The following is a 72,089-nucleotide window of genomic DNA, read 5'->3' on the forward strand; positions in this document are numbered from 1 at the left end:
ACTGAACTGCCTGGAGAGCAGTGGTGGGCAGCGTTAGAATGTGACAGTCCCTGCACAAAAATGAACTTTAAAGGGTTTATCTTCCAGGTTAACAGAAGGCCAAGACCATGACTAGATAAAGCCTCCTGAGTAATGGACAGAAGGTGAGGGGTCGGGGCCACGGTGGGGTCCCAGGGATGGAGCCAGTAAAGACCTGCAGGGATCCCGGCTGTGAAAGACAGGTAGGGTCAGCTCTCCAAATGTCTGCTACCCCATCTCATTACACCCTAAAACATCCTGACCACGACTCCTCCTTGAAAAGTCTGGATGCCGAGAGAAACAGGGTGGGTTGAGGAACCTGTGAGACCAGATCATGGCCCCTAGGTGATCCCAGACAACACACATTTTCACCACCCCACAAAGACTGCATTTTCCAAAGCAAAAAAATCAAGATAACACCTTAATTTGTGGACAAATTAAAGGACATAACGTACTCAATCTAATCACGTAGGTTTTTATCATCTCAGAGTGGTGAACACCTTTCTCATTACAACCCAAAACCCATAAAATTAAACATTTTGAACAAAATAGTTTTATGCATGAAAAATAATACCATAAAATGAAAGACAACGAGTGATAATATGAAAAAATTATAACTCAAAGGAAAAAACAAGTAAAGGAGACATACAGCCAATTCACAAAGGATGTGGTGGTACAAACGTCTGTCACTGACATTATGAGATCCTTGACTTCACACATAATAAACAAAATGCAAATTAGGATGATATATTATTTGCTTTACTGAGATTAGCAAAGATAAAAGTCAGATAAATTATCAAGCTCTTAAGAGTGTAGAGCAACAGGTAGTCTTATACATAGTGGAATTACACATCGGGCAAAACTTTAAAAGCTGGTAATATTTAAACCAGCAATCCCATGTCTTGGGATCTCTGCTATAGAATGGCTGCGCTTGTGGGAAATGCCCAATGCCAAGGATATTCGTTGAAGCAATTGTTTATAATTATAAAATATTGGGAGCAACATAAATTTCCATTATTCAGAGACCAAGTAAATAAGTTATGGTGCATCCAGACACCCCTAGTAAAGATAATGAGGTAGCTCAATACAGAATGATAGGGGAAAACAGTAAAATGCAGAGAGGTATGTATAGCATGCCACAATCTGTTCCCTGTTTTAAGAATATATGCATATGTATCACATGTATTGAAATCTCCAGAAGATAGATAAGAAACCGGCTTCAAAAAAAAAAGACACTGATTGTGGAGAGAGGAACTAGTTGGCTGAGCAGGATGGAATAGGAGAGAAACTAATTTTATTCTTCTGACTCTTGAATTGTGTGCTCTGACATGTATTATCAATTAGGATGTTTTGGGTTTTTTTACTGTAAAATTTTAATTTTATTTTGAAAAGAAAATAATTTAAGGGAATAGCATGCAGCAATACTATCAGAGCCCTTTGGGTAGGGATTCATTTCTAGACATTTTCTGAAAAGTAATTTAGCTTGCATGATGTGTTGAATGATCTGGGGTCATTTTGGAGGACAACAGCCCTGTCAACGTGGTCTGAAGACAGGAATATTGGCATTGGGGGGGATATTTTAAAGGGTTTTTTTAACCAGGAAATTCAAGTATGTGGCACATAAGCTACACTTCCCCATCCTGTTCCCAGGGCAGGCAGTGCTAATCGAGTGCTGCATTTTCTTGCCGAGCCCAGATGCAATCTCAGAATCCATCCCAACACACTCAGAAATGCTACCCCATCCATGCACACTGCCACACCAGCTGAAATCAAACTCCATCCCTGGTAGGGCAGCCATAGGGCGAAGCCAGAAACCTGGAAGCAGGGTCTCTGCTCACATGGTTCCTCAGCAACCCCACCTGGGCCTGGGAGCAAAGTTATGTCACCAGCCTCTCAGCGCCCCAGTTCCCCCACAGGTGGGAGCAAGGCAGCCAGCTTCCCAAGGCCCATTTTCTGAAAATGTCATCTGGGCCCCACCTGCCATCCCTGAATCAAACCGCCAGAGCCCTTCTGAGAAAACGCTGGTTAACCTTCAGTAAGGAACTCAGGCTCCCTCATTTCCCCCAACTTAGAAAATTCCGTGTAAATGTCAGATTAAGCCCTTCAGGCCTCTGCTTTTAAAATGAGAGATAAAATTTAGCTCCCTATTCCCAGATGTTAAAATCTCTGCTTCTCCCCAGGGCAAAGAAATCAATGTGAGTAAGCTCCGTATTTTTTTCCCTTGGAACACAACCACTTCCAGCAATTTATTTGACTGACTATGCCTTCTATTACCATGTAAATTGTTTCAGACTGCAGGAAAAAAAAAAAAAGTATTAATCTCCTCTCAGTAAGTCATAAAATAAAGAAATCAATTTCAAGGTCAATTTAGCCCAAATAACACCTGCTGCCCTTTTTTGTAACCTGCAAACTCCTATGAAATGCTAGGCTGTTGTCCAAGGCATCAATATGCAGCTATGGAAAACTGGGTTTCACATCAGTCAGAGCAGTGCCAGGGGAGACCCTGGCCTCGTGGCCCAATGGTTCTGAGGGTGAATTTGGGAAGGATAGGGTCAACAGGACTCAGATAAACTATCCTCTGCAGGTCAGGGCAGGGGTGTGGAAGGAGGGCTGCAAAGGGGGTCAGGTAAAGTTGGGTTCCAGGAGGGAATCTGGCTGACTTGCTGTGTGACTCTGGGAAAGTCATTTAACCTCTCTGAGCTTCTGAATCTATATCTGTAAAATTACTTTTTAAAAATCTGAAAATAAAATGAGGGCTAGGTCATCTTATCGGACCCATCAACCCAGTCCATTGCAGAGTTTATCAAAGGTTAGATGCCCAGGGTTTTGTAGTTACCCTTCATCAAGAGACACAGTAGCATAGCAATTAAGGAAACAGGCTCCGGAGTGTGACTGCTGGCATCCAAACTGTCCCGATTTCATTTGTGAGCTCCTTGACTTTGGACAAGATACTTAATTCCTAGGCCCTGAGTTTCTTCATCTGGAAGTTGGGAGTAACGACGTTACCCATTTCTAGAAAGAGAGAACTACCACACTCGTGTCGTGGAGGAGAAAACTGGACTCAGGGTGTTGAGACTTGCCCAAGGTCACCCAACGTAGGAGAGAAGCTCAGGTCTGCACCCTGGAACCCCTGCCCCAGGCCATCATGCCTCTTACATCCTGGCCCTGGAACACTGCCGCTCGGTTTACCTGGCCCCATGGTGGATGAAGCACCACACAAACCCCAGAACCTCAGGCAGGTGGTTGGAGCCCCCACAATTCTTCCTCTTGAAAACCCTGCAGGTGAACAAGGCTTCTCCATGGCACATGCCCATTCCCTCCACCACCCTGAAACCACCACTTCACCACTCGTGAAGAGGTCACAGAATGGGGTCAGCTGCTTCCCACGGCTGGTCCAGGACCCAGGAGATGGGTAAGCCCATCGCTGGGACGTGTCCCAACAGGTTTCTTCCTGCCCAGGTCCTGACCTTACCTTTTGTGACTGGCATTGTGTTGTCAAGGTTGATTCAAGTTGTAGCATATATCAGAACTTTGTTCCTTTTTCGTGGCTGAAAAATATTCCGTTGTATGGATAGACCACATTTTGTTTATCTGCTAATCTGCTAATGGACATTTGGGTTGTTTCCACCTTTTGGCTATTATGAGTAATGCTGCTATAAACATTTGTGTACATGCTTTTATGTGGACATATGTTTCAACTCTCTTGGGTATACACCTAGGAGTACAATTGCTGAGTCATATGGTAACTCATATGGCAAAGCATAATGGTCATATGGTTTAATCATTAGAGGAACATTGTTTTCCAAAGGCGGCTGCACCATTTTACAATCTCATCAGCAGTGTATGAGGGTTCCAATTTGTCCACATTCTCATCAACACTTGTTATTACCTTTGTTTTTGATTATAGCCAACCTAGTGGGTGTGAAGTGGGGTCTCTTTGTGGTTTTGATTTGCATTCGCTTAATGACTGACAATGTTGAACACCTTTTCATATGCTTGTTGGCCATTTGTGTATCTTCCTTGGAGAACTGTCTATTCAGATCCTTTGCCCATTTTTAAATTGGGTTACTGTGTTTATATATTCTAGATACAAGTCCCTTATCAGAGAGATCATTGGCAAATATTTGGGGCTGTCCAGTCGCTTCTGAAAAATGTCTTATACTAAAGTAGCCAGGGCTTGTCTGTTACAGGTAAGCAACCAACGGGGCAATGTCACAGCACCTCCTCAGAGCTTTCTGTCCTGGCTCCCTCTGAGGGTTAGAACCTGGACCTACATTTTGGATGCCACTATCCAACGTTTTCAACAGACAGACAGTCCTGTGCCAGGACTTGATCCCACACAAATCAAGCCAGGCTCTCTGAAGGTGAAGTGGGAGTTTCAGTAATTCTTAAATCTCCCCAGATGATGACAATATGGCCAGGCTGTGAACTATGGGTCTAAACCCAGAGTAGAGGATTTGGTGGTTCTGGAGGGGCTGTCCTTTGAGGAGTCAAAGTTACCCCATGGGGTGGCAGGACATGTGCAAGTAGCCATGCCAGATTCCCAGTTGTGAGATTCTGTAGTTCTCATTTACCACAGCAGCTCCTAAACCTCTAACTGCTCTTTCCAGAGAAAAGCAAGTGTGTTGAGACATAGGAGATTCACAAAGAAAAAACCAGCTAAGTGCAGAGCATAGCCACAGACCCCAGACAATGTCTGCAAAGGTAAAACAAACAAACAAATAGAGCCAAGAGGTGGAAACAACCCAAATGCCCATCAAGGAATGAATGGATAAACAAATGTGGTCCATCCATGCAATGGAATATTATTCAGCCATGAAAAGAAATGAAATTCTGATTCATACTACAATATGGGTGAACCTTGGAAATATTATACTGAGTGAAATAAGCCAGATACAAAGGCCACATATTGTATGATTCCACTGATATAAAAATGTCCAGAATAGGTGAATCTATAGAGACAGAAAGTAGACTAGGGGTTCTGAGGGGTTGGGAGGGGAAGGGGATAGGAAATAACTGCTTCATGGATACAGGGTTTTGTTTTGGGAGATGATTATGTTTTGGAACTAGATAGAGAAGACGGTTACACAATATTGTGAATGTACTAAATGCCACTGAGTTGTTCACTTCAAAATGATTAATTTTATGTTATGTAAATTTTACCTCTTTTTATTTCTTAATAAGAACCAAAAAAGTCCCAACAGACCCAGACGTCTCTCTTTTGCTGCCTTGACCATACTTCTTTTCAAATAAAAATAAATATACAAAAGCACACTTCTACATACATCTGTACAATCAAGAGAAGCTTTCTCTTCTATTAATCTCTAAAGCCATTAAAATTAATAGGATCTGTAACAGGAATGTCTAACAGACTTACCGACTCACTGAATCAAGAAACAAGCATGGGCAAGAACAGAATTGTGGTCACCCCAACGCATGGAGAATTTCAGTCTCCTGTGAGCGAGTGAGGTGTGGGTAACTACAGCCCCTTCCTTGCTCATCTGTGGTACAGGGATGGCCTCTGACCTCTGAGGGTACCTGACACTCAGGAGAGGACAGCCCACCTGCTCATGCTGCCATGTGAGCGGAGACTTTGAAAGTAGAAGCTGGGGTGGAATGATAAAAATTAGTCTGGGAGAGAAGCAATGATTCATCATCATGCCCTTGCGAGGAAACTTAAGGCATGAAAAGTGTCCACTGGCACATGGGCCACAATATCTAATGAGATGCGGGGAGACAGGACATATAGAAGTCCCGGCAAAAATGCTGGGATATGCTGCGTGGACATAAAGGAGGGCATTAGTGATGCAAGATGAAACCCAGACATATATCTGGCTCGAGATGCTGAACACAGCACTCAAGTTTTCCCAAGGACGAGAGCAGCGGGGGCACTGGTGAAGGAGACGTGGGTTACTACAGGAGCTTTTGCAAAATGAAGTCAGGGAGAATGGCAAAACAAGTGAAGCGTTAAATAAATACTTCCTGAATGGAATCACTAGGGAGAACACTAAAATTAGGATGTCTGACAAGGGCTTTTTATCCAATCTGCCCAGGATTTCTTCAGGGTTCCTGAGAGAGACGTTGTCAGTAACCCACATGACATCATGGGCCATTTCTGCAGAAATGGGACATTTGGAGCACAGAGCACTGGGCAGGCTGATTAGAGGGATGTGGACCGGACTCAGGGGAACCAGAGATGCCTGAGGCAGCCTGAGATCTCTGGGCCAAACCTGGAAGCAAGCCCCTGAGAAGGAAGAGGGCACCAGCCAGTGAATCGCTACATTACAGAAGTTAAGAAAGAGCGTGGGCTCTCATTCAAGCAACCTGCTCTGTCTTTTAGTAGATGCATGACCTTGAACAGCTCTCTCCATTTCCCTAAACCTCAGCTTTCCCATCTGTAGGATGGGATAACAGCTTTCATCACAGGAGACTATTCAATGAGATGATCATAAAAGCCCAATACAATCTTTTTAAAACACTATAAATCATACTACTTAGGGAATTACCTATTCTTTGTATACAGCTCCGATTAAGAGGGGGAAGTGTACTGTCAATTTATGTTTGTTTATTTTATTAAATTTCCCATTTTTTTCAAAAAAAAAAGCCCAATAAATCATAGCTGTTATCATCCCCATTTCACAGAGAGGAAACTGAGGCCCGGGAGAGCTAAATAACATTCATGGATGTCCCTAACATATGTATTGGCTTTTGCTGTGTGTGTGGCGTCCTGCAGCAAGAACTTTGCATAAATCATATCATTTGATCTCTAGAACAACCTATGAGAGCCAAACTGGACCTCTCCTTAGCTGTGTGATCTTGGGCATGTTATAGTACCTCTCTGTGCCTTGGTTTCCTCCTCTGATATAAAGGAGATCATAGTAGCACCTTCCCTAGAGGGCCAATGCAAGGCTAAATGAGTTACTATGTGTAAAGGTCTGAGAAAAGAGCCTGGCACATGCTCACAAATGTGACTATCAATATTATCACTGATATAAGCTCATCTTACAAACAAGACTCAGAGAGGGTAAGCAAGTTGCCCAAGCGTTTGCTTGGCTACATTTGCACTAAGCTGATAAGGGATAGAGTCTGTCTGACTATATCACTCTTCTTTCCTTTGCATCACTCAGTAGGCACTTGGGGCTTAACTGGCGACTGCCTCTTCTGGGAAGTTCCCAGCCCCTCCTGGGACACTGCACAGCATAGAGGTTAAGACAGTGTGCTTCAGGCCCTGATAAGGCTGGGTTCAAATTCCAGCTCTGCTCTCACTTTGACATGTGACCAGAGAGGGTTGTTTAACCTGTCTGTCTTGGTGTCTTCATTTTTAAGGGGGTGGGGACCCTAATAGCACATTGAAACCTCAATAAGTGGTAACGTCAATACTTTCTGCTGGCTCCAGTCAATGCTGTGTGGAAGGAGAGACACTGATTTTACTAAGCTGTGTCATTGCCTCCTTTCACTCAGCTGCTCTGAATGCATCCAGAGTCCTTGCTAAGATGGCCCTTCCCCCTCCTCAGCCCATCTCCACCCCGTGGCCTACGTGCATCTGTCTCCGTCCCAGCCAACAGGAACAACTTCGTGCAAGTGTGGTCTGGTACTCAGGGGGCCACGGGAAAGCCAAATCCCTGGGATTAGGATTCCCTTGGGACTGCCTTCCTGCAGAAGAGGGAACTGTCAGCTCTTTTAACAGTGAAATAATTGCAAGTTTGAATGTGGATTCCACGCCGAACAACTGCAATTAGAAGCCACCTTCTGTTCGCAACAACTGCTGCTTAAATGTAATCGTTGCCTTGTGCACAAACCCCAAATGAGTGTCTCAGTTTTGCTTTCAACTACACTTTCTTGTCTACATTAGAGCATCGTCACCTCCTTTCCTAAAGCTCACATCGCTCCTACCTCTGGCTGCTTCTCCCTGTTCCTGGGTCAAGTCCACACGCCCTACCTGGGGCAACAAGGCCTTGTGTATGGTCTGCCCCCAACTCTCTTCTTCACCCTCTTCCTCCACTCTTGACCCTCTCACTCTCTGAGCTCCAGCTACACCTGCTGTCATCCCTGCTTGGAAAGCTAGTTTGGTTCTGCTGTTGAACTCTACATATCCTTTAGGCCACAGTCCAAACATCACCTCCTCCAGGAAGCTTTCCGTGATGTGCCACACCAGGTGAGAAACTCCTGTGACACACCCTTGCAGCATCATGTACATTATGGCACTTCCTAAAGCTTGAGATTACTAATCTGCATCATCTGCATAATTATGTGGATAACTGTCTCCCCCAAGAACTATACCCCATCTGTGTCCCATGGATGCTGCTTTTTCTACCCCCAGTGAAGTCCCCACTGGCACATAGAAGGTATCACTACATATGTGCTGAGTGTATTTAATCATGTAAATGGTTTATTCTCCCTAATGAGTGCAACCTCCTCAAGGTATGGCCTGGGTCTTAGCCATATTTAGGTTCCTTGTGGAACCTAGCATGGTCCCTAGCACATGAAAAGTGCTCAGTCTGAACTGGCAGCATTTTTAAGCAGCCTCATGCTTTAGCTACTATTTTCATTTTTGTCAGAAAAATGCAAACATGAGTCCAGGGCAGCCCTTCCCCGTCCTCCTCTGGATCCAGTCAAGTACAGCCTCTGAGGGCCCTTAGCTTGGGTACTTGCACTCACCCAGGAAGACAGACAACCCTTTCCATCTCATTAAGAACACATCCCAGGCCTGCCCACACCAACATTCCTTGAATTTTCACAGCCTGAAGACTTCCTGCTCGGAGCAGTCAAGATGAAGGAAATGCCCCTTGCTTGGTCTGTCCCAGGAGAGCTCTGGCCTGTTCTCACAACCTCCCTATCCCCACCTGGTAAGACTGGGAAGTGGCAGGGAGGTGCCTGCCTCTGAGTATATGGTTCCAGGCTCGCCTCGCCATTGAAGAATGGGATCATTAAGACGGGTTATGACATAAATGTAAGGTCATCTGCTGAACAGATTCCTGCCCCTGGGTTGCCCTTGGCTGGAATCCCATCAGTTTGCCTTTAATTAAACCTGACTGTAGGAGTCCCCCATCCTACAGGCAATAGGATCTGGAGGCACTGCCCACGAGCAAAGCCAGGGCAGCACCAGATACCACAAAAGGTAACATTTACATCCACTCCCCAAAGATGGCATGGTGGGGAGCTCAAAGCCCACATAAAGCAGATGTTTGGAGGCTCAGCACCTCCCAGGGAGAATGATGAGTGTTGAAGCAGGACCAGCTGGAGGAGGCAACCCAGCTGAGCAGCCCTGGCCTTGGTCTAATGCCCGCCTTGCTGGCAGCCTGGCATGGGCAGCATCCAAGTCACCCGGGTGATGAAGTGAAAAGTCTGTACCTCCCCCCGGGGGAGGGCGGGCGGGGAGGGGAGGGAGCCACTTCTCCCGGTCCTTGAGAAGATCCACAAGCTCAGTCGGCACTTATCCCAGGGAAGCGGTGCCAGGCGAAGCTGAGACCCATGCAGCTGGGGATGTTTTCCCACAAGCTCCATCACCAATCAGTCTCCGCAGCTGCTCCCAGATCAGAATGGAATCCAATCAGCCAGTGCTCACGTGAACCCAGAAAAGCAAGACTGCATTAACTGCCCCTCCAGGCACAACGCTCACCCACCCACCTGTGGCTAGACCTGCACCATCACTGCAGTAGACTTGGGGAGACTGCTGCAGAGGAGACAGGCAGGGTCCCTGCCCTGTCTGGGCTTAGAGTCTGTTGCGGGAGATGTTAAGTGGGGAATTACAGAAGTAATTGGGTAGTGAGAGGTGTGAGAAAAGCCATGAAAGGAAAAGTCCAGGATGCTATGAGATCTCCCCGGTGCATAAAGATCCGAAGAATGACAGGAGTTGGTGGACGCGATCCTGGCAGAGGGGTCAGCCTCAGCAAAGACCCGAGGCTGGCACTTTATAAGCCAAACTAGTATCACTGGAGTGGGCAGGACAGGAAATTTGGGGTCTGGAAGGCCATGCTAAGAACTTCAACCATTCTCAGATAGCAGCAGGTGTTTGGGCAAGGTCAGGTGTGTTTGAAAAGACTGCTCTGGATGTAAGGGGGTGCAGGAATGGACAGGAAGGAAGCAGGAGGAGGCTGCAGGAGAATCCAAGAATCCAAGATGCTGGGAAAGTGGACAGAAGAGGGAGGTGGAGGGGAATGTGTTTGGGGGTGGATTTCCTAGGACAGGAGAATTTAAGGGGTGTGGGAGTGAGGGAGGAGAGGAAAGGATGATTCCAGGGTTTCTGTATAAGCACCTGGGCAGCCATCTGTGCTGCTCCCTGAGCTGAGAGACCCCCGTGGAAGTGCAAGTTGGGGAGAAGATGCTGGGTTCCATTTTGACCTCGCTGCAGAATTAGGGATGTGCAGCCTCTGTGCACCAGGACCTCTGCTGTTGAGTGGGCGGAAACAACCTGGTCCCCGGGGGGTGTTTTAATCTTCATTTAACCTCGGCTTCCTGCTTCCTACATGGTTCATTATTGGTATTTCACAGAGGGGTTCCTGAGGATTCTTTAATATCTGCTGAGAACCTTGAAGGCCTCAGAACTAATAGCTGTCAGAACTAAATTAATAAAACAAGGCAGCTTTTTTTTTTCTTTTTTTTCATTCCATGAGTCACTGTGCAGGAATGTTTGCAGAAAGCACCTGATCTCCCAATGGCTTTTCATGTTTTGAAATTGACAATTCTTTCATTCCAGTCAATAAACTTCTAAATGTCAGACCATGGATAGGGTTTTCCTAGCAGGGTTTGGGATCCAAGGTCCTTCTTGAGATGCAGGAAGGATGAGGGAAACAGATCTCTCTCTCTCTCTCCCACCCTCCCTCTCTTACACTTACATTTATACTTACACTTACACACACACACACACACACACACACACCCTCCAACAAGTAAAATTTGGTTACCCAGAAGAACAGAGGCCAGTGTTCCTTCTGACAAACGAGGGCAAGTAAGTAAAAACCCAGGTCATTCATCAGAAATTTCCAAAACCCAAAACCTCTTTGCAAACAGAAGCTTTTCTTCTTAAAACTGACTTAGATTCATCTGGTGGGAAATCTCCCCTGACTTAACATGAGACGCTTTATATTAGATTGAACCAAAAGAAATCTCCAATATTCAACTGGACTGTTTATGACCTAAAGAATAGCCATTCATCAGCCTAATGATATTTATTTATCCCTCTTAGTGTGAATATTGGCTTATTTGCAGAAATATTCATGTGTTTGGTTATGAAGTGCTGCCCCAGGCACCACTGGAGGTGTGATGTAATGTGTAGCATAGGCACCTCAGAGCCTTTCTAAGATCTGAAAAACGATGAATTCCAGACCACACCTGGCCCCACACCTGGCCCCACACCACACCTGGCCCCACACCTGGCCCCAGACCACACCTGGCCCCTTTAGAAGTTTTAATGACTTCTATTACTACAGGTTTGCAAACCTGTAGTAATAGAAGTCATTAAAATTATTTATGGGGAATGTTCTATGTTGCAAGGGACTGACATCAGATAATTCACTGGGAATGAGGATGGAAAAAGAGCACATGAATGCTAATTATACAGATAAGGCACCACTGTTCCCACTCAATTTTAGCTGTTGAAGCCCCACACTGTTTTGACCTCACAATGCTGGGTTGAGCCTACCCCCAAGACAGGTCCATGCCTCCCTAACACCCCCAATGTGAAGGAAACCCCTGATTCCACTTCCAAGAGTGGAAGCTGTTACAGAGCCAATCAGCCTAATAGGATGCTCCTGACATCCCAAGTCTGCCTGTTTTCAGATCCCCATGAAATAATTACACTGCTCTTTCCTCTTGGAAAATGGTTTTCGTTAAGTTGGAGAAATGTGTGATTCGATAAAGACATCCCACATGGGGCTCCTAGGGGTGTTCAATTGAGAGAGATAGACCAACTTGGAAAAGGTCCTGACAGTGTCTTATATCAGACAACCTGGAGGTGAGGGGACGGGGAAAGTGGGGGATGGGGGGGAGGAGACACAGGTCAGGAGGGAAGGGGCTTCAGCAGAGGGCTCTGAACTGTAGATATGGTTCCCGATGGATATCCATGGCTTAACTCCTCTTTAATCTTGGCCCAAGTGGTGTAATAAGCCATTCTTAGAACTTAATAACTCCTCGGCATCCAATCAATAACAGCTCTGAAATATCCCTTCCCTGTATTTATTTAGTTCTCTGGCACTCAGACACTGCAGCTCCTTATTCCCCAGGACACCTGCATTTGCACCTCACTTTCTTTATCAACAGGGCAGCTCCTGACATATCAACCCAGAAGGTGCGCCTTTAAGAAATGGGCTTTGATGGAAACTCCCCATAATGGAGAAGCAAAAGGACCAAAGAGACAAATGAGTCAACATGTTTGCAGTATCTCCAGAACCAACCTAAAATTGATGTTGGCCCTTCTCCTAGTTCCTGTTAATGCAAAAATGTCATCTGGATCTTTGGGAGAAAGGGGCCAGGATGCACATCTTTCTGGATTCATCTGGAAAATTATCAGTACCCAGTTAACCAACTTGCAGTACTGACAAATGGAAAAAAATTTTTTAGTTCCTCTCTTGGGTGGGTGGGTGGAGGCTATTTGCTTCGATTTTTTAAACTATTTTCTTGATTGATATGGACTTTGGACTCAACAGAAAGATAAGCAGGGAGGGAACAAAGGAAAAGAGGAAGAAGGAACATGAAGTCCATCTTGACAGGACTCCGTCAAGAGAAGAAATGGCTGCAAAGCTTCCAACCCCAGTAGCCCCAGCCCAGATGAGCAGACGACCTCACTTCAAAGTGCAAACACTGGTGATCCATTTACTACAAACTTCATATAATGCCAGTTTTTGATGCTATTATTAAAAATGAGGGGAAATTGGGTATCTTGGCACCAGATTCTCTGGGTGGTAATTCCAGCTCAAGAAGAGGTTACATCGCATTCCAAGTAGAGACGGAGTTAGCACTTCTTCCTATTTTGACAGAGAGGTGATCAGCCCAATTAGGTCAGTCGAGGTTAGTTGATTATTTACTGGTTAGGTCTATACCAGCGGTCCCCAACCATTTTGGCACCAGGGACCGGTCTCATGGAAGACAATTTTTCCACGGACCCAGGGTGGGGGGTGGTTTCGGGATGATTCAAGCGCATTACATTTATTGTGCACTTTATTTCTAATATTATTACATTGTAATATATAATGAAATAATTATACAACTCACCATAATGCTGACAGGAGGCAGAGCTCAGGCAGTAATGCGAGCAATGGGGAGTGGCTGTAAATACAAATGAAGCTTTGCTCGCTTGCCCTCTGCTCACCTCCTGCTGTGTGGCCCGGTTCCTAACAGGCCATGAACCGGTGCCAGTCTGTGGCCCGGGGGTTGGGGGCCCATGGTCTACACCATGTGGCACTTCTGACTACTCCATGTGCCTCTGGAAGTTTTACCTCTGAGACAGGTGACTCCAACCTTAGTTGGAATGGGACGTGTGTTCCACACCCATCAGGTAAGAGTAGGTGCCAGGGAATGTGGTGCCAGAAATTGCCATTTTCCAGAGAGGCTTTGGACAAGGAGGTTGACTCTTCTGAGCTCTAGGTGTATCATCCATGAAAAGAGAAAAGTGGTACCTGCCTGATATAGAGCTGTTAGGATGATCATCTGAGCTAGAACACATGAAGGACAAGTTACCAATAAACGGTGGCTGTACTGATAAGGATGATGATGATGAAAATGATGGTAATGATGACAACAGTAATGGGGATGACGATGAAAATGACTATGACAGAGGTGACAATAATGACAACGACGATGAAAGTGATGATATAATGGTGATGATGATGTTGACGGTAATGATGACGGTGACTTACTTTTCCTTTATTTCACCCATTCCTCAATATCCAACTTCTCAGAATTAAAATTAAGAAACAGCCTATTCAGAGAGAGCAATTTAGGATGTTCTTAGGTAAAGGAAGCTTCATAATTGTGATGAAGTAAGTCCCTTTTATAAAGCAAATACACTTCCATGATAATAAAATAACCCCAATGTGAAATCCCTCAGCAGAGGTGGTTGTACCACAAGGTGAATGACCCTTATTATCACAAAGTTATTAAAGTATCCATTTGTTATCTGGTTAGTCAGGGGGATGGGGCCAAAGCCATTTAGCACAGTATTTATCAAGCAGCAGGATTGGAAAAACCAGGCTCTCTGCAGGGCAGTTGGGCTCCCACCGTCTTTACAGCTCAGGTCTGGCTTTGTGAAGCCTCCCCTTCTGGAGACAATATTTTCTTGCAAAATGCAAAACAAGCAAAATCATGAATTTCAAGAATTTACTTACAGCCTCCGATTCTCCTAAAAGTTTCCCCAATTTCCTGATTTTCCAGAGTTCAGAGGGTTCGGAGACTGTAATATGGAGGAATTAGAAAAGTGCTGACACTCCACTCAAAATATGTAATCATTTTCTTAAGTTAAAAACAAAAACAGCAATTGAGACGGCAGGACAGGCTTGTGAGGGGATGAAAAACCTTCTCAGGGGCTGCAAAGGGAAAGATTCTGATGCAACACGGTTGAATCTTATGTTTTCCAAGCGAGAGCAGCTAGCAGCATTACTTGTTGGGTCAAACTGCACAAACTTATTTCTCCTTCTGAACCTTAGTTTCCTCACCTGGAAGAAAATGAAACGATTGTGATGCCCTCACAGGTCCCTTGCAGGTGTGAAATTCTACCGTTCTAAGATTATAACTCTGTTGTCAGCCTTCCACCCAAAATAAAATCTGAAAACCTGAAGACCTCATCAGAAAGAACGGCATCAGGTGGGCAAAATGAAGAAGCTGAAAGATAAACAGGATGTGGTACAGGACAGGCCTGTTCCATACAGAGGAGCCTTGGGAGGGGGCAGGGAAGGATAAATATAGGGGCCAAGATTTGGGACCAGGGAGAAAGCCAGGCAAAGGAAGCCTCTGCTACAGGAAGCTGCGATCTATTCCTGGTGCATGCCCTGGGGCTGGAGCTCTCAGAACAAGCCATGTCCAAATCATCTGGAGCATATACTGAAATGCAGTTTCCCAGGCTCCACCCCTAGTAATTCTAATTCAGTATATTTGGGTGGGGCTCAGGAATCTGCATATTTAAGAGCACCTAAAAATGATTATGATGCAGGTAGGGGAGGGGTTGTGGAACAGCTCAGGCCAAAGCAGTGATGAGAAAACTGAAGAGGAACCACTTTTATGGCCTTCACCACCCCACCCGAGGCTGGGGACAAGGACCAGCATTTGCAACAGCTGCCGGGGGAACTCTGACACGCCTTTCTTCCACTGCTCACTCCAGATGCCTCAGCATCATCCCCGATACTTCTCTTCCCCTCCCACTGTACCTCTGATCCATCAGTAGATCCTCCCAGCCTCACCCTTAGAACACAGCCAACAACCAGAGTCTCACTATCTCCATCTCCACCACCCTGGTCTGGACCACCATCATTACAGCAGCCTCCTCAATATCCTCCCTGGGCCTGCCCTTGCCCTGTACGGCCAGAGCATCCTTCATAAAAACAAGTCAGGTTGACTTCCCTTGTGGTCCAGTGGTTAAGACTCCATGCTTCTGCTGCAGGGGTCACGGGTTCGATCCCTGGTCAGGGAAGTTTGGTGGTGTGGCCAAAGGAAAAAAAAGGACTTCCCTGGTGGCGCAGTAGTTAAGAATCCGCCTGCCAATGCAGGGGGCACGGGTTCGATCCCTGGCCCGGGAAGATTCTACATGCTGCGGAGCAACTAAGCCCGTGCACCACAACTACTGAGCCTGTGCTCTAGAGCCAGCGAGCCACAACTACTGAGCCCGTGAGCCACAACTACTGAAGCCCACATGCCTAGAGCCCGTGCTCCGCAACAAGAGAAGCCACCTCAATGAGAAGCCTGTGCGCCGCAACTAGAGAAAGCCCGCGCACAGCAACAAAGACCCAACGCAGCCAAAAATAAGTAAATAAAATAAATTAAAAAAAAAAAAAAGCCAGGTCATGCTGCTCTTCTGCTTATAGCCTTCAGCACCTCCTACCTCCCTCAGAGGAAGAGCCTTCAGCGGCCATCTTCCCCTAGCTCTTACCACTGTTACCCGTCTGGCCTGATCCCCCTGGTGCCCTTTCCTGGATGTTCACAGGGCTGGCTCCCTCACCTCTTTACATCTTGGCTCAGATGTCATCTCAGTGGGCTTTGCTTTGTACCTTCTGTAGAATAGCCAACCCCTCCCCTGGCGCCCCCCTTCTCCCTGTTAGTTGTTCTCCATGATGCTGTTTTACAGGTCATCATCTCCTTCCCCATAGAAAAATGACTCCCAGCCATGGGCGGTTGGCCCCCCAGGGGCCACGTGGCATGGCCTGGAGAGATTCTGCTTGTCACAACAGTGGGAGGGAATGCTACTGGCCTCTAGTGGGTAGAGACCAAGAATGCTGCTAAACACCCTACAAAGCACAGGACTGCCTCCCATAATGAGACATCATCTGGCCCCAAATGTTAATAGTGCCAAGACTGAGAAATCCTGCCAAGAATATAAGGTCTATGAGGTCAGAGATTTTTGTCGGTCTCGTCCACTGCTGTGTCCCCGCTGCCCAGAAGAGCACTGTGAACATAGTATCCGTGCAATAAATTTTGTCAAAAGATGTGAAAGAACAAATAAATGACTGGGGCCTTCCCAGAAGGCCTGGGGAGCTTCTGAGCCACGTTAGAGTCTCCATCCTTTGATACAGGATGGACTTGGTGAAAGATTCCTGGGAGTCCACGGAACCACCTGGATTAAACCCTTCTATTCCCAAGAAACCATTTACTTAAGTTCCACAAGGGAAAGGGCACACATCTGAGATGTGAAGCAAAGGCTTGCTCTGCACCATGAGAGACGCATACGGTGTGCCTTGTAATATTCCTATTAGAAATAAGAAAGGGTCCACACCTTACTTATGAAAAGTAGAAGATGAGTCGCTTCATCATTGGGCCACAAAGAAGAAAACACCCTTGGCTGATCTCTGACTCTTAGAGTTCTGAACTCACTGTCTTATTTTTTTTTTAAGGTCTCCAAGATATTTAATAAGCATAATACAGGTAATGCTTTTGATGTCCAACATTAGTCTGCCCATGGGGGCTAACCTGGCCTGACTGGTGATTAAGCACTCAGAATGGTCAAATGGCTGACATTTATTGAAGACTCACCAGGGACTGGGAACTATTCTAAGGACTTGACGTACTAATTCACATTGAAACCTCACGACAACAGTTTTATCCTCATTTTACAGATGAGGAAATGGAGGTTCGAGCACATGGTGAGGAAGCGATAAAGTCAGAGTTAGAAACCAGACCTTCTGGTTCAAACCAATATTGTATGCTGTATGCAAACCCAGCTGTGTGTGACACTTCGGGTTAGAAGGAAAAAAGAGGGAGCAGATACAGGAGCAGCCATGAGAGGCTCTGAGGCCTGGTCCTGTGTTCGGCAGGTCAGGAGGACACACCCAGGTGCCTCACCATGTGTTGGGTTTCTATGCCCTATAAAATGCTCCTCTGTGAATGTCACCACGTGTTGGTGCTATGAAAAGGATGATAAAGTTTAAACCCCAGTCCTAATGTGGAAATTCTCCCTTAACTGTCGAGTTGCCATCACTCCGGGTTTTTAATCTTTATGATATCTTCAATATGACTGACATAATGTCCTGTTCTTTTACTAGGATCCTCTTATGTAGGAGACAGAACAGGATGAACCCCAAACAGACAGAACCACATCAAGAAAGAAAGAGGAGAAAAATAATCCTTATTTCTCATCCCCACACAGGATGCCCAAAATAAAGATCATAGCGTCATGAGGAAAGGAAAAAGGGGAGTCATTGAATACTTGACCCATTCTGTCATGCTGAGAGGTTAAGAGAAATGGCTCTGGAGTCATACAGGTTCCAGGTCCCACCATTTCATTGACTTTGGGCATTTTATTTCATCCCTCTAAGCCTCAGTTTCCTCATCTGTGAAATGGGAATGATAAAGTCCCTGCCTCATGGAGCTGTTCTAAGTATCCAATGAGATGGTAAATTTAAGTTCCTAGCACAGTGGCCAAAATATAGGGGGTGCTCAAAAGGAACATTAACTCTTATCATTACTCCTTACCAAAAGTTTCTGAAGAGAATATCATTCCTTCCATTTTACAGAGAGGTAATCAGAAAATCAGCTGATATAGGTGACCTGCCCAAGGTGAGACATAGTCAGAACCAGGTTTCAAAAATGTGTCTGTTTTCAAAGCCTATTCACTTAACTCCGAGGACACCCACATTGGGGCAGGCAACCCTTAAGAGATAGTCTACCTTCCCTGACTAATGCCTTGAGTCAGGAGAGAGGTTTCAACCCCTCACGAGGACACATGAAGAAGAGGTGCCATGACTTTCCAACCCAGTTATTTGGCAGGATGAGTGAAAAATCAAACATCTTAGATATTGACTTCAAAACATGAGTTCTTTTATATTCAATATCCTGTGATAAACCATAATGGAAAAGAATATAAAAAAGAATATATATATTTATATGTATAACTGAGTCACTTTGCTGTACAGTAGTAATTAACACAACATTGTAATTCAACTATGCTTCAACAAAAATAAATTAAAAAAAGAAAAACATGGGTTCTTAAGGCCATCACTGAGCAAAGCTGAGGACATGAGGAGAGTATGATGAGAGAGAAAGCACAGGAGAGGACATACCCACACTGACAGTGGGCAGAAAAGGAACTGCAGGAAACCACAGAATTTATCCAAACTATGCCAGCTCACTACTGATGACAAAAACTGACAAAGTGACAACAATCACCCATCCCTACATTACTATGTACCTAACTCTTATATTCCAAAGTACTGTGTGCTTATCTCCACAAACTTTGCTCTGCTACCTGTCCCATCTCCACCAACAGTGACAACGAATTTACCAACAAAATACAGAGACAATAAGTGGTGGTGGAGATAATGATGGTGGTTTAGATGGTGATTTCACCTAAACGTAGAAAGAGCCCTTCCAACCACAAGGCCCTTTTGCTGTTAATCTGAATATTCCACTACTACCATTTGAGTTGGATTCCTGTCCATGTACAGACATAGAAATTAGCCCCATTCTTTCTAGAAAGCCTAGTATTGAAGACCTGATCCACCACCACCTCACTCTGGGACCCTGGGCAGGTTACTTTCCCTCTGGATGCCCCATTTTCCTGCTCTATAAAGTGGAACCTATAGTGCTACCTGCCTCGTGGGGTGGTTGTAAAGATTAAATGAGTTAGCATTTGTAATACACTTAGAAGGATGCTTGTTGCATCATAAAGACTCGATATATGTTAGCTATTGACATCAGCATTTACACGGACAAGTGTGGTATAACTCACAACTACTCCAAAGTGATGCAGCCCTGGGGCCATGCACGCCCATATGTCCATGAGGCCACAGGATGTGGGATATAGCTAGACGGCCCATCCTTCCTCTCCCAAGTACAATCTCCATCTGGTTTCCCCCAGCTGCTCCCAAGGCCTTTCTGTTCTAGGAAAGCCCATCCATCTGAGGGCCTTTGTTTGGCATTTCCAGTCTCACTAATTGTGAGGCTTACCATCTAAGGCAGAAAACCAAATGTCTTTTGCCCATTAAAGTGAAAGTGAGACCAGAAATGTGTTAGAGTATTTGGACTCCCAGCTGTGAAGCCACTTCCTTCTGATGAATTGCGACACATGAAAATCAATCCAGGTCACTTAGGAGAACAACTTGGTATTTGGTGTCCAAATGAATCGCTGCTTATTTATTATGCTGCTATTTGATTAAATACACAAGAAGGGACTGAGTCGATGTGGAGTGTCTGCAGGTGAATTGTCTTGTGGCTCATTTGTGAGTGTCTCCCTGTCTAATACACAACAAAAAATAAACAGTTTCAAAGCATTCTAAAGCTATTCAGGCGGTTTCTCCATATTGCGGTTGATTTTTGTTTTACTCTTGTTTTCCTGCAATCTCTAGGAAATGGGACACATTACGAAAAAACATCAGCCAATACCAGGAAATCAGCCAGAAGCAAAATGTAATAACCAGAAGGAGTGGGTCAGCACGTATTGAACTCCAACTCCAAAATTTTTATTTTTAACCACTCCATCTAAAGTAAATGCCATGACACACTTTACATACTGTACCACCTTTTGCAAATGGATATTTTTGTGTTTGATTATTTGTCTATTGTCTATCTTCCTGGTGCGGGGAAGGCAACTGGAGAGCTGCCCTAAGCCAGTCTAAACAGGTTCACACATTAACCTCAACATAAAAACTGAGAGTGACCGGGCGGAGCAAGACCAGGCTTGGCTGGGTGGAGACTCCCACCCCCAGGCGCCTCTCCGAGATCTCATTTCCACGTGGCGCCAGCCTAAACAGACTGGCTATTGGAAAATATCTTAGAGCTCCTTACAGATGAGATTCCATAGGTTGTCATCAAAAAAGAGGAAAATTGACCTCCAAATTCTAATGCAGAGTGACTCTCTCTCTCTCTCTCTCTCTCTCTCTCTCTCTCTCTCTCTCACACACACACACACACACACACACACACACACACACGTACCACTTTTCCTTCTGAACCCCAGAATGCCTTGGAGGTAGCTCAGCAAAGGACAAGGAAGAGGCAGTTCTTGTTTGCTCTGAGCCCTGTTTATTCGGTTGATCTGTGTCATCTTTCTCACCCAGTGTCTCCCTAAGGTTGCAGCCACAGTAACGAACCCCAGATACCTTTTCCTGACATCAACCCTGCCTCCTGCTTACTGATGATGGGCAGAGCAACTGTTGGGTCTGGATGACTGAACTATTTCAAGTGCCATCCTTCAATCTGCAGAAGCTACAAAACCAATCCATATAAGAAACTGGTTGTGGCTGCCAAGGTCAAGGTCTGATGCAATGGCATCTCACCAGCAAGACACCTGTCTCCAATTCTTTGTTTAGGAGGTGAGATGACCAGGACGACTGATTGTGCACCAGCTAGAGAAGCAAGAACACTGGGATGGATTCCCAAAATTTATTGGACAGTTGGCCCTTTGTCCAAAATGTATGGTTTTCACCCCATAACAAGTCTTCTTGGGGTTGTAAATGATCAGTCTATTCTTTAAGTGACAAGCAGTTGGGACTGCACCTTTTGCTTTTGGCAACGCCACAGATGGCCTCACATGACACAGAAAGGAGGGAATAAATCCAAAAGAAGGATTCATTTCCTTAGCGAAGAGGAAGAAATCAGAAGAGAAAGCCCATACAATTGAATAGAAATATCTGTACATACCCGGGAACAAACACAGGGTGGGGGGAATGGGTGAAGGTGGTCAAAGGCATAAACTTGCAGTTATAAGATGAACAGTTCTGGGAATGTAGTGAACAGCATGGTGGCTACAGCGAACAGCAATGAACTGTAATACATTTGGAAGTTGCTGAGAGTAGATTTTTAAAGTTCTCACTACACACACACACACACAAAAATGTGGTGATTATAGATGTTAACCTCATTGTGGTGATAGTCATTTTGCAATATATACATATATCAAATCATTACCTTGTACACCTTAAACTTATACAATGTTACATGTCAATTATATTTCAATAAAGGTAGAAAAAAACACAGACACGTTATGCAAATAAAAGCTATTATTATCATTTCTTATTAGACTGAAGAAATGCAACAATCCAAGAAGAGAGCCAGAAGGACAGATTCAGTGGGAGGAAATGAAAATTTAATCCAGAGAGAAGCATAATCAAGTGGAGAAGGTGACGCATTATAGTTGTGGGGAGGGGGGAGGAGAAACTCCTTTCTCTATTATTTTCAACAAATGTGTACTGTGTGCTTGGAGTGGTGGATAAAACAGATGTGGCTCCTACCCACGTGGAGCTCACAGTCTATTGGCAGTGAGAGACAGTACACACACACACACACACATGTAAATGTACATTTATAAATTGTGGTAAGAGACAGAAAGCAGATGAGTGGTTGCTGGGGGATGGGGAGGGGGATGGGAAGTGGGAGGTGAGTGCTAATGAGTATGAGGATGTTGGGGGTGATGGAAATGTTTTAAAACTTACTGTGAGTATGGCTGCACATCCTGGAAACCACTGAATTGTACTCCTTAAATGGGTGAATTGTATGGCATATGAGTTATATCTCAATAAAAATGTTATTCAAGAAACAAAAATCTATAGAGAGGCAAGCATACCGGGAGCAGTGGAATGCGGCCTGCGGTCCACTAGATCAGTTGTCTTGCACCCAGAACACAAAGGCAGGTTCCCCAGCCCTTGCAAGCTTGAGGACCTTGTTATCCGCCCCAGGAAAAGAGCCCAGTGGTGCCAGAATGTCTGATCCTCTGATTCTAAGAAAAATTCCCCCTGAAGTTTTCTTTCCTCCCCCAGTTCTCTCCGCTTCTTCTCCTCCTGACCCTGAAAAATTGCTCTGTACACTCCAGGTGTTTAATAGTAGCTCCTGGCACCAGAATCGACCATCACAGCCTTGATCCAATGCATAACCAAAGGTGACAAGACCAAGAGGTTCTTTCATTGAGTCCTGACCCTGGCAGTTCCAGTATCTAGGAAAAAGGCAGCCTTCACAGACTCTAAGTAAAATTGCTGGAGGCTCCGATCCAACTTGACATGTCACTGCAGATCCCCAATTACCACACTTTGCCATGGATGGTATCCTCGGAAATAAGCTTGGATGGAACAGAAATAAATCTGTTCCATCAAATCTTTCTTTCTCCTGAATGATAAGAAGTCATTCTAACCTCGCCATGAGCTCAGGAAGAACTCTGCCTTCGAGCTAGAGACAAAATTAGTGCTGGGGATTTCAAAGCTTCTCACTCTGGAAATAAAAGACAGCCAATAAAAGATCATCTTCTCTGTGTCCTCACAGCCACAGCACCATATTGGATGAGTGAACACATTAACTAGTGAATGAACAAGTGACAAGGAGAATGAAGTCCTGGAAAGAATAATATGGGGTGGACTCAATAGATATGATACACTGGGGGGAAAAAAATTCTCATAAATTCCAGGGTCATAACCCTAAACTTAAGTTGTAAAAAAACTAAGGCCATGGTCCTCAAGTAATTTCTATTGAAATACATATTAAGGTAGAACAAGTGACCCTCCCACCCTAAAAGAAGGGAGAAGTCTCTCCAGTATAGAGGACCTGGGACCCTCCTAGAGAAAAGGGAACCCAAAGCATCCCAAGGGCAAAGGGCATTAAGGCATATTATTGGTAATAGTCATCACACAAAGGCCTAATATGAAAATAGAATTGGAAACACATTCAAAAGCTTATACTGTCACCCTTTCCCTGGTGTCCCACAAGGCCTGACATTTACACAATGGCTTTCTTTTGTACTTTTTCTTCCCAGCTAATTGAGTTAGAATACTTCTGTTAAACAGACCTGCTTCCAGAAATGTCTATAAGGCATGAAAGGAGGAAAATGTCTGTTTCCCACCATGGGGTATTCAAAATACAGAATTAAGAATCTCTGAGTTTTGACCACAGGCCACAGAGGAGAGTGCTTATGATCTCTTGGAAATGTTCATGTGAAAGCCCCCTAGCCCCCCACCTCCAGAGACTAAGGATAGGTAGCAAGCTGCTTCCATGCATTTTCCCACCCTTCCAGCCCTAAGAATGGTCACAGTTTTGTATTGAGAAGAGGACAGAATTGGTAGAAGGAATGTGGGAATTTACAGACCCCAAAATTATAATAAAACCTTGATGAAATTCCGATTCTTTGCAGGAAGTTAGGTCTCAGCATTACCCATTCTCACACTACAGAGGTTTGCCAGTAGCCAACGAAATCTCCTGTTCTCTGCTAGCCAAAACGCCCCTGCACGCCCCTCCATGTTGCAAGACCTGGGCACCATGGTTGCCATCATAGACAGAGTGTCAAGGAGGACTGGCTGGTGGTATGAAGTGCCACAGGGAGGACAAATAAGGTTAGGGCTGGAGGGTATCTGATGAGTTTGGTAGCATAGAATCCACAGGCATCTCTCCCAGAGAAGTCCAATGACAGGCCCAACAGTCAACTTGCAGTAGACTGAGATAAAAGAAGACATTGAGGGCTTCCCTGGTGGCGCAGTGGTTGGGAGTCCACCTGCCGATGCAGGGGACACGGGTTCGTGCCCCAGTCTGGGACGATTCCACATGCCGCGGAGCGGCTGGGCCCGTGAGCCATGGCCGCTGAGCCTGCGCGTCCGGAGCCTGTGCTCCGCAACGGGAGAGGCCACAGCAGTGAAAGGCTCGCGTACCGCAAAAGAAAAAAAAAAGACATTGAGTATAGACCACTCTTGAGATGTTTGGATAAATATGAGAGAAAAGAGAGGGTTAAAAATCACTATTCAATCAATATTAATTGCACACCTACCAAGTACAGGCACTATATTAGACCTTATGGCAGGGAGCTTAAGAGTCAAAGGTATACAAGAATCCAGGGACCCTATGCTCCTGAAGCTTACAGTCTACAGAGGAATAAAACATATGAACAGTCAATTGTAAACAGTGTAATAAGTACTGTGGGAGACACAGGAGAAACCCATCTCAAACTTGGGAAGTCACATGGTGACTTGGAGGAAGTGGCATATACTTCCTGGAGGAAGTGGCATATGCCTCCTGGAATAAGTGACCTATGAATTGAGAATTTAAGGATAAGGAAGAGTTAGCAGGCAAAGTGTGCATCTGGAGGGGATAAGAGAAGAGAGATTGTTAGGCCAATGAAACAGCCTATGCAAATACCCAGAAGAAAGAGAATGAATGTATTCATTTAAATAATAAATATTTATCATCCATTTACATAAGTACTGTTTTAGATGCTTGGAATAGAGCAGGGAACAAGACAGATAAGATTCCCAAATTCACTAGCCTTTCATTCTAGGCAGGGAGAGGCAGACAATAAACAAACACGGTCATCCAGACACAAATAGATCCTGTTAAGAAAGGCACAAGTGGGGAACGGGCAGAATGAAAGTTCAGGGAAGATGCGAGCTGGGAGAGGCAGGCAGGGCTAGTCTACACAGAGCCATATCAGGGAGCTGGGCTTTCTGCTAACAGCAATATAAGAGGATGAATCACCGCTGAAGAGGTCTGGAGTTGTGCAAGACAGCGTGGTGAGTAGCAAGAACGAGATTCAAAGTCAAGGGGGAATTTTCCTTCCTAGGATGAGAAAGTCCGTAGTTTATTTATACACCAAGAGGAAAAAAGAAGTAGAAGACTGATAGAGCAACTTCCAGGAGAAGGGAGATCACAGGTGGAAGGGTCCCTTTAAAACGAAGAATCAGATCAGGTTCAAAGAACAAGGTGTAGACCACCCTTCCCTGCCCCCAATGACCAAGCCCCGACCCTGCTGGGACCTCTCAGTGTGTGTTTCATTTACCTGCAGAAACTCTGTGGCTTTGTTTTTCTTGTTTTAAGACTACACAAATAAGCCTGTTTCCTGATTTATTATCCCACCAGCTGCCATATTTCAGATTTGAGGATCAAAGCCGTACTAGATTACAAACGGAATGGCTTCTAAATCAAAGTTTACTATGGCCCTTAAGATGCACCTAATGGAGTTTATAAATCAAAAAATATTCAAACTGTGCCTAAACATCCCAGAACCAGAATAGGGACCAGAACACTGTGACCCTAATCAATAAGTCTTGGGCCCAGGTGTGCAAAGCATCCTAGGTAGGTCTGAGGAGGGTAGGCCCGTGGACTGTGCATTGTAACAAATTCTCCAGGTGTCTCTTTCATATACTGATGTTTCAGAACTCCTCTCTAGAAGTCTAATACCTTTGCACTCTCATTACTGCACCTCAAATGGAGTATAAATTATATGGCTTGTGTGAACTGGGGACTTTGGCCAGAGAGCTACAAAGACTGACCCTTTCCACTCCAAGGGGGACAACAGTCTCAGAGTCCCACCCCACACACTGCTAAGTGAGCCTAAGATGATGCAGGATAAGAGCCATGGAGCTTGCCCAAGAGCAAGGCCTTTCTCAATGGCCATGTTCAGAATCTCGGGGACAAGGGAAGGGAGGGGACCAATTCCACTCCGGTTGTGTATATTGTACCAGTCCCTTTATAAAGATCTTAAGAGCTTCTCTGGTCACAGGGTAGTTTACAAAGGCTACAGATCTTCAAATGGCATTTCTTAGATCAACAGTGTGTGATACCTCAGGGCCTTTGCACATTCTTCCCCGTCAATCTTTCTCCTATATGTCATAGGCAGTCTCCTTCTCATGCTTTGGTTATCAACTAAAAGTTGCCTTATTGGAGCGTCCCTCCCTGTCCTCCACCAGATCCAGCCCTCCCACTATTCCTTACTGCAGTACCCCACTTATTCATTCATTTCAGGTACCACAATGCATAACTGTTCATTGTCTTGTTTGTTTACCAGCTTGTTATCTATCTCTAAGCTCCATGAGGCCAAAAAGGCCCATCTGCCTTCCTTACCATTATAATATCTGTGCCAGACACATGACAGAAACTCAAAAATCTTTTAGAAAATTTCAAAAATTCAGAAAAATTTGGGAAATTCCAGCTTAAACAAAGCCTAACAAGTTTCTTGCCTGTAGGAATCCTCAGAAACTTCAAATACTATTGATAATATGAGTTGTGTGTCAACAGGAGGGGGATAAATATAGTATGCAGTGTGTCTCAAACTCATTTGGCCACAGAACATTTCTTTACCATGACATTTTTCTTTCCTTGGAACATCTTGTGCAACTAATGTCCCAAGGAACACTCTTCGGGAAACATTGCTTTAAGATTATCAGTATGTGAGGTGCTTGAACACTGAGGCTTGGAACGTAAGCCCAGGAGGGGCGGGGCTGGCATCCTCTCCCAGCACCACCAGCCGCCCCGGTAAATGTCTCCCTTCAAATATGCAGGCAGCCAACCTGGAAAGCTGTCACTTCCTACTTACTAACAAGCAGAAAACATTTTTTTAAGCTTTAGAAAAAAAGGGGAAAAAAAGATAAATAGTTTCCCATTCTCTGAACTAATGTCAAATGACCTGGAAACGTTGCCGCTGGGAGCTGAAGCCATAGAACAAAGTAGCATTTCATCTTCCTTGTCTGACAGCTCAATTTCAGCAGCTACCAGGGAGGGTGGGCAAGCCCCCACCGCAGCCAGTCACGAATGTCACCGTTTACACTGTGATCCCTTTGATAACACTCTCTGTAGATGGCAGGCTTGGAATTATTCTTCAGGCAAAACAAACCCTGCATTAATATGATGAGGACCCTCTGCAGACTCTACCAACACAACCACAAGAGGGAAATGTGTTCTTTAACTAACATGTGTTCATTCTTCCCTGATATAAATTCTAAAACTCTGGCTTAGGCATAAATCATAGGAGCAGAATAGAAGGAGGGGGTCTTTCTAAGGAATACACTTGGTCAAAAGCTTCCCAATCCTCAACTGTTACTTCAAAAAGAGCTACAACTAGGAGCCTGCCTCCACTGCACTGAAAAGGTACAATGTTATAAAATAATTTTGTTATAAAAACTTGAGACCCCTCCGTGTATCATTTGTATACAGCCCTCTGCCTCCAACGCAAGTCTCAAACCATGGGGATCAGCTTGCCTTGGCCACCACCAGCCTCTTGGCTACAGAAGGGGGATGAAGTTGACTCAAGGGTAAGATCTCCATCTACCAGGGGTCACATTGTGCATTTAAGGGGGGCTTTCCTCAACCCCATCCTATATATATTTCCACTGAGCTGGGCTGATTTCATGCTATGGGTCCTGCTGTATGGATTCATTACCAATGTGCCCAACACAAAAAAAGGAAGGACCCAACAGAAGCCAGTAGTACCTTCAGGGTGGCTCTTCATCTATATCCTACGTGTTCACTCCCATATTACTAAGCCAGCACTTTCTTAACTACAAACCATTGTTCCCCTCCAACCAATATTCTGAGGCATAAAATGTCTTTATAAAGACACTTTGGGGATCCCTCTGTACCCTCTATTGTTTAAATAGTAATAAAATCTCAGATCCAAAGTATTTCTGGAGATTTACTTATTTTCCTCATTTACCCATCATCCATCCATCCAGCCAGCCAGCCAGCCAGCATCCAGCACCCATATGCCCAGCATTGTTCTACATACTGTTCTATCCAAGACCCATCTCCAAGCCATACCCCCCTCCATGAGCTCCTGAAATTGTAAATTAGATATATCATTTTACCAACAGAATTGGAGGAGATTTTATTGGCCAGCAAATGAAACCCCCTGTCATGGACAGCATGTCCCAGGGCAAGCCCAACCCCAGAGAGACCTATGTAAATAGGCAACAAGCTCCAGAATTACACTAACTTTCAAACTCCTTTCTATTAATTCTATTCTGTCCATTGAATTGAAACCACCACATCCACAGTGAGGGAGATGGGGGCAGCTGGTGAAGGGGTGGGCAGTATTCCCCACAGACCCAGGCAAGAGGGGCTCCTACACTATGCCTGAGCTTTAGAAAGCCCACAGGTCACAAACACACAAAATAGTAAATTACATGTCAATTATCTCTCAATGAGAAAAAAATAAAACTAAGAGTTAAAAGATGGACACCCCAAAATAAATTTATTAAAGAAACGTGGGCACTTCTATCTTCCAAGATTTGGTTGTCAGGCTGGCCCAGCACAATCTGGGACCATAAACATCCACTCTTAAGATGAACACTGTTCAAGGGAACTACATCTCTGCACCATGTCCACAAAATAGCTGTTGTTGAATTTTCAGCATGGGGAAGGAAAGTGCTTGTTGGAGAAAGTCACTTGCCTTTGAGATGGAGTTAAAGCTCCAGAGGCAGTTGCTTACCCAAAACCAGAAGAGAAGCCACTTTCAGCATTCAAGAGTTCAGAGGGGAAAGTTAGGCAAGGTTGGCAAGAGAAAGTGCCCAGCAAGTAAGGACCAGGGGGTGGGTATTTAGGAATGTACTTTAACCCAGGGGTGTTTCCACAACTGATGGCCCACATCAGCTCTCTGAGCTTTTAATATAGTTTAGTTCTGAGGCCACAGGCCAGAAACAAGATACCCACTGGGGTCCTTCTCATGGCCTAACCATTCCTTGCTCTGCAGCTGTGGTGTCCAAGAGCCTATACATGGATGTAACATTTTCTGGAAGGACCAGCCGTTTATTCTGAAATAATGTCAGCCTCATGCATTCGGTGTAACTAAGCCCTTTGAAAATAAAGTTCCCTAATTTTTTTGTAATGAAGGGATGCATTTTTATTGTTATTGATAATTTTGTTTAAGATTTTTTTGATGTGGACCATTTTTAAATTCTTTATTGAATTTGTTACAATATTGCTTCTGTTTTATGTTTTGGTATTTTGGCCACGAGGCATGTGGGATTTTAGCTCCCAACCAGGGATCAAACCCACACCCCCAGCATTGGAAGGCAAAATCTTAACCACTGGACCACCAGGTAAGTCCCGTTACTGATAATTTTTAAATATTTATGTCTTCATTGGGAAACACAAAACATCATTTATCTGACTGTCCTACCAGAATATGAACTCCACAGGGATAGAAATTTTTGTCTGCTTTATTTGCTAATGTATTCAAAGTGCCTAGAATGGTACCTGGTACACAGTTGGTGCTCAATGTATCAATAATTTTTTTTATTCGTTTGGCAATAGTAGGTCAGTGACTTCAACATTTTTTAAATGATACCAATCTAAAATAACGTCTGGGAATAACATCAGGTCAACTCACGGTAGCTACCAGAAGAATGAGCTGCCCCTTCTGGCCCCTCCCATGTAGCAACACTGGCAAGGCAGACAAGGAAGCATGGCTCACAGACTCTCGGCTTATGAACAGCAAAACGAAGGGCAGATGCCACAATTCAGTGCTCTTGAGATCTTAAGGCTCAGTCCTACCCTCAAGCCTTTCCCATGTAAACTCAGTCACTGGTCTCTGCCAACACTCCTTTCAAATGCTCCTGCACACAGCCCCTCCCTCACCGTGACACAGTGAGGTCTGCAATAACGCTTGTTTTGAAAATGTGAATTTGTTCCAATGCAACTGATCCATTAGGGAACAATTTGAGCATAACACATATTTTGCATTTGCTCATGCATGATTTTGTCTGTGAGAGAAACACGAGGTAAACGTAGAAAGCTGTAATCAGCTGAACTGAGGCACTTGGAAGTATGCAAAACACAGGTATGTGCACACACACTTACACACACACACACAAACTCAAACATGAAGGAGCTACCTCAGTTCACTGCCTGTGTTAGGAGCCACACCTATCCACACCTGGGTTACAACATTGCCTCCAATTTCAGACAACCGTGCTTTCACCATCAGTAACTTGCAAACTACACTGCTTCCAATGCCCACTTCCAACAAAACTGCACATCTTTTTTCAAGGTAAAGTGTGATACTTATTGTAGTCTATGTATACTTCTTAACCATTTAACATGTATAAAACTGTGCTACTGTTTTTATTAGGTTTCCACCTTTTTTAATGTCTCACTGACAAAGTTTTTGAACGATGTGCTTCAACACAGTTCTACTGTGCAACTCTATACAGCACAATGACTTTTAGGAGCACACATGTCACGTGACAGCAGAACTGACTGTATCATCTTCCAGTTATCACTTCTGCATCTCTAAGCATCTTGCCAGCTAAGTCACCTCTTCTACCAAAGTATTTCCAAGTATTCATAACCAGTAAGTGTAACTTTATTTTTTTTTACTTCATTTTTTTATTTTTATTTTTTTAACATCTTTATTGGAGTATATTGCTTTACAATGTCGTGTTAGTTTCTGCTGTATAACAAAGTGAATCAGCTATACGTCTACATATATCCTCATATACCCTCCCTCTGGCGTCTTCCTCCCACCCCCCCATCCCACCCCTCTAGGTGGTCACAAAGCACTGAGCTGATCTCCCTGTGCTATGCGGCTGCTTCCCACTAGCTATCTATTTTACATTTGGTAGTGTATATATGTCAATGCCACTCTCTCACTTCGTCCCAGCTTACCCTTCCCTCTCCCCGTGTCCTCAAGTCCATTCTCTATGTTTGCATCTTTATTCCTGTCCTACCCCTAGGTTCTTCAGAACCTTTTTATTTTTTTTAGATTCCATATATATGTGTTAGCATACGGTATTTGTTTTTCTCTTTCTTACTTCACTCTGTATGACAGACTCTAGGTCCATCCACCTCACTACAAATAACTCAATTTCGTTTCTTTTTATGGCTGAGTAATATTCCATATATATGTGCCACATCTTCTTTATCCATTCATCTGTTGATGGACACTTAGGTTGCTTCCGTGTCCTGGCTATTGTAAATAATGCTGCAGTGAACACTGTGGTACATTACTCTTTTTGAATTATGGTTTTCTCAGGGATAGAACCACCTACAAGAGATATTTCTTACACCTATTATCTAAATTCTGATACAGTAAAATTTCCTTCTGATCAGTATTACCCATCAGACCGTGGTTATGGGGGTGACCATAAGCAAACCAGGTTACCAGCAGAGAGGGCAGAGTCTACCCCAGAAAGGTCAAATGGTCAAGCTCAGAGAATGTGACAATGAGTAGAGATGTTAGGGGCTGGAAAGATGGGGCTCCTGGCTCTCCCAAACACTGATCGCATTTCAGTTCCTTCTCAACAATTTCTCCACTTGCTTATGGCCACCCCAGGGACAACCCACCCACGATGTGCAGACAGAGGAGAAAGCAAACACATTCAAATTAATCCTCGAATGCTGGGTTCCTTCAAGAGCATCTCCCTTTTCAGGAGAGGATCTACATATCAATGCTTTGAGACCAGCACAGAGCTCTTTCAGAATCCGTTGTAAATGAAATCACCCTCGATTTGCTATCAATAAGAGACAATTTTCAGAAACAGCAAAGAGAAGATGTACAATGTGGAGGGCATTTCATCCGGCAAAAGCACCCATGTGGCACCTCCACCTTCTTCCTGGCTGATTCTCACCTGATCCCTGATATCAGGTAAGAATCGGTGTTTTCACTGACAGAGGGCTTAATTTAGTATTCAAGTGTACAACTTGGAAAGATATATATATATATATATATATATCCTTGAAAGCATCACCACATTCAAGACCGTGCCATATTCATCAGCCCCAAAAGTTTCCTTGTGCCCTGTTGTAATCCCTCCCTCCCACCCTTTCCCACCCCCCACCCTGGGCAACCAGTGATCTGCTTTCTGTCCCTACAGATTAGTTTGCATTTTTTAGAATTCATATAAATGGGATCATATAGTAAGGAGTCTTTTTCATCTGGTGTCCTTCACTCAGCACAAAGCTTTTCAGACTCATCCATGTCACTGCTCGTATAAATAGTTCATTCCTTTTTACTGCACAATAGTATTGCATTAGATGCATGTGCCACAAACGTTTCTTCTCCCCCACCTTTTGACAGACATTTGGGTTGTTTCCAGGTTTTGGTGATTACAAATAAAATCGTCATGAACATTCATGCATATGTCTTTGAGATATGCTTTCCTTTCTCTTGGGTAAGTACCTAGGAGTGGAATGGCTAGATCACATGGTAGGTGTATGTTTAATTAAAAAACTTCCAAACTGTTTTCCAAAGTGGTTACATCCTATGACACCGCCCCCAGGAGCATATGAGAATTCCAGGTTCTCCCCATCCTTGTCAACACTTGGTGTGGTCAGTGTTTTTAATTTTAGTCATCCTACTAGATGTAGAGTGGTATTACATGGTGGTTTTAATTTGTATTTCCCTAATAATTGATGATGCTGAAAACCTTTTCATGTGATAATTTGCCATTTATACCTAACTTGGAGAAGTCTCTGTCAAAATATTTTATCATTGTTTTATTACATGTTTTATTATTCAGTTTTGAGAGTTTTTATAAATTCTGGATACAAGTCCTTTATCAGATATACAATTTGCAAATATTTTCTGCCAGTCTGTGGCTTGTCATTGTCTTAACAGTGTTTTTCAAAAAGCAGAGTTTTAAATTTTAAGTTTAATTTATCAATTTTTTATGGGTCATGCTTTTTTTGGTGTCACATCTATGGAATCTTTGCCCAATCTATGTCTAAATCATATAGATTTTTCTCTTATAGTGTCTTCTAGAAGGTTCATAGATTTAAGTTTCACATTGGGATGTAAAATACGTTTTCAGTTAATTTTTGTATATACTGCAAGGTATAGTTTGGAGTTCATTTGTTTACATGTGGATATCCAATTGTTCCAACCTCTTTTGTTGAAAAGACTGTTCTTTCTCTTTACTATTCCACTGATCTAATTATCTGTCTTGATGCCAATACTACACTGTTGATTACTATAGCTTCATAATAAATCTTGAAATCAGGTAATGTTAGCCAACCAAGTTTGTTCTTTTTTTTCAAAGTTTAGCTATTCTGTCTTTCATTTTACATACAAATTTCAGAAACAGTTGCCAATTTCTACCCCAAAACCTACAAAACCTGTTGAGATTGTGATTTGGATTGCATTGAATCTATAGACCAATTTGGGAGAACTGACACCTTAACAATAACATCTGTCCATTTATTTAGGTCTTCATTAATTTCTCTCATAAATGTTTTATAGTTTTTCAGTGTACAGATCTGATACAAATTTAGGCAAATTTATCAATAAGTTTCTGTATTCTTTGATGCTACTGTAGGTGGTATCCTTTACCTCAATTTCCAATTGTTCAATTCTACCATATAGAAATACAATTGCTTTTTGTATAATGATCTTGTTGTTGTGCAATCTTGCTAAAATCATGTATTTGTTCTGCTAGATTTTTTTGTAGATCTCATTGGATTTTCTACATGTTGCCTGCAAACAAACAGATTTATTTCTTCGTTTCCAATCCTGGTGTCTTTTATTTATTTCTCTTATCTTACTGTAGTGACTTATTCCACAGTAGTATTGAAAGCAGACATCCTTGACTCGTTCCTGATCTTAGGCGGAAAGCATTCAGTCTTTCACTATTAAGTATGATGTTAGCTGGAAGTTTTTCATAAATGCCTTTTATCAGGTTGAAGAAATTCTCTTCTATTCCTAATTTGTTGAGGATTTTTTAAAATCATAAATAGATATTAGATTCTCGCAAATATTTTTTTCTGTGTCCATTGACATGATATGTTTCAACATTTTGTTTCTTAACATGCTGAATTACATTGAGTAACTTTTGCACGTTAAACCAACAGACCATAACCTAGCATACTCTAGCCACTCCTGACTATGATGCATTATCCTTTTAATACATTGTTGAATTAGGTTTGCTAAAATTTTGTTTAAAATATTTGCCTCTATATACATGAGGTACATTGGTCTGTAGTTTCCTTTCTTGTATGTTTTGATATCAGGGTAATTTTGGCCTCATAAAATAAATTAGTAAATATTCTCTCCTCTTCAATTTTCTGAAAGAGTTTGTGTAGATTTGGTACTATTTCTTCCTATAATATTTGTTAGAATTTAATAGTAAAGCCAGCTGTAACTGGAGTTTTCTTTGTGGGAAGATTTTTAACTACAAATTTAATTTTTAAAAATAGGTAAATGTAGTTTTGATTTGCATTTCTCTAATGATTAGTGATGTTGAGCATCCTTTCATGTGTTTGTTGGCAATCTGTATATCTTCTTTGGAGAAATGTCTATTTAGGTCTTCTGCCCATTTTTGGATTGGGTTGTGTGTTCTTTTGATATTGAGCTGCTTGTATATTTTGGAGATTAATTCTTTGTCAGTTGCTTCATTTGCAGATATTTTCTCCCATTCTGAGGGTTGTCTTTTGGTCTTGTTTATGGTTTCCTTCGCTGTGCAAAAGCTTTTAAATTTCATTAGGTCCTATTTGTTTATTTTTGTTTTTATTTCCATTTCTCTAGGAGGTGGGTGGAAAATGAACTTGCTGTGATTTATGTCATAGAGCATTCTGCCTATGTTTTCCTCTAAGAGTTTTATAGTGTCTGGCCTGACATTTAGGTCTTTAATCCATTTTGAGTTTATTTTTGTGTGTGGTGTTAGGGAGTGCAAATCAAAACTACAATGAGGTATCACTTCACCCTGATCAGAATGGCCATCATCAAAAAATCTACAAACAATAAATGCTAGTGAGGGTGTGGAGAAAAGGGGTTGGTGGGAATGTAAATTGATACAGCCACTATGGAGAACAGTATGGAGGTTCCTTAAAAAACTAAAAATAGAACTACCATACGACCCAGCAATCCCACTACTGGGCATATACCCTGAGAAAACCATAATTCAAAAAGAGTCATGTACCACAATGTTCATTGCAGCACTGTTTACAATAGCCAGGACATGGAAGCAACCTAAGTGTCCATTGACACATGAATGGATAAAGAAGATGTGGCACATATATACAATGGAATATTACTCAGCCATAAAAAGAAACGAAATTGAGTTATTTGTAGTGAGGTGGATGGACCTAGAGTCTGTCATACAGAGTGAAGTAAGTCAGAAAGAGAAAAACAAATACCGTATGCTAACACATACATATGGTATCTAAAAAAAAAAAAAGGGTTCTGAAGAACCTAGGAGCAGGACAGAAATAAAGACGCAGACATAGAGAACGGACTTGAGGACACGGGGAGAGGGAAGGGTAAGCTGGGACAAAGTGAGAGAGTGGCATTGACATATATACACTACCAAATATAAAATAGATAGCTAATGGGAAGCAGTTGCATAGCACAGGGAGATCTGCTCCATGCTCTGTGACCACCTAGAGGGGTGGGATAGGGAGAGTGGGAGGGAGACGCAAGAGGGAGGGTATATGGGGATATATGTAGACGTATAGCTGATTCACTTTGTTACACAGCAGAAAGTAACACAACATTGTAAAGCAATTATACTCCGATAAAGATGTTTTAAAAAATAGGTAAACAATTGATCCAGTTATCTATTTCTTCTTGAGTGAGCTTTGATGGTTTGTGTCTTTCAAGGAATTTGTCCATTTCATCTGTGTTGTTAAACTTATGTGAATAAAATTGTTAATAATATTCTCTCATTATTTTTTTATTATCTAAAGAAACTGTAGTACTGTCACCTCTCCTAATGTTGCTAATTGGGATTTTTTTGTCTTGACCACTATGGCTAGATGTTTCTTAACTCACTCATCTTGTTAAAGAACCAGCTTTTGATTTCACTGAGCTTCTCTATCATTTTTCTGTTTTTCATTTCATTGCTTTGATGTTTATTATTTTCTTTCCTTTGCTTACTTTGGGTTTAATTTGCTCTTCTCTTTCTAGTTTCTTAAGATCAAATTTGAGACCTTTCTTCTTGCCCAATATACACATTTACTGCTATAAATTCCCCACCCCAGGACTTCCCTGGTGGTCCAGTGATAAAGAATTCGCCTTCCAATGCAGGGGACGCAGATTCGATCCCTGGTTGGGAACTGAGATGCCGCAGGGCAACTAAGCCCGAGCACCACAACTACTGAGCTCACATGCCTCAACTAGAGAGCATGTGTGCTGCAAACTACAGAGCCCACGCACCCTGGAGTCCAAGCACCACAACTAGAGAGAAGCCCGCATGCCACGACAAAAAAAAGATCCCGCATGCTACAACAAAGACCCAATGAAGCCAAAAAGAAAAAAAAGAAGAAAAAATTCCCTGCCCCAAGTATCTCTTTAGAAGAATATCACAAAATTTTGATTTGTCATATTTTCAGTTTCACTCTGTTCAAAATACTCTATTATTTCCCTTTTGATGTCTTTTTCCATCCATTGATTATTTAGAATGTGTTATTTAGTATCCAAAATCTTAGACATCTTGCAGAGCTCCTTCTGTTGTCGATTTCTAATTTAATTCCATTGTGACCAAAGAACATTCTTTGTGTAACTTGAATCCTTTCAAATCTACTGAGACTGGTTTTATGGTCCAGAATATAATCTACTTTATTAACTCTTCTATGTGCTCTTGCAAAGGATGTGTATTCTGTTGTTGCTGCATAGAGAATTCTACAAGAGTCAATTAGGTCAAGTTGGTTGGTTATGCTGTTCAGGTCTTTTATATTCTTACTGATCTTCTGTCTACTCGTTGTATCAATTGTTGTGAGGGGTGTATTGACATATACTAATGTAATTATGAATTTGACTGTTTCTTGCAGTTATATCAGCTTTGGTCCATGTCTCCTTACACTTATATCAGTTTTGCATCATGCATTTTAATCTCTGTTATGTGGGGCATAAAAATTTAATATTCTTATGTCCTCCTGATGAAATGAGCCCGTCATTTTTAAAAAGCCTTCTTCGTACCTGATAATAATCAACACTCTGAAATCTACTTTGTCTGATGTTAATATAATCACTTTGGCTTTATTTGTTATTGTTAGCATTCTGTATCTTTTTCTATCCTTTTACTTTTATTCTATTTGTATCTTAATATTCAAAGTATGTTTCTTATAGAACACATATAGTTTGATATTGACTTTTAATTGGGGTGTTTTGAGTCATTTACATTTATTGTGATTACTGATATGGTTACTTCAGGTCTACCAGCTTGCCACTTGTTTTTTACTTGTTACATCTGTTCTTTGTTCACTTTCCTTCTTTTTGTGACTTCATTTTCCACCAAAAATACTTTGATTATTTCTAATGATTCCATTTTATCTTCTTTGTTGGCCTATCCACTATAACTCTTTGACGTTTTTATTTTAGTGGTTGATTCAATGTTTATAATATACTCCTTTAATTTATAGCAGTCTGCTTTCACATGACATTATATCACTTCATATATACGATGGAAACCTATGACTAGCATACTTCCATTTCTCTCCTCCTAGCCTTCGTGTTATTCCTGTCATACATTATACACTTACATATATTATAATCACCACATCATGCTGTTGTTATGTTTACTTAAACACTCAAACGTATTCATTCATTTATTTATTTATTCAGCTGTGCCAGACCTTAGCTGCGGCGCTTGGGATCTTTAGTTGTGCCACTTGGGACATTTATTTATTTATGTTTTCTGAATTGTCAAATTTATTTATATATTTTTTAATTTTTAAATTTAATTTTATTTATTTTTTTATACAGCAGGTTCTCATTGGTTATCTAATTTATACATATTAGTGTATATATGTCAATCCCAATCTCCCAATTCATACCACCACCACCACCCCTCCTACTACTTTGCTCCCTTGGTGTCCATATGTTTGTTCTCTACATCTGTGTCTCTATTTCTGCCTTGCAAAGTGGTTCACCTGTACCATTTTTCTAGATTCCATATATATGTGTTAATATACGATATTTGCTTTTCTCTTTCTGACTTACTTCACTCTGTATGACACTCTCTAGATCCATCCACATCTCTACAAATGACTCAATTTCATTCCTTTTTATGGCTGAGTAATATTCCATTGTATATATGTACCACATCTTCTTTATCCATCCGTCAATGGGCATTTAGGTTGCTTCCATGACCTGGCTACTGTAAATAGTCCTGCAATGAACACTGGGGTGCATGTGTCTTTTTGAATTATGGTTTTCTCTGGGTATATGCCCAGTAGTGGGATTGCTAGGTCATATGGTAATTCTATTTTTAGTTTTTTAAGGAACCTCCATACTGTTCTCCATAGTGGCTGTATCAACTTACATTCCCACCAACAGTGCAAGAGAGTTCCTTTCACTCCACACCCACTCCAGCATTTGTTGTTTGTAGATTTTCTGATGATGCCCATTCTAACTGCTGTGAGGTGATACCTCATTGTACTTTTGATTTGCATTTCTCTAATAATTAGTGATGTTGAGCAGCTTTTCATATGCTTCTTGGCCATACGTATGTATTCTATGGAGAAATGCCTTTAGGCATTTAGGCATTTAGGCATTTAGGTCTTCTGCCCATTTTTATATGGGGTTGTTGATTCTTTCAATATTGAACTGCATGTGCTGTTTATATATTTCGGAGATTAATCCTTTGTCTGTTGATTTGTTCGCAAATATTTTCTACTATTCTGAGGGCTGTCTTTTCATCTTGTTTGTAGTTTCCTTTGCTGTGCAAAAGCTTTTAAGTTTCAATAGGTCCCATTTGTTTATTTTTGTTTTTATTTCCATTAGTCTAGGAGGTGGATCAAAAAAGACCTTGCTATGATTTATGTCAAATAGTGTTCTTCCTATGTTTTCCTCTAAGAGTTTTATAGTGTCTGGTCTTACATTTAGGTCTCTAATCCATTTTGAGTTTATTTTTGTGTATGGCATTAGGCAGAGTTCTAATTTCATTCTTTTACATGTAGCTGTCCAGTTTTCCCAGCACCACTTATTGAAGAGGCTGTCTTTTCTCCATTGTATATTTTTGCCTCCTTTGTCATAGATAAGTTGACCATAGGTACGTGGGTTTATCTCTGAGATTTCTATCCTGTTCCATTGATCTATATTTCTGTTTTTGTGCCAGTACCAAACTGTCTTGATTACTGTAGCTTTGTAGTATAGGTTGAAGTCAGGGAGACTGATTCCTCCAGCTCCGTTTTTCTCAGTGGCTCAAGACTGCTTTGGCTATTCAGGGGGTTTTTGTGTATCCATACAAATTTTAAGATTCTTTGTTCTAGTTCTGTAAAAAATGCCGTTGGTAATTTGATAGGGACTGCATTGAATCTGTAGATTGTTTTGAGTAGTATAGTCATTTTCACAGTGTTGATTCTTCCAATCCAAGAACATGGTATATATCTCTCCATCTGTTTGTGTCATCTTTCATTTCTTTCATCAGTGTCTTATAACTTTCTGAGTACAGGTCTTTTACCTCTTTAGGTAGGTTTATTCCTAGGTATTTTATTCTTTTTGTTGCAATGGTGAATGGGGTTGTTTCCTTAATTTCTCTTTCTGATCTTTCGTTGTTACTGTATAGGATTGCAAGAGATTTCGGTGCTTTAATTTTGTATCCTGCAACTTTACCAAATTCATTGATTAGCTCTAGTATTTTTCTGGTGGCATCTTTAGGATTCTCTATGTATAGTATCATGTCATTTGCAAACAGTAACAGTTTTACTTCTTCTTTTACAATTTGGATTCTTTGCTTTCTTTTTCTTCTCTTATTGCTGTGGCTAGGACTTCCAAAACTATGTTGAATAATAGTGGTGAGAGTGGACATCCTTGTCTTCTTCCTGATCTTAGAGGAAATGCTTTCAGTTTTTCATCATTGAGAATGATCTTTCCTGTGAGTTTGTCATATATGGCCTTTACTGTGTTGAGGTAGGTTTCCTCTATGCCCACTTTCTAGGGAGGCTGAATTTTGTCAAAAGCTTTTTCTGCATCTATTGAGAAGATTTTTATTCTTCAATTTGTTAATATGGTGTATCACATTGATTTATTTGCATATATTGAAGAATCCTTGCATTCCTGGGATAAACCCCACTTGATCATGCTGTATGCTCCTTTTAATTTGTAGTATCTTTGTCTGGTTTTGGTATCAGGGTGATGGTGGCCTCACAGAATGAGCTTGGGAGTGTTCCTTCCTCTGCAATTTTTTGGAAGAGTTTGAGAAGGATGGGTGTTAGCTCTTCTCTAATGTTTGATAGAATTCACCTGTGAAGCTGTCTGGTCCTGGACTTTTGTTTGTTGGAAGATTTTTAATCACAGTTTCAGTTTCATTACTTGTGATTGGTCTGTTCATATTTTCTATTTCTTCCTGATTCAGTCATGGAAGGTTATACCTTCCTATGAATTTGTCCATTTCTTCCAGGTTGTCCATTTTATTGGCATAGAGTTCTTGTAGTAGTCTCTTAGGATGCTTTGTATTTCTGTGAAGTCTGTTGTAACTTCTCTTTCTTCATTTCTAATTTTATTGATTTGAGTCCTCTCCCTCTTTTTCTTGATGAGTCTGGCTAATGATTTATCAATTTTGTTTATCTTCTCAAAGAACAAGCTTTTAGTTTTATTGATCTTTGCTATTGTTTTTTGTTTGTTTCTATTTCATTTATTTCTGCTCTGATCTTTATGATTTCTTTCTTTCTGCTAACTTTGGGTTTTGTTTGTTCTTCTTTCTTTAGTTCCTTTAGGTGTAAGGTTAGATTGTTTATTTGGAATTTTTCTTTTTCTTGAGGTAGGCCTGTGTAGCTAAAAACTTCCCTCTTAGAACTGCTTTTGCTGCATCCCATAGGTTTTGGGTCGTCGTGTTTTCATTGTCATCTGTCCCTAGGTATTTTTTTATTTCTTTAGTGATCTCTTGGTTATTTAGTAACGTATTGTTTAGCCTCCATGTGTTTGTGTTTTTTACGTTTTTTTACCCTGTAATTCATTTCTAATCTCATAGCACTGTGGTCAGAAAAGATGTTTGATGTGATTTTAATTTTCTTAAATTCACTGAGGCTTGATTTGTGACCCAAGATGTGATCTAGCCTGGAGAATGTTCCGTACGCACTTGAGAAGAAAGTGTTATCTGCTGTTTTTGGATGGAATGTCCTATAAATATCAATTAAATCTTTCTGGTCTATTGTGTCATTTAAAGCTTCTGTTTCCTTATTTATTGTCATTTTGAATAATCTGTCCGTTGGTGTAAGTGAGGTGTTAAAGTCACCCACTATTATTGTGTTACTGTCGATTTCCTCTTTTATAGCTGTTAGCAGTTGCCTTATGTATTGTAGTGCTCGTATGTTGGGTGCATATATATTTATAATTGTTATATCTTCCTCTTGGATTGATCCCTTGATCACTATGTAGTGTCCTTCTTTGTCTCTTGTAACATTCTTTATTTTAAAGTCTATTTTATCTGATATGAGTATTGCTACTCCAGCTTTCTTTTGGTTTCCATTTGCATGGAATATCTTCTTCCATCCCCTCACTTTCAGTCTGTATGTGTCCCTAGGTCTGACGTGGGTCTCTTGTAGACAGCATATATATGGGTCTTGCTTTTGTATCCATTCAGCAAGCCTGTGTCTTTTGGTTGGAGCATTTAATCCATTCACGTTTAAGGTAATTACTGATATGTATGTTCCTATTACCATTTTCCTAATTGTTTTGGGTTTGTTTTGGAGGTCCTTTTCTTCTCTTGTGTTTCCCACTTAGAGAAGTTCCTTTAGCATTTGTTGTAGAGCTGGTTTGTTGGTGCTGAATTCTCTTAGCTTTTGGTTGTCTGTAAAGCTTTTGATTTCTCCACTGAATCTGAGTGAGATCCTTGCTGGGTAGAGTAATCTTGGTTGTAGTTTCTTCCCTTTCATCACTTTAAGTATATCACGGCACTCCCTTCTGGCTTGCAGAGTTTCTGCTGAGAAGTCAGCTGTTAACCTTATGGGAGTTCCCTTGTATGTTATTTGTCCTTTTTCCCTTGCTGCTTTCAGTAACTTTTCTTTGTCTTTAATTTTTGCCAGTTTGATTACTATGTGTCTCGGCATGTTTCTCCTTGGGTTTATCCTGTATGGGATTCTCTGCACTTCCAGGACTTGGGTGGCTATTTCCTTTCCCATGTTAGGGAAGTTTTTGACTATGATCTCTTCAAATATTTTCTCGGGTCCTTTCTCTCTCTCTTCTCCTTTTGGGACCCCTATAATGCGAATGTTGTTGCGTTTAATGTTGTCCCAGAGGTCTCCTGGCTGTCTTCATTTCTTTTCATTCTTTTTTCTTTATTCTGTTCTGCAGCAGTGAATTCCACCATTCTGTCTTCCAGGTCACTTACCTGTTCTTCTGCCTCACTTATCCTGCTATTGATTCCTTCTAGTGTATTTTTCATTTCAGTTATTGTATTGTTCATCTCTGTTTGTTTGTTCTTTAATTCTTCTTGATCTTTGTTAAACATTTTTGCATCTTCTCGATCTTTGCCTCCATTCTTTTTCCGAGGTCCTGGAGCATGTTTACTAACATTATTTTGAATTCTTTTTCTAGAAGATTGCCTATCTCCCCTTCATTTAGTTGTTTTTCTGGGGCTTTATCTTGTTCCTTCATCTGGTACATAGCTCTCGCCTTTTCATCTTGTCTGTCTTTCTGTGAATGTGGTTTTTGTTCCACAGGCTGCAGGATTGTAGTTCTTCTTGCTTCTGCTGTCTGCCCTCTGGTGGATGAGGCTATCTAAGAGGCTTGTGCAAGTTTCCTGATGGGAGGGACTGGTGGTGGGTAGAGCTGACTGTTGCTCTGGTGGGCAGAGCTCAGTAAAACTTTAATCCACTTGTGTGCTTATGGATGGGGCTGGGTTCCCTCCCAGTTGGTTGTTTGGCCTGAGGCAACCCAACACTGGAGTCTACCCGGTCTCTTTGTTGGGGCTAATGGCAGATGCTGGGAAGGCTCCCGCCAAGGAGTACTTCCCAGAACTTCTGCTGCCAGTGTCCTTGTCCTCATGGTGAGTCAGAGACACACCCCGCCTCTGCAGGAGACCCTCCAACACTAGCAGGTTATGTCTGGTTCAGTCTCTATGGGGTCACTGCTCCTTCCCCTGGGTCCCGATGCGCAAACTACTTTGTGTATGCCCTCCAAGAGTGGAGTCTCTGTTTCCCCCAGTCGTGTTGAAGTCCTGCAATCAAATCCCACTAGCCTTCAAAGTCTGATTCTCTAGGAATTCCTCCTCCCATTGCCAGACCCCCAGGTTAGGAAGACTGACATGGGGCTCAGAACCTTCACTCCAGTGGGTGGACTTCTGTGGTATAAATGTTCTGCAGTCTGTGAGTCACCCACCCAGAGGTTATGGGATTTATTTGTGATTGCGCCTCTCCTACCATCTCATTGTGGCTTCTCCTTTGTCTTTGGATGTGGGGTATCTTTTTTGGTGAGTTCCAGTGTCTCCCTGCCAATGATTCTTCAGCAGTTAGTTGTGATTCTAGTGCTCTCGCAAGAGGGCATGAGCACACATCCTTCTACTTCGCCATCTTGAACAAATCTCGTTCTCTCCCTCAATCATTTTTTAAAGTAACTTCTGTATTATCTATGTAGTTTCCATTTCTGGTGTTTTTCATTCCTTTCTGTAGATTCCCTATTTCCATCTGGTATCATTTTCCTTCTGCCTGAAGCACTCCCTATAACATTTCTTACAGTGTGGGTGTGCTGGTGATTAATTCTTTCAGCTTTCATATGAGAAAAAAGAAGTATTTATGGCTAAGATTTTTTAAGCATAAAATTTTATGTTAGTAGTTTTTTTTACTTCAACATGTTAAATATTTTGTCATACTATCCTTTTTTACTTGCATTGTTTCTGATGAGAAATCTGCTCTCACGCTTATCTTTGGTCCTCTGCAAGTAACCTGTCTTGAGTGCTTGATCAAGATGTGCTTAGTGCAGTTTTCTTCATTTCTCTTGTGCATGGTATTCACTGAGTTTCTTTGGGTCTCTGGATTTATGGTTTTCTCAAACATGGAAAATTTTTGGCCACTGCCTTCAAATATGTTTTTCCTATCTCTCCCTCTTTCTCATTCCTTTAGAGACTCCAATTATAAATATATTAAATTTCTTGAAGTTGTCCCAGAGGTCACTGGTTCTGTGCTTACTTTTTTTCCATGATGATTCTTTTTTCCGTGCTTCATTTTGGATAATTTCTATTGCTGTGTTTCATGTTCACTAATCTTGTGTATGTGTGTGTGTTCAAGGTCTAATCTGCTATTCATGCCATTCAGTGTATTTATGTCTTTGATATTGTAAGTTTCTATCTCAAGAGTTTTTATTTTGGTCTCTTTTATGTCTTCCAGGTTTCTCCTTAAAATTTTTTAACTTGCCCTTATCTACTACTTCTAATCTGTGTAAGTTCTGTACTGGTTTCAGTTGATTGATTTTTCTCCTCATTTTAGATTGCATTTTTAAGATTCTTTATAACTTGCTTGGACTGAACATTTTGTATTCTTATAAATATTCTTGAACTTTGTTCTGGGATGCAGTTACTTGGAAATGGTTTGATCCCTTCCAGTCTTTCTTTTAAGATTTGTTAGATGAGACCAAAGCCATGGCTAATTATTCCCCACTACTGAGGCAGGACTCTTCTGAGTACTTCATGCAATGTCTCAACTATGAGGTTTTCTACTCTGGCTGGTGGAAACAGGCATTATTCTCAGGCATGGGTGAGCACCTGGTACCATTCCCTCTAATCCTTATGAATGGCTCTGAAAGTAATTTTCAACTGCTGGATTATGTTTCCTGGAATGGATCATTGAGCCTTCTGGGATCCTGCCTTATCATCGATTAACATAGATGGTCAAGTGTCAAATCATAGAACCTACAAATAAATAAAGCATAACTGTGGCCTACTTACTCAAAAACTCATGAAACTAGTATTTTAAAATGACAGTTTGGCTCTCCTTGCTAAAAAATCAATGGAATTATAAAAAACAGTGGAAATGTTGGGTGGTCTTTTTATCCACTCAAAATATGTTCTTTCATTGTTTTCCTAGACTGAGATGCAAGGTGGCTATATTCAGTAAAATCAATATCTGAGTTATTAAATTGAGATGACTACAAGCATTTCATGGATTGTATGGAAGGGGAGGTGGAATTAAGCTATATAGAGTCAATTACTCCTGACAGACATTCCACATTCTGCATATGACAGTTATCATCATGTCCATAAATTTGGAATAAGACCAGCCCCCAAGAGATTTTTTCTTTGGGCAATTTGAATAAAGTCAGTATACACTGATGGCAATAGAACAATGGTGTTTATCAAAAGGTCCCTGATCTGAACAGTAATGCTTGCCGAAGAGTAAACTAAGAGAGAGGTAACCAAGTCTATCTCTTCAATTATGATTTTGTTTTAACTAAAATAGAACTCTATATTCAAATAGCGTTTAAAACAACATACATAATTAGAGCAAGATATAAAAAAAATACATAAATACCTAAGTAAATGAGATGTGTTATTCTCTAATCCATTGCTTCTCATTTCACATGTACATACTACCTAGGGATCACCTAGGGATCTTCCTAAAAATGCAGATGCAGATTCAGTAGGACCGGGATGGGTTTGAGATCTGCATTCTAACAAGTTCCCAGGCAATGCTTATGCCGCTGGCTCACAGAATCCATGATGTTAGCCCCAGAGATTCTTATACAAGAGATCTAAAATCAAACCCAGATCTCTGGATTTCTAACAAACCCTTCAGATGATTCTGATACAAGTGATCTCATGAGCCACAATCAGAGAATGCTACTCCCGTACAATTACTGTATTTCCCAGGTTTTACTACAGCACTCCTTTCACCTTCAACCAGATTTCTCCAGAGAGAAACATGCAATATTCCTCAAACCTAGTTTTGGAACGCTAAGAGTAAGTCAGTGTGCCATATGTCAAACCAACAGGAAAATAAGTAAAACTGTGGTCAAATCAGTTGGGGAAATTTTGGCTACTTAGTCCCACTCTCAATGCTTCATAATACACATCATCTCTGAAAAGTTTTGTAGTATTAATAAAAGCAGTTTAACTTATTTATGCCAATTTTTTTCCCAAACTTATTTGAACATGGAATCTTCCACCTTCCTTCTCCTATATTTGGCTTACCAGCCTGCAGGCTAGAGTCAATAGTCTGGAGAACTCTATGCTCAAGGGCGTAAACAAACTGATATTTTCCAGTGCCAAATGGTGTTTAAGACCCTAGATCCTTTTGATTTAAAAAAAAGGCTTTTGCTTCCTCTTTATTCCTGTTCAGTACTCTTGATTTTCTACATCTTCATCCTTACTTATGTCTGTGCTTTAGAACAATAATTGCCCTCCAGTCAAGATGACTGGCAGAAATTAGAACAGAGAAAAATCTGTGAAGTAATGTAATACTCTGATCTTGGTTAAATGCTAAAACATACTTTTACTAATCAAAAATAATTTTACCTTTTTAAGTCAAAATCCTCCTTGAAATATGCATAAAAATGCTTATTCACCTCTTACATGTTAACTTGCTAAATTCCCTAGTGATCAAAATGAATTAAGTCCTTTTAAAAATTCCATGTCACTTTTGCAATTATAAATCCAAGTTGCAAGATCATAATGCTTAAAAAATATATGTAAGCAGAATTCAATGTTTGTTTGTTTTCACTGCCCAACATAAGAACATAATTTGGAGGGGGAAAATGGAAAAATGAAAAAGATTCTTGTAATCTCCTCATACTTGTGAATCAATGGTTTCCACCACTCCCTCAGAACAAGATTTAAAAGCAAAGAATCAGAGCTGGCTTCAGGATGGCGGAGGAGTAAGACATGGAGATCACCTTCCTCCCCACAAATACATCAAAAATACACCTACATGTGGAACAACTCCTAGAGAACACCTACTGAATGCTGGCAGAAGACCTCAGACTTCCCAAAAGGCAAGAAATTCCCCAAGTACCTGGGTAGGGCAAAAAAAGAAAAAGAAAAAACAGAGAGAAAAGAATAGGAACGGGATCTGTACCTCTGGGAGGGAGCTGTGAAGGAGGAAAGGTTTCCACACACTAGGAAGCCCTTTCACTGGCACAGACAGGGGGTGGGGGTGGGGTAAGCTTTGGAGCCACAGAGGAGAGCACAGCCACAGGGGTGCAGAGGGCAAAGTGGAGAGATTCCCGCACAGAGGATTGGTGCGGACCAGCGCTCACCAGCCTGAGAGGCTTGTCTGCTCACCCACTGGGGCAGGTGGGGGCTGGGAGCTGAGGCTCCAGCTTCGGAGGTCAAATCCCAGGGAGAGGACTGGGGTTGGCTGCCTGAACACAGCCTGAAGGGGGCTAGTGCGCTACAGCTAGCCGGGAGGGAGTCCGGGGAAAAGTCTGGAATTGCCTAAGAGGCAGGTGACCATTGTTTGGGGGTGCCTGAGGAGAGCGGATTCAGAGCACCACCTAAACGAACTCCAGAGACAGGCGCGAGCCGTGGCTATCAGCTCAGACACCAGAGACGGGCATGAAATGCTAAGGCTGCTAGTGCAGCCACGAAGAATCCAGTGTGCAAGCATAGGTCACTATCCACACCTCCCCTCCTGGGTGTCTGTGCAGCCTGCCACTGCCAGGGTCCTGCAATCCAGGGACAAGTTCCCCGGGAGAACACATGGCGCACCTGAGGCTGTTGCAACATCACGCTGGCCTGTGCCACCACAGGTTCGCCCTGCATTCTGTACTGCTCCCTCCCCCGGCCTGAGTGAGCCAGAGCCCCCTAATCAGCTGCTACATTAACCCTGCCCTGTCTGAGCAAAGAACAGACGCCCTCAGGTGACCTACACACAGAAGCAGGGTCAAATCCAAAGATGAACACCAGGAGCTGTGTGAACAAAGAAGAGAAAGGGAAATCTCTCCCAGAAGCCTCAGGAGCAGCGGATTAAATCTCCACAATCAACTTGATGTAGCCTGCATCTGTGAAATACCTGAATAGACAATGAATCATCCCAAAATTGAGGCAGTGGACTTCGGGAGCAACTATAGAATAGGGGTTTCCTTTCTGTGTCTAATTTGTTTCTGGTTTAATGTTTATTTTAGTTTAGTATTTAGAGCTTATTATCATTGGTAGATTTGTTTATTGATTTGGTTGCTCTCTTCCTTTTTATATATATATATTTTTTTTTTTTCCTTTATCTCTTTTTGTGACTGTGTATGTGTTTCTTCTCTGTGTGATTCTGTCTGTATAGCTTTGTTTTACCATTTGCCCTAGGGTTCAGTCTGTCTGGTTTTGGGGGGGTTTTTTTGTTGTTTATTTGTATAGGTTTTAGTGCTTGTTACAATTGGTGGATTTGTTTTTTGGTTTGGTTGTACTCTTCTTTCTTTCGTTTTTTTTTACTCTTTTACTTTTTTTTACTTTAATAACTTTTTTATTTTAATCACTTTATTTAACTTTATTTTTTTCTTTCTTTCTCTCTTTCTTTTTTTCTCCCTTTTCTTCTGACCCAAGTGGCTGACAGGGTCTTGGTGCTCCGGCCAGATGTCAGACCTGAACCTCTGAGATGGGTGAGCCAAGTTCAGGACATTTGTCCACCAGGGACCTCCCAGCCCCATGTAATATCAAATGGCGAAAGCTCTCACAGAGATCTCCATCTCAATGCTAACACCCAGATCCACTCAACAACCAGCAAGCTACAGTGCTGGACACCCTATGCAAAACACCTAGCAAGACAGGAACACAACCTCACCCATTAGCAGAGAGCATGCCTAAAATCATAATCAGTTCACAGACACCCCAAAACACACCACCGGATGTGGTCTTCCCACTAGAAAGACAAGATCCAGTCTCATCCACCAGAAAAGGCACCAGTCCCCTCCACCAGGAAGCCTGCACAACCCACTGAACCAACCTTACCCACTGGGGGCAGACACCAACAACAATGAGAACTATGAACCTGCAGTTTGCAAAGAGGAGACCCCAAACACCGTAAGTTAAGCAAAATGAGAAGACAGATAAATACACAGCAGGTGAAGGAGCAAGGTAAAAACCCACTAGACAAATGAAGAGGAAATGGGCAACCTACCTGAAAAAGAATTCAGAGTAATGATAGTAAAGATGATCCAAAATCTTGGAAATAGAATGGAGAAAATACAGGAAACATTTAACAAGGACCTAGAAGAACTAAAGAGCAAACAAACTATGATGAACAACACAATAAATGAAATTAAAAATTTTCTAGAAGGAATCAATAGCAGAATAACTAAGGCAGAAGAACAGATAAGTGACCTGGAAGATAAAATAGTGGAAATAACTACCACAGAGCAGAATAAATAAAAAAGAATGAAAAGAATTGAGGACAGTCTCAGAGACTTCTGGGACAACATTAAATGCACCAACATTTGAATTATAGGGGTCCTTGAAGAAAAAGAGAAAAAGAAATGGACTGAGAAAATATTTGTAGAGATTATAGTTGAAAACATCCCTAATATGGCAAAGGAAATAGTCAATCAAGTCCAGGAAGCACAGAGAGTCCCATACAGGATAAATCCAATGAGAAACACACAAAGACACATATTAATCAAACTATCAAAAATTAAACACAAAGGAAAAATATTAAAAGCAGCAAGGGAAAAGCAACAAATACATACAAGGGAATCCCCATAAGGTAAACAGTTGATCTTTCAGCAGAAACTCTGCAAGCGAGAAGGGAGCGGCAAGACATAGTTAAAGTGATGAAAGGGAAAAACCTACAACCAAGATTACTCTGCAAAGCAAGGATCTCATTCAGATTTGACAGAGAATTAAAACCTTACAGAAAAGCAAAAGCTAAGAGAATTCAGCACCACCAAACCACCTTTACAACAAATGCTAAAGGAACTTCTCTAGGCAGGAAACACAAGAGAAGGAAAAGACCTACAATAACAAACCCAAAACAATTATGAAAATGGTAACAGGAACATACATATTGATAATTACCTTAAATGTAAATGGATTAAACGCTCCAACCAAAAGACATAGACTGGCTGAATGGATACAAAAACAAGACACATATATATGCTGTCTACAAGAGACCCACTTTGGACCTAGAGACACATACAGACTGAAAGTGAGGGGATGGAAAAAGATATTCCATGCAAATGGAAATCAAAAGAAAGCTGGAGTAGCAATTCTCATATCAGACAAAACAGACTTTAAAATAAAGACTATTACAAGAGACAAAGAAGGACACTATATAATGATCAAGGGATCAATCCAAGAAGAAGATATAACAATTGTAAATATTTATGCACCCAAGATAGGAGCACCTCAATACATAAGGCAAATGCTAACAGCCATAAGGGGGAAACCAACAGTAACACAATCATAGTATGATTGTGATACAGGCCAATATCACTGATTAACATAGACGCAAAAATCCTCAACAAAATACTAGCAAACAGAATCCAAGAGCACATTAAAGGGATCACACACCATGATCAAGTGGGGTTCATCCTAGGAATGCAAGAATTCTCCAATATATGCAAATCAATCAATGTGATAAACCATATTAACAAATTGAAGGAGAAAAACCATATGATCATCTCAATAGATTCAGAAAAAGCTTTCGACAAATTCAACACCCATTTATGATAAAGACCCTCCAGAAAGTACACATAGGGGGAACTTACCTCAACATAATAAAGGCCATATATGACAAACCCACAGCCAGCAACGTTCTCGATGGTGAAAACTGAAACCATTTCCACTAAGATCAGGAAAAAGACAAGGTTGCCCACTCTCACCACTATTATTCAACATAGTTTTAGAAGTTTTAGCCACAGCAATCAGAGTAGAAAAAGAAATAAAAGGAATCCAAATCAGAAAAGAAGCAGTAAAACTGTCACTCTTTGCAGATGACCTGATACTATACATAGAGAATCCTACAGATGCTACCAGAAAACTACTAAAGCCAATCAATGAATTTGGTAAAGTAGCAGGATAAAAAATTAATGCACAGAAATCTCTTGCATTTCTATACACTAATGATGAAAAATCTGAAAGAAAAATTAAGAAAATACTCCTATTCACCATTGCAAAAAAAAATAAAATACCTAGGAATAAACTACCTAAGGGGACAAAAGAACTGTATGCAGAAAAGTATAAGACACTGATGAAAGAAATGAAAGATGATACCAACAGATGGAGAGACATACCATGTTCTTGGATTGGAAGAATCAACACTGTGAAAATGACTATATTACCCAAAGCAATCTACAGATTCAATGCAATCCCTATCAAACTGCCAATGGCATTTTTCACATAACTAAAACAAAAAAATTTCACAATTTGAATGGAAACAGAAAAGACCCCAAATAGCCAGAGCAATCTTGAGAAAGAAAAACAGAGCTGGAGGAATCAGGCTCCCTGATTTCAGACTATACTACAAAGCTACAGTAATCAAGACAGTACGGTACTGGCACAAAAACAGAAATATAGATCAATGGAACAGGATAGAAAGCCCAGAGACAAACCCACGCAAGTATGGTCACCTTATCTTTGATAAAGGAGTCAAGAATATACAATGGAGAAAAGACAGTCTCTTCAATAATTGGTGCTGGGAAAACTGGACAGCTACATGTAAAAGAATGAAATTAGAACCCTCCCTAACACCATACACAAATATAAACTCAAAATGGATTAAAGAGCTAAATGTAAGGCCAGACACTATAAAACTCTTTGAGGAAAACATAGGCAGAACACTCTATGACATAAACCACAGCAAGATCCTTTTTGACCCACCTCCTAGAGAAATGGAAATAAAAACAAAAATAAACAAATGGGACCTAATGAAACTTCAAAGCTTTTGCTCAGCAAAGGAAACCATGAACAAGATGAAAAGACAACCCTCAGAATGGGAGAAAATATTTGCAAATGAAGCAACTGACAAAGGATTCATCTTCAATATACACAAGCAGTTCATGCAGCTCAATATCAATAAAACAAAAACTCAATCCAAAAATGGGCAGAAGACCTAAATAGACATTTCTCCAAAGACGATATACAGATTGCCAACAAACACATGAAAGGATGCTCAACATCACTAATCATTAGAGAAATGCGAATCAAAACTACAATGAGATATCACCTCACACCAGTCAGAATGGCCATCATCAAGAAATCTACAAGGAATAAATGCTGGAGAGGGTGTGGAGAAAAGGGAACCCTTCTGCACTGTTGGTCAGAATGTAAATGATACAACCACTATGGAGAACAGTATGGAGGTTCCTTAATAATCTAAAAATAGAACTACCATATGACCCAGCAATCCCACTACTGGGCATATATCCTGAGAAAACCATAATTCAAAAAGAGTCATGTACCACAATGTTCACTGCAGCACTATTTACAATAGCCAGGTGATGGAAGCAACCTAAGTGTCCATCGACAGATGAATGGATAAAAAAGATGTGGCACATATATACAATGGAATATTACTCAGCCATAAAAAGAAACTAAATTGAGTTATTTGCAGTGAGGTGGATGGACCTAGAGACTGTCATACAGAGTGAAGTAAGTCAGAAAGAGAAATACAAATACCATATGCTAACACATATATATGGAATCTAAAAAAAAATGGAAGAACCTAGGGGTAGGACAGGAATAAAGACACAGATGTGGAGAATGGACTTGAGGACACAGGGAGGGGGAAGGGTAAGCTTGGACGAAGTGAGAGAGTGTCAGTGACATATATATACTACCAAATGTAAAATAGATAGCTAGTGGAAGCAGCTGCATAGAACAGGGAGATCACTTTGGTGCTTTGTGCCCCCCTAGAGGGGTGGGATAGGGAGGGTGGGAGGGAGACGCAAGTGGGAGAGAATATAGGGATATATGTATACATATATCTTATTCACTTTGTTATACAGCAGAAAGTAACACACCATTGTAAACAATTATACTCCAATAAAGATGTTTAAAAAAAATAATCAGCAATATAAAGTTATTCCCACACATTATCCCTTGGAGATGAAGCTCAGGTCCCTATGCACTTTGCAGCATCCTCAGGGCCTCCCCCTGGACCCATTGTCTCCCCACATTTCCTGCTGTTCCTGAAACCACAATGGTGTCTTAGGGTTACGAGCCCCTAGTCAGGCACAAGGAAGGCTGAAAGGAGCTATCTTGTGTATCCTCTGTAGCATTTCAAAGATCAGCATACATCTCCCAACCTCTTCTTCAAGGGCCCTCAGAAAGCCACCTGTGTGCAGCAGACGTGATAATAAAGCTTCACAGGGTGTGTTCTGCTGAATCCTCTTCCAACAGTCACTCCTGACATAGGTATTTTCATCATACCCATTTACAGATGAGAAGACCAAGCCTCAAAGAAGTTAATTAACTTGTTCAATTGTTTCTTGTTCAATAAATTGTTCAAAGTCAAGTGGACAAGCTGGAATTTAAATCCATATGTATCTGACAAGTTCAGGTTCTCAGCCTCTACGCTTCATGCCTTCACCCCCTTTTCCTAGAGCACAGACTTTCTGGTTATCAATGTCTCTGTAAATGACCCTGCCCCAGTCAACTACAGCTTTGTGCCTCCAGAGCCCAGGTTGGTGTATCACCAAAGACATGAGAGGGAGAGGTTCTTGGTATCTCTGTGGCTCTTCCCTTGACCTGAGTACTGGGGGTTACAGCTTTCAGTGAGTATGGAAAAACTCTGTAAGACTCTTAGGACAGGCAGAATGACTCCCAAAAGATGTCCACATCCTATTCTCCAGAACCTGTGAATATGTTACCCTACGTTGCAAAATCACATTTGCGTATGTTATTAAAGGCATGGGCCTTGCGATAAGAAGATTAGCCTGGATTAGCCAGGTCAGCTCAACCTAATCACACGAGTCCTTAAAAGCAGAGAACATATTTCCAGTTGAGTCAGGAAAGATTCAGAAAGATGTGACGTGAGAAGGATTCAATCCACCATTGCTGGGTTTGAATTCAGAGGGAGGAGGACACAGCCAAGGAGTATAATGGCTTCTAGAGGCTGGGAACAACCTTCAGTTTGCAGCCAGAAAAATAGGGGCCTCAATCCTATAACCACAAAGAACTGAATTCTACCAACAACCCAAATGAGCAAGAAAACAGATTCCTTCCTAGAGCCTCCATGAAGGAAGGAAGCCCTGCCAACATCTTGATTTCAACCCAGTAAGACCCATGCCAGACTTCTGACCTACAGAACCATAAGATAATAAATGCATTTTCTTTTAAGCCACTAAATTTGTGGTAATTTGTTAGAGCAGTAATAGAAGACTAATACAGATTTTGGTACCTAGAAGTGAAGTGCTACTATAACAAACACCTAAAAATATGCAAGTGGCTTTGGAATTGGGCAATGAGTAGAGACTAGAAGAATTTTAAGGACCATGATAGAAGTAGCCTGGGTCAGCTTGAACAGAGTGTTAGTACACATATGGATGTCAAAGACACTGCCGGTGAGGGCTCAGAAGGAAGGGAGGAGCATTATAGGAAAACCCAAATTGCCTCTGAGAATATCTAACTCAAGATGAACAGACTGTTGGTAGAAATATGAGCATTAAGGATGCTGCCAGTAGGTACTCAGAAGGAAGTGAGGAACATGTTATTGAAAACTGGGGTTAAGATGTTATACAGCGACAGAAAGTTTAGCAGAATGTTTTCTACCATTCTGTGGAAAGCAGAACTTATAAACAACGACCCTAAATATTTAAATAATCCCAAGCAAAGCGTTGAAGGTCCAACCTGTTTTTTTCTTGATGCTTATTGTAAAATATGAGAGGAGAGAAACAAATTGAGGGAAAAACTGATATGGAAAAAAAGCAGGACTGAATGATCTGAGAACTTCTAAGCCTACCCAGATGGCAAAAGATGCTAAAATTAAGAGATTCATATTCAGGAGAGGGTGCTCTAGAGAAAAAGCCAAGGGTGTGGCTGTACGTCTTGCTAATTCAGCAGGAAGGTAAAATTTTCAGGTTTGAAAAATTCAGTTAAAAAAGGCTCTTTGCCTGCGCGTCCAGAGCCTGTGCTCCGCAACGGGAGAGGCCACAGCAGTGAGAGGCCCTCGTACCGGAAAAAAAAAAAGGCTCTTTGAAGAGACTTAGGGTGTGACTCCTAGGTCCCTTAAGCCATCTCAGCAGAAGCCAAAATTAGAGATTATCTCAGAAATATCCATGAACAAGCCTCTTGTCTAATGCAGTGAATCCTGGTGACAGACATGAGAGTTCCACAAAGTTCTTAAGAAACTTGTATCAGCAGAAACACTGCCAGCTTGGACTGAAAGAGTACAAAATGAAAGAAGACTGTCAGTCCCCCAAATTCTATAGTCAAGAAGCACACTGATAAAACTATTCAATTGCAAAATACTTGCTACCTTTCATGAAAAAGGAAGGATGACCCACAGGGCACAGCCATGAGCCTAGAAGGCAGAGCTATGAATCTGAAGGGTGGAGCTACAAATCAGAGGATTATTCCTGGGGCTCAAAACCTTATGGAATTTTCTTGGCTGGTTTTTTATATTGCCTAGGACTGGTGATTCCTTTTGACCTTCCATTTTTCTCCCCTTTTGAACGAGAATGCCTATAGTTATAATCTCATGCCTGCCCCACAATTGTGCTTTGGTAACAGATAACTTTTCTATAGTTTCACAGGTCCACAGATAGAAAGGAATTGTCCTCCAGGATGGATCATACTCATAGCCTCCCCATACTGAATTTGGATAATTTAGATGAACTGATGAGATTTTGGACTCCGAGTTTATGAGCTGTCCAATACAGTAGCCACTAGCCACATAGGATATTGACCACTTAAAATGTGTCTAGCATGACTGAGGAACTGGATGTTTAATTTTATTTAGTTTAAATCAATTGTCTACATTTAAGTAGCTGCACATGGCTAGTGATTACCATATTGGTCTACACAGCTCCATAACTTATTTCTTTTCTGTCTCTCCCCAGTAGAACATAAGCCCTGTGAGAATAGCTATTTTCTTCTGTTTTGCTCACTGTGATTTCCCAAGCACACGGAACTGGCTCATAGTAAGTCCTCAATGAATATTTTGAGTGAATGAATGAATGTTTATTCCACTATACTGAACATTTGTCATTTTCTGGGGTCACAGAGCATCTGCAGCCTTCTTCTTATGTTTAAGAAAACCCCTCCTGTTGTGACTAGTTTAACGGTGTGACTTTAGGCAATGACCCTGGCTATGTGGCCTCTGACTGTGTGGGCTCCTCGCCACCATCTCAGGAATTCCTGTTCTCCAAAATCAACCAGTGTCCCTTTCTGTCTCTTGCATCTAAGAACTGTAATGAGAGCCCCTACCCAGCTCACCTTGGAAGAAGGTAACTCAGCTCCATTTCGAAGCCACACTGTAAACCAAATCCAACACACCAACAGCACAGACCACATCACACTCAGTGAGCTAATCACTCTGATGAGTTCAGAATTTCCCCAGTAACCTTGAAACACATTCTGCATGGTCATTTTTACAAGGTCGATTAATCTAATTGATTTCCAGAATTAGGATCTTCGAGAACCCAGTTATTTTAAAATCAATCTTCATCAGGAGTTGATAATACCTCATCCATGCTGAGATGGCTACTGGGGCCCAGGAGGGATTTCAGCCAAGCCTCTATTTGAAGTTGTCATGGAGTCTGCTCAGACTTTAAATGTTCTGTTCACACGCGCACACATGCCACCAACAGAAAAATGTGTTTTTAAGCAGGGAGACTCCCTCGGTCTACCTGCAGCAGCCCATCATCTCCTCCTCAGCAAGATTATCCACACTGAGGGATAATTCTCATCACCGCCATCAAGAGTATTTATTAAGGCACATTTCCTCTTGGAATTGGCTTAGCAGCTATCACAAGCCCTATTAAAACATAACTCTTGTTTCTCAAAGCATTAGTGTTCAGTCTCCACAATTCTGCTTGACATTTCAGAACTGAGGCTTGCAAAAGGGGCTCAGTGGATTGCCTTCATGCACGGGTTCAAAGTCACCAGCCCCTGGGCTGGGATAAAGAGTGTTTACCTCCCTTCTAAATGCGTCCACCTTCCCCTTTGTCTCCTTCTCCTGCCTGCCATGAGAAATGCTGCTTCTGCTCTACTCACATTTGCTGCACTTCTAGGGGCAAAACAAGAAAAAATCCTGAAGCTACTACATCTGAAGCTACTTCCAATGTGTTCTCTTATAAGCTCACTGCAACACAAACTTTAAAAAAAAAAATAGGAGGATATAATTTATTTATATGCTTTAGCTCCTCAGCCATCACTATGATAACTTGGAAGCATTTAAAAACATTGATTCCAGGTCTCCACCCCAGATCATTCATATCAAGGTCTCCAGATGGAAAAGGAAGGGGCATAACCCACTCAGGGGCTGGGAATACACTGCACAGACTTCACAACTCTGTCCACAGCTACCTCTACCTGCTCCACCACCCATCACCCCAATTCACCCTGATCTAGGAGGGCCTGGATGAATTAGGATTCCTGGGTAAAGCCATTGATAAAGCATTGACCTCAGGCCTGTGTCTGAGCCCACAAGCTCAGAGCATGGTAGTGGAAAATGCAGGTGACTTAGAATTTTAAGGGAAGAATTTTTATCTTGGTCACAATTCACTTATTCATTCAACGAACCCGGTGCCTACTCTGAGCTGTGCCCTTTGGATCTGCTCCTGAAAGCCCTGCTCCTCAGGCCTCAAGATGTATCTGACTTGCCTGGGGATCTTGTTGAAATGCAGGTTCTGATCAGTAAGGCCGGGACAGGGTTTGCAACTCTGCATTTCTAACAAGCTCCAAGGTGATGTTGCTGCTGAGCGGGAAGGCCTCAAGGAACTTATTTTAACACAGTCTAGAACAGTGGTTCTCAACTAAGGGTAATTTTGTCCCCCAAGAACACTTGGCACTATCCAGAGACATCTTTGGTTTTCACGACTAGAGGAAGAGAGTGCCACTGGTAGGTAGTGGGTGGAGGCCAGGGATGCTGCTCAACATCCCACAAGGCACAGGACAGCCTCTCACCACGAAGAACTGTCTAGCTCCACATGTCAAGAGCACCAAGGTTGAGAAACCCTGCTCAAGAAGAGCTTGCTGTGTCCCTATAACCTAGCTCCACCACTGGAAATGAGACCTCATAAAAGCTACATATTTGATGAGCTCTTAACACTGCGCCAGGCAAGATTTAAGCACCTTAAATACATACATTGATTCATTTAATCCTCACGACAATCCCTTAGGGTACGTGGTGTGATTAGTCCTATCGCACAGGTGAGAAAATTGAGATGTTAAGACACACGCCCAAGGTCACCAGTTAGGATGCAGCAGAGCCAAGACTCAAACACAGTTCTTAAAGAAAGTCCTTCATCATTGTCTCATAGAAAAGGTACTTAAGAAATGAATTAAATAATGAGCTAAAGAAATAAACTAATTCTGTTTCCCCCATTCCTGGGTCTACGGGAGTTCCCAAGTCTCTTCCTCCACACTTTAAAGATCTATGACCACATGGACAAGGGGTAACCAAGATTGGCCACAGAACCCCAGCTTTTCCTTTCTCTGCCTCTTTGCTCGAGCTACAGCTCACCCCAGAAAGCCTGCAGTATGTGGACTAACAGGCTCCCGCCCTCCAGGCTGGACAGTATTTCTTATGCACATTGGAGAAGCCCCACTCTGAACATGCTCTAAAATGTCCTACTGCCTGATAACCTTTCTCCTGGACCAAACGGACAGTAATTTTAAAAGATACATCCCTTGCAGCAGGGGTCCTCAATTGAAGCAGTGTTGCCCCCCAGGGGACACTTGGCAATGTCTGGAGACATTTTTGGTGCCACAAATAGGGACGGGAGGATGTGCTATTAGCACCTCGTGGATAGAGGCCATGCAAGGTGCTAAACATTCTACAATGCACAGGACAGCCTCCACAGCAAAGAATTCCTTGAACTGAAATGGCAATAGTGTCGATGTTAAGAAACCCTGCTGTAGAGAGAAATTCCTACTGAACACCAATATACAGAGGAGAGCTTGGAGGCTTTACAGGGTAGTGGTTGAAGCTGCTATTAGAGTCAAGCGATCTGGGTTCACATCCTGATTCTCCCAATTAGTAGCTGTTTGTCCTTGGACAAGTCACTTCCATATCTCTGAACCTCAATTCTACATCCCTAAAATGGGCTTCTAGAGGTCACCTCACAGGATGGAGAAGAGCAGTAAATGAGAGAAGCACCAGGCACAATAAAAGCAGTCAATGAACAGTAGGTGGGGGTGGCATAACCATCTTCATCATCACATCAGGATGCTGTCTCGCTGCAGACCTCAGCATGGTGTGGGCACGTGGGCCCAGGCCCTTGGACTGCTAGGAATGAGGTCCTTACAACTGTGCTCAAGAATAAAAGATCTCAGGCTCAAAAGGTATACTCATTCACCAGCGCTACCATAACGAAGTGCCGCAAACCGTGTGCCTTAACAGAAATGCACTGTACCACAGTCCTGGAGGCCAGAAGTCTGAAATCAAGGTCTCATCAGGGTTGGTTCCATTTGAGGGCTAAGGGAAGGATCTGCTCCAGGCCTCTCTCCTAGATTCTGGCAGTTTTCTGACAATCGTTGGTGTTTCTTGACTTGTGATAGGATAACTCCAGTCCTCACATGGTATTCTCCTGTGTCTGTGTCCAAATTTCCCCTTTTATAAGGACACTAGTTCACCAGTCATATTGGATTAGGGTCCCACCCTACTCTAGTATGACCTCATCTTAACTAATTACATCTGCAATGACCCTATTTCCAAATAAGGTCACCTTCTGAGGTGCTGGGAGTTAAGACTTCAACATATGAATTTGGGGGTGGGGCACAATTCAAACCATAATAAAGGGGGTCTTAAGGTCATGCACCCTCAAGGCAGGTAAATTATGATCATCTCCATTTTAGAGATGGGGCAAGTGAGGCCTTGAAAGGTGAGACACTTTGCACATAGTTGCACAGCCTAGGAGAGCCTTCTGTCCACCTGACTTGCTCTGAGGAGGAAATCCTACAGGGGTTGGAGGGAGGGAAAGGGGGGGTCTTTGGCCCAAGCACAAGACCCAAGGAGGGAGTGGGGGAGCCAGTGGTTACTCTGCTGCATGCAACTAGACAATCAAGTTTCGGGGTAATAGTTGGAAAATTAGAGAATTAGGGATCAGTCAGGGTGAAGCCAAAAAAGAAATAAAGAACAGCAGGGGAAATATGCAGGACCCCAAGTTGCATTGCCTTACAATTCTGTCCCTTTTAGGCAGTAAATGCCACACAGAGAGCAATCTGGTCTGCTCTGTTCTCAGATATAGCACAGAGCCTGACCCAAGGTAAATATGCAATTCATATTCATGGAATGAAGGAAGTACTTGGATCTGCTTCTTAAAAGTGCAGGTTTCACACTGCAGACCTACTGAGTCAGACTCTCTAGGGTGGAGCCCAGGAGTCTGCATTTCCTACACTTTCCCAAGGAAAACGGACAGTGTTGCTTCAAAACTCTGGCAAAGAGGAAAGTTTCTCTGGCCCCCATCTAGGAAGCTCATGGGAATGTCTGGAGCTAGAGAACCTTAGGACCCAGAAGAACAGCCCTGGGCACATACACTGTACTTATATACTTTGAAATCATGTATTATTTAATTAGAAATAGGTCCTCCGGGATGACTAAATCCATGCAGTAAATAGGGTTTGGAAAGCTCAGCACCCATTAGTGGTACGTAATGACTACGAGGGCACTACTGGATGCTCCGAGGGGCTGTTTAAACATCCTGACAGGCAGTTTGGAGTCATAAAATCTCTCATAAAGGTAGAAGTCGCTGTGCATGCTCTCAGGGGGGCCTCTATGTTTTACAATTAAGCTGACCTAATATTTTCTTGGATAAGCCCATTTTGTTACCTGGGGTATCAAAGACAAAACCCAAAGGCTCATGACAATGGATTGTCACGTATGGGGCCTCTTAAGCCTCCCTCAAACACAAAGTGTGAGGATTCCAGGAGAGATCAGGAGCTACTTGTAGGAACCAAGTCTCCTGCGGCTCTCTCACATGTCTGCTGCTCAGACTCGGGACCAAGAACTCGCTAACCCCTCCCCTGCCTGCCAGTGGGAGGCAGGGGAGAAGGGAGGGTGAGAGGCACTGTGTTAGTGAGAGGCAACACTGGGGGCTGTAACAAACAAGCCCCTGCACAGATAACGGCTCAAGCACAATAGAAAAATATTTCTTGCTCACATAAAGTCCAAAACAACTATTCTAGGTCAGAGAGAAGCTCTCCTCCCACAGTGATGCAGGGATCTGGGCTCTTCCCATCTTGTTTCCATCTTTCCATCGCTGTCTCCAACACATGGCTCCCACAATGGCCATTCTCATCTGCATCCAGCCAGCAGAAGAGGAAAGAGCATGGAGGATGCTGTGTGGGAGGGTTATGAACTCCATTTCCCAGCCAGCCTCCCTTGCAGTTGGGTGTGGTCATGTAACTGAGTCCTAGCCAATGAAACGTGAGCAGAAGTATTAGCATCCAGTAAATGGATTTGAAATAATGACTTGTCCTCTTTCACATTCACACACCTATTTAACCCAACCAGATTATCATGGGGGATTATCATGGGGGATCATACTCCAGATTATCATGGAGTAACAAAGGTGATGATGATGATGACAATAATAATGGTATCATGTGGCCATTTCCCAGCTCCTCACCCAGTGTCCATTCACCCTGATTTGGGAATCACTCCTCCCCATTTCTCTGACAATTTGGTTCTGATGGGGTTGTCTCCTCTTGAACCCAGGAGATGGAGTCATGTGCCACCTTGCACTGGCCATGACAGTGAATTTCTCAAAAATGGGCACATGATCTGAAGTAGGATGGGCAGAAGTAATGGGCCCCAGCTTGGGGCCTCTGTCTGTGCCGTTAAGGAGGTAGACGTGGTCACACCTGATAACAGGGGCCTGGAATGTTCAGGACCCACCATGGCCAAAGTCAGCGCTCAGAGAAGGAAGGAACCACTGAATCCAGCCAAGCCTCAAGCTTCAATTTACCACCAGCCTTTCCAGTTAATGGGCCACCTGACAAGACATTCTTCCCTGGGAACATTCCAACCCTCTTTCCATTCATCTAGTCAACATATTTATTGAGCACCTGTATGTTAGGCACCAGGAAAGCAGTGCTGAGAAAGAACAAATTCCTTGCCCTGATAAATGTTAAGCTTTCTTGGGGAAGACAGACATTAATAACACAATCACACAAATGTAAAATTACAACAGACACTGTGTCTGAAAGAAATGCAGCTGGTGGGGTGGGAGGATAAGGGAGAGTGGGAGACTCCTCAGGAAGGTCTCCCCGAGGAAACGATGAAGGGGCTGAAAGCAGAATGAGGAATAGGAATTAATGAAGTGAAAAGGAGGAGGAATGATCAAGCCAAGCAGCTGGAACCTTGTGTTCAAAGGTCCTGGGGAATGAGGAAGGATGTGAAGCCTGAGGGAACAAAAGAAGAGCAGCCAGAAGCAAGCAAACTTCTACAGAGGAAGGAGAGGCTTTGCTGAAGTTAAACCATCCCTCTGTTCCCTTAAGTTCCACTTCAGCACTCCTGAAGCCCCAGAGGACCCAAGAAATCCTGGCAGGCCAACTCTCCAATTAATCAGGAAATTCACACATTTTTAAGTGACTTACTGGGTTGGCCCTCCCCAGAGAATTTTAAAAGAATAGCTTATGGAGGGCAATGCTTGACCCAAAGGAATAATGACTTAACAGGGGGGAGGGAGTTAGGAGTTTCAGAGTGGGTTCTCCTCCAGTAACACCAGCCAACAGAGGTCTACACTCTGCTCAGGTAATCGTGGTCTGGACACGAAGCACAGATGCTCAGGAAGCTGAAAAGCTTGGCTTGGTTTCAGCTTTTAATGACCGCCTATCTCACATTTAGTTTTCTTTAATAGGTTCTCCCAGAGTGTGTCTTTGCTGCATCCTGTGGGGCTGGTGGAAGGAATTTGGCACTTTCTCAACCACAAACCCTTTAAATTACTAACAGCACAGTTTATGAGGTGCCAGTGGATTGTCTAGCTTTAAACAGGCAGCACACTTAAAGACCATTTTCTTGTCCTGGGCCAGCAGGAGGCGAGGGGTTGCTGACGGCTCTTAACCCTCTGGTCGGCTGTTTAGTAGAACCAGGATAATGCAATAGCCCCTCAGTGCTGCCTCTAAGGGACCCTCTGCTTTGTCTTCCAGGGGGCTCTGCAGCTTGTTCCCTCCCCACTTCCAAATCCTCTGCCCACTTGGAGGCAGTGAGAAGGGAAAGCACTATTTCTTGAGAGCTAACCACACTCTAGATACGTAAAGAGCTTTACACACATTATGACATTGAGATAAGACCTATTATTAGTCCCATTTTACAGATGAACAAACAGAGGCTCAAAGAGACATAATGACTTGCTCAAGGTCACACAACAAAAAGAGTCAAAATTTGAACCCAGATCTTAATTCCTTTGTGGATTTTACTTCAAAAATGGAGACAGCTCCTTAAAGGTGAATGAAGCAGGATAATTATCCCGGAGGATTTGGCTGCCTCCAGCATGTATACAAATATTCACTCAACAAACATTTCCTGAACCCCCCACCCACTAAATTCTGGGCACTGAGAATACAGAGGTGAGAAGTCACTGCCTTCGTGTATCTTACCACCTAGCCAGTCTTTTCCCTACCCAGCCCCTTCATAGTCTGACAGCTCCAATGGGTCACCTTCTATACCCACCCATCTCAACATTTAGTGGGCACCTGCTATCTGCCAGGCTCTGGACAAATGCTGGTGTACAGAGAGGGATAGGATATGAACCTCCTGGGGTGACAGACATGTTAGTAAATAATAGCATTGCAGTCCAGTATAAAAAAAGATGAGTACCTGGGGTATTTGAGAACAGGGGATAGAAGCCCCTAACCCTGTCCTGGAGTCAGAAATGGCTTCCAGAGGAGATCCTAGCAGATACTATTGCTTGCTCATCCAGCGGCAAGTTTCCCTTCCATGGTGGGGTCCACCTGTCCCCATGTGGTTCTGCAAAATTCTAATCTACCTAGACCGATCATGGTGTTCTCACTTACCAACCAAAGTGATAGGTTTAGGGATGGGCATGTTAACCAATTCAGTTCAATAAGATACTGGCGTGGGGGAGGGGTGGGGAAGGGGTGGGGGAGGGAGGGAGATGTCTGCTGGAGACTTCTAAGAAACGATTTTTAGATACTAAAATCGGATGTTCATGGCTGGGACAGTCTTTTATTTTCCCCAGCAGAAGTTTTTGAGTCTGCATGGATTGTTGGACCCAAGGCAGTAATTGTACAGGTTTCTAGACTTGAGTGGGCTTCACTTGAGAATACACAAGGCATAACAAATGGAAAGACAAAAGGAGCTTGGGGTCCTGGTGATTCCACTGGCCTCTGAGTCAACCAACCTTGTAACTCCTCATCTCAGTTGGGAATGCTTTTGTCTGCAAGGGTCAGAAAACTTGATTACAACAACTTAGAAAGGGGATTTTCTCACAAAATAAGAATTTCAGAAACAAGGAGTGGGTCAGGGTATCCTCTTGGCCTCTATTAACCCACTTTGCTAAAGTGACAGATGATCCCAAAATCTAAGGGGTCTTCAACAACAATATGCATGGCTCACTCAAGGGACATATAGGCTGCAGTTAGCTGTGTCTCTGCCCCATGTGACTTCATTCCAGGCTGCAGACTGAAGGAGCTGACCCTACAAGGGCAATGACCATTCTACTGACAGAGGGAATTCCAATTAAAAAATCTAGCCACACAACTGCATTTAAGGCATCTGCTCAGACAATCAAACTTCACCATCTGCTCACGTCCTATTGGCCAAAGTTATATGTCCATGCCTAGCAATGGAGAACAGAAGCATGTTCCTCCTACAGGTAGGCTTGGTAAGCCAGATACAAAGAAGAGGGCATATAGTATCCTTATAGGAGAAGAGCAAGTAGATGTGGTCAAGAACAAAATCTACCACATGGCCTTTTTCCCTCAAGGTTGCAAGGTGGCTGCTGTAGCTCTAGCCATCTTGTCCCAGTCCAGGCAGAAAGAAATAGGAGGGGAGAGAGTAGTATAAAAATTTTCACAGAAACTCCAGAGCAGCTTCACTTCCAGCTCATTGGCCAAAACTAGATCACATGAACACTCATGGCTGAAAGGTGGCTAAGATGATGGGGGTTTAGTTAGTCATTCAAAGGAGTTGGCCCTACTCCCCTGCCTCCAGACTGCTTGTTATGAGAAAGTATTCATCTTCTTAGTGTTTAAGCCATTTCAAGTTGACATTTCTGCTACTTTCAGCTGAAAAAATTCTAATGGGTAAGAAATCCCAAACCTTTATCTCAACCTACAAGATCCTAGGTCAATCAGCCCCACTCCCTGCCTTTGCAATCTTCTCCCCTTCACTCACCACTTCAGACACACTGACCTCCTCTCCCTCCTTGTACACAGGCAGTTTCTGCCACCTGGAATGCTGCTCCCCACGTTCTTTGAATGTCTTTATCCCATCCTATTACCTCTGCTTCACCACACAACACACACTGTGTAACTATAAGATTATTAGTTTACCTCTTTAATATCTTCTTCCAATAGACTGCAAGTTCCATGAAGACAGGAGCTATATCAACCACTATCACTATAGCATTTATTCATTACAGTACCTGGCACAGAGCGGGGCCTTAATAAAGAGGTCATTTTGGGTAAGGTTATAAAACCACGCAAAATGGAGAGAAAATGTCTAAAGGAAAAATAAAAAACTAATGGTAGAACGCATGCATTTCCTTTCTCAAGGCCTATAATCTTCCGGGCACCAAGAGATGGGAATAATCTGTGTGTTTTTTGTGCAGGGGAAGTAGAAGAGAAAAAGTAGAAATAGCAACAATGTGAAGTCCGTACTAAGGATTCATATTTGGAAACCAATTGGGACACATTGCCCTGAAGCAAACAATTCCTGTAAAGAAATCTGATAGCTGGCAGTCCTGTAAAAGAAAAGTCTGGAATCATCCAATAAACTTTATTTCGAAGGGGGGGAAAAAAGAATTAGGGAGCTTCGTTCAAGAGGACAGAGTAGAAGGATGTGCTCTCACTCCCTCTTCCGAGAACACCGGAATCATAACTAACTGCTGAACAATCATTGACAGGGAGACACTGGAACTCACCAAAAAAGATACCCCACATCCAAAGACAAAGGAGAAACCACAATGAGATGGTAGGAGGGGTGCAATCACAATAAAATCAAATTGCATAACTGCTGGGTGGGTCACTCACAAACCGGAGAACCCTTATACCACAGAAGTCCACCCACTGGAGTGAAGGTTCTGAGCCCCATGTCAATCTTCCCAACCTGGGGGTCCAGCAATGGGAGGAGGAATTCCTAGAGAATCAGACTTTGAAGGCTAGTGAGATTGGATTGCAGGACTTTGACATGACTGGGGGAAACAGAGACTCCACTCTTGGAGGGCATACACAAAGTAGTGTGTGCATCGGGACCCAGGCGAAGGAGCAGTGACCCCACAGAGACTGAACCAGACATAACCTGCTAGTGTTGGAGGGTCTCCTGCAGAGGCGGGGTGTGTCTCTGACTCACCATGAGGACAAGGACACTGGCAGCAGAAGTTCTGGGAAGTACTCCTTGGCGGGAGCCTTCCCAGCATCTGCCATTAGCCCCAACAAAGAGACCGGGTAGGCTCCAGTGTTGGGTTGCCTCAGGCCAAACAACCAACTGGGAGGGAACCCAGCCCCATCCATAAGCACACAAGTGGATTAAAGTTTTACTGAGCTCTGCCCACCAGAGCAACAGTCAGCTCTACCCACTACCAGTCCCTCCCATCAGGAAACTTACACAAGCCTCTTAGATAGCCTCATCCGCCAGAGGGCAGACAGCAGAAGCAAGAAGAACTACAATACTGTAGCCAGTGGGACAAAAACCACATTCACAGAAAGACAGATAAGATGAAAAGGCAGAGGGCTATGTACCAGATGAAGGAACAAGATAAAACCCCAGAAAAATGACTAAATGAAGGGGAGATAGGCACCCTTCTAGAAAAAGAATTCAGAAAAATGATACTGAAGATGATCCAGGACTCAGAAAAAGAATGGAGGCAAAGATTGAGAAGATACAAGAAATGATTTAAAAAGATCAAGAAGAATTAAAGAACAAACAAACAGAGATGAACAATACAATAACTGAAATGAAAAATACACTAGAAGGAATCAATACCAGAATAACTGAGGCAGAAGAACGGATAAGTGACCTGGAAGACAGAATGGTGGAATTCACTGCTGTAGAACAGAATAAAGAAAAAAGAATGAAAAGAAATGACGACAGCCTAAGAGACCTCTGGGACAACATTAAACACTACAACATTTGCATTATAGGGGTCTCAGAAGGAGAAGACAGCGAGAAAAGACCCAAGAAAATATTTGAAGAGATTATAGTCGAAAACTTCCCTAACATGGGAAAGGAAATAGTCACCCAAGTCCAGGAAGCACAGCGAGTCCCATACAGGATAAACCCAAGGAGAAACCGCCAAGACACACATTAATCAAATTGGCAAAAATTAAAGACAAAGAAAAGTTACTGAAAGCAGCAAGGGAAAAATGACAAATAACATACAAGGGAACTCCCATAAGGTTAACAGCTGATTTCTCAGCAGAAACTCTATAAGCCAGAAGGGAGTGGCATGATATACATAAAGTGATGAAAAGGAAGAGACTACAACCAAGATTACTCTACCCAGCAAGGATCTCATTCAGATTCAATGGAGAAATCAAAAGCTTTACAGACAACCAAAAGCTAAGAGAATTCAGCACCACCAAACCAGCTCTACAACAAGTGCTAAAGGAACTTCTCTAAGTGGGAAACACAAGAGAAGAAAGGGACCTACAAACACAAACTCAAAACAATTAAGAAAATGGTAATAGGAACATACATATCGATAATTACCTTAAATGTGAATGGATTAAATGCTCCAACCAAAAGACACAGGCTTGCTGAATGGATACAAAAACAAGACCCATATATATGCTGTCTACTAGAGACCCACATCAGACCTAGGGACACATACAGACTGAAAGTGAGGCAATGGAAGAAGATATTCCATGCAAATGGAAACCAAAAGAAAGCTGGAGAAGCAATACTCATATCAGATAAAATAGACTTTAAAATAAAGAATGTTACAAGAGACAAGGAAGGACTCTATATAATGATCAAGGGATCAATCCAAGAGGAAGATATAACAATTATAAATATATATGCACCCAACATAGGAGCACCTCAATACATAAGGCAACTACTAACAGCTATAAAAGAAGAAATCGACAGTAACACAATAATAGTGGGTGACTTTAACATCTCACTTACACCAGTGGACAGATGATCCAAATAGAAAATTAATCAGGAAACAAAAGCTTTAAATGACACAATAGACCAGAGAGATTTAATTGATATTTATAGGACATTCCATCCAAAAACAGCAGATTACACTTTCTTCTCAAGTGCGCATGGAACATCCTCCAGCATAGATTACATCCTGGGTCACAAATCAAGCCTTTATAAATTTAAAAATACTGAAATCATATCAAGCATCCTTTCTGACCACAACATTATGAGATTAGAAATAAATTACAGGGAAAGAAACGTAAAAAACACAAACACATGGAGGCTAAACAATACTTTACTAAATAACCAAGAGATCACTAAAGAAATCAAAGAGGAAATCAAAAAATATCTAGAGACAAACAACCAGGAAAACACGACGATCCAAAACCTATGGGATGCAACAAAAGCAGTTCTAAGAGGGAACTTTATAGCTATACAAGCCTACTTCAAGAAACAAGAAAAATCTCAAATAAACAATCTAACCTTACACCTAAAGGAACTAGAGAAAGAAGAACAAACAAAACCCAAAGTTAGCAGAAGGAAAGAAATCATAAATATCAGAGCAGAAATAAATGAAATAGAAACAAAGAAAACAATAGCAAAGATCAATAAAACTAAAAGCTTGTTCTTTGAGAAGATAAACAAAATTGATAAACCATTAGCCAGACCCATCAAGAAAAAGACGGAGAGGACTCAAATCAATAAAATTAGAAATGAAAAAGGAGAAGTTACAGCAGACACTGCAGAAATACAAAGCATCCTAGGAGACTGCTACAAGCAACTCTATGCCAATAAAATGGACAACCTGGAAGAAATGGACAAATTCTTAGAAAGGTATAACCTTCCATGACTGAACCAGGAGGAAATAGAAAATATGAACAGACCAATCACAAGTGATGAAATTGAAAGTGTGATTAAAAATCTTCCAACAAACAAAAGTCCAGGACCAGATGGCTTCACAGGAGAATTCTATCAAACATTTAGAGAAGAGCCATCCTTCTCAAACTCTTCCAAAAAATTGCAAAGGAAGGAACACTCACAAGCTCATTCTATGAGGTCACCATCACCCTGATACCAAAACCAGACAAAGATGCTACAAAAAAAGAAAATTACAGACCAATATCACTGATGAACATAGATGCAAAAATTCTCAACAAAATACTAGCAAACAGAATCCAACAACACATTAAAAGGATCATACACCATGATCAAGTGGGATTTATCTCAGGGATGCAAAGATTCTTCAATATATGCAAATCAATCAATGTGATATACCATATTAACAAATTGAAGAACAAAAACCATATGATCATCTCAATTGATGCAGAAAAAGCTTTTGAGAAAATTCAACACCCATTTATGATAAAAACTCTCCAGAAAGTGGGCACAGAGGGAACCTACCTCAACATAATAAAGGCCATATACAACAAACCCACAGCAAACATCATTCTCAATGGTGAAAAACTGAAAGTATTTCCTCTAAGTTCAGGAAGAAGAAAAGGATGTCCACTCTCACCGCTATTATTCAACATAGTTTTGGAAGTCCTAGCCACGGTAATAAGAGAAGAAAGAGAAATAAAAGGAATACAAATTGGAAAACAAGAAGTAAAACTGTCACTGTTTTCAGATGACATGATACTATACATAGAGAATCCTAAAAATGCCACCAAAAAACTACTAGAGCTAATCAATGAATTTGGTAAAGTTGCAGGATACAAAATTAATGCACAGAAATCTCTTGCATTCCTATACACTAATGATGAAAAATCTACAAGAGAAATTAAGGAAACACTCCCATTTACCAGTGCAACAAAAAGAATAAAATACCTAGGAATAAACCTACCTAGGAAGGCAAAACTATAAGACACTGATGAAAGAAATTAAAGATGATACAATTAGATTGAGAGATATACCATGTTCTTGGCTTGGAAGAATCAATATTGTGAAAATGACTATACTACCCAGAGCAATCTACAGATTCAATGCAGTCCCTATCAAATTACCAATGGCATTTTTTACAGAACTAGAACAAAAAATCTTAAAATTTGTATGGAGACACAAACGACCCCGAATAGCCAAAGCAGTCTTGAGGGAAAAAAACAGCTGGAGGAATCAGACTCCCTGACTTCAGACTATACTACAAAGCTACAGTAATCAAGACAATATGGTACTGGCACAAAAACAGAACTATAGATCAATGGAACAGGATAGAAAGCCCAGAGATAAACCCACACACCTATGGTCACCTTATCTTTGATAACAGAGGCAAAGATATACAATGGAGAAAAGAGAGTCTCTTCAATAAGTGGTGCTGGGAAAACTGGACAGCTACATGTAAAAGAATGAAATTAGAACACTCCCTTACACCATACACAAAAAATAAACTCAACATGGATTAAAGACCTAAATGTAAGACCAGACACTATAAAACTCTTAGAGAAAAACATAGGAAGAACACTCTTTGACATAAATCACAGCAAGATCTTTTTTTATCCACCTCCTAGAGTACTGGAAATAAAAACAAACAAATGGGACCTAATGAAACTTCAAAGCTTTTGCACAGCAAAGGAAACCATAAACAAGATGAAAAAACAACCCTCAAAATGGGAGAAAGGTCCCTGGTGGCACAGTGGTTGACAGTCCGCCTGCTGATGCAGGGGACGCAGGTTCGTGCCCCGGTCTGGGAGGATCCCACGTGCCGTGGAGCGGCTGGACCCGTGAGCCACGGCCGCTGGGCCTGCGTGTCCGGAGCCTGTGCTCCGCAACTGGAGAGGCCACGACAGTGAGAGGCCCGCACACCGCAAAAACAAAACAAAAACAAAAACAAACAAACAAAAATGGGAGAAAATATTTGCAAACCCATCAACAGGGTAAGGATTAATCTCCAAAATATATAAACAGCACATGCAGTTCAATATTAAAAAAAACAAACAACCCAATCAAAAATGGGCAGAAGACCTAAATAGACATTTCTCCAATGAAGACATACAGATGGCCAAGAAGCACATGAAAAGCTGCTCAACATCACTGATTATTAGAGAAATGCAAATCAAAACTACAGTGAGGTATCACCTCACACCAGTTAGAATGGGCATCATCAGAAAATCTACAAACAACAAATGCTGGAGAGGGTGTGGAGAAAAGGGACCCCTCTTGCACTGTTGGTGGGAATGTAAATTGATACAGCCACTATGGAGAACAGTATGGAGGTTCCTTAAAAAACTAAAAATAGGGGCTTCCCTGGTGGTGCAGTGGTTGAGAAACTGACTGCCAATGCAGGGGACGCGGGTTCGTGCCCCGGTCTGGGAAGATCCCACATGCTGTGGAGCAACTGAGCCCGTGAGCCACAACTACTGAGCCTGCGCGTCTGGAGCCTGTGCTCCGCAACAAGAGAGGCCGCAACAGTGAGAGGCCCGTGCACCGCGATGAATAGTGGCCCCCACTCGCTGCAACTAGAGAAAGCCCTCGCACAG

This window comes from Grampus griseus, assembly GCF_964374135.1.
Source record: "Grampus griseus genome assembly, chromosome: 14".
In the NCBI taxonomy this organism is placed as follows: Eukaryota; Metazoa; Chordata; class Mammalia; order Artiodactyla; family Delphinidae; genus Grampus; species Grampus griseus.